The sequence below is a fragment of the Saccopteryx leptura genome, chromosome 5, assembly GCF_036850995.1.
Source record: "Saccopteryx leptura isolate mSacLep1 chromosome 5, mSacLep1_pri_phased_curated, whole genome shotgun sequence".
Lineage (NCBI taxonomy): Eukaryota > Metazoa > Chordata > Mammalia > Chiroptera > Emballonuridae > Saccopteryx > Saccopteryx leptura.
In genome coordinates this window covers 16,361,434-16,433,522 of record NC_089507.1, presented here as the reverse complement: position 1 = coordinate 16,433,522, position 72,089 = coordinate 16,361,434, and the positions used below count along the sequence as shown (strand labels likewise).

General features: G+C 38.9%; 1 protein-coding gene across 1 annotated transcript; it reads left to right on the top strand.

Annotated features, from left to right (window-relative positions):
• The first annotated feature begins 12,094 nt into the window (after positions 1–12,094).
• DHX15 (DEAH-box helicase 15) lies at positions 12,095–67,945 on the top strand. The gene is made up of 14 exons (XM_066384572.1): positions 12,095–12,324; positions 18,137–18,572; positions 24,139–24,332; positions 37,121–37,280; positions 38,954–39,172; positions 44,851–45,018; positions 53,794–53,880; positions 55,322–55,471; positions 55,839–55,947; positions 56,442–56,633; positions 59,408–59,530; positions 63,833–64,023; positions 66,063–66,232; positions 67,376–67,945. Exons 1-14 carry the CDS (start codon positions 12,254–12,256, stop codon positions 67,491–67,493), a joined length of 2,388 nt encoding a protein of 795 aa, XP_066240669.1. The 5' UTR covers positions 12,095–12,253; the 3' UTR covers positions 67,494–67,945.
• The last annotated feature ends 4,144 nt before the right edge of the window (positions 67,946–72,089 follow it).

Below are 72,089 nucleotides of genomic sequence, written 5' to 3'. Positions count from 1 at the left end.
ACAAAATTTACATACCACCCTACACTGATTTTAGCTCTCCCTCCCTTCCTGGAATCCTGAGAGTAACATACTTCTAGGCAAAGGAGGGGAGATAGACACTAAAAGATTTCTGAATGTCTTTGAGTGTATTACCTTGAAAGTTTTCATATTTTTGATGGACCCCCTAGACCAGGCATGGCCAACATATGGTCCGCGGGCCGCATCCGGCCCATGTAATGAGCTTATGCGGCCTGCGATTAAATTTTTAATATTCTCCACTGCTTTAAAATCTCAGCTACTCAGAAGCAAAGCGCCTTTGATTATTGCAAATTGAGATATTTAAGAAGATAGTGATACGCGGAAAAGAATTCTGTGTGACTAATCTAGGGTTAACTTCCAATAATTGGTTGAATGGATTCACGATACTTCTTTATTTTTTTAAAAAATTCCATTATAAAGATTTACAACTTTTGTACTCGTCTGTACTCGATATGAACTGTTTGACGTTTAGCGGCGATGTGAAACCCACATTCTTTTAGGCAGAATTTGCCAGTGCGCACCCAAGGTCAAAACAATTTGTTATTTTTGTGGTCAAGTGTGCTGAATCAAGTGGCATTGTAGCATAGACAATAACTGCAATTGATAACTGAAAACGTGTCCAGGCTGTTTGTAAAATGAAATAATTGTTTTATTTGCAATATAACCCCTTCAAGCTCATTCTATTAATTAAATATTGTTTCAATTGATTGCGATACAGTTTGGATATTTATATGGTATGTAAATATATTTTTATTAAAAAATATCTTTATTAAAATAATATTGTATATTAAATTTTTTCATTCACTTACATTTATTCATAATAAATGAATAAGTAAACAAATTACATAATAAAATTTTGTTTACTTAAATGAATTTGTTTTTGTATTTAACATTTTTTAATTTTAATATTTTGTCCAGCCCATGAAAAAAGTTTTCTTGCTAATCTGGCCCGAGGGCAAAAACTGTTGACCACACCTGCCCTAGACAAATGTTATAAGCTTGTTAATGATTGTGCCATGATGTCATGCTCCCCCAACCTGTATGTGGTCAAAGGGTATATAACCAGCCTCTGAAATATACTTGAGGCTGCACAATTTGGGTCAGATATGCCCTGTGTTAGTCATATGCAGCCGGCATATTAATAAAACTCCTCCTTTTAATAAAACCCTTCAGCCTGACTGGGCGGTGGCGCAGTGGCTAGAGCATCGGACTGGGATGCGGAAGACCCAGGTTCGAGACCCTGAGGTCGCCAGCTTGAGTGCGGGCTCATCTGGTTTGAGCAAAGCTCACCAGCCTGGACTCAAGGTCGCTGGCTCAAGTAAGGGGTTACTCAGTCTGCTGCAGCCCCACGGTCAAGGCACATATGAGAAAGCAATCAGTGAACAACTAAGGTGTCACAACAAAAAACTAATGATTGATGCTTATCATCTCTCTCCATTCCTGTCTGTCTGTTCCTGTCTATCCTTCTCTCTGACTCTTTCTCTGTCACTATAAAAAAATAAAAAAAAATAAAAAATAAAAAAAAAAGAACCCTTCAAAATTCATCTGGACTTGGTGTCTCTACGTAAACCCGTGGAAGTGAGGTACAGGTATTTTACAACATACCCTTGCCCAGAACCCTGAAAAGTCAGCAATGGACCTGTCTGGCCATCCCAAGATAGGCTGACTGCATTCACATTAATATATCTCTTCTTGTTGGGGGAACCCAATGTTATTTTTCACTAACTTGAACCCTTTCTCTGGAACCTGGACAGTGTATCATAACTCATGGCTTTATCTATCACTCTGTCACGTGTTGGCTCCCATTGAAAGAACTGTCTACATGTCTTTTTATCTCCTATTCACCCAACCCACTTCATTTGGGCTTTCATCCCTACTTCTCTTCCGAAACAGCTCATATAAAGGTCACCAATGGTTTCCATCATCCCAAATCCAGCGATCATCTTTCCATCCCATCTTATCTCTGTATTCAATTTCTATTGTTGCTTGGAACAAATTACCACATACTTAGCAAATTAAAGCAAAAGAATTGTTGTTCTATGTAACAGAAATGTGACAGAAGACTCACCAGGCTAAAATTATGGTGTCAGCAGAACTATATTTCTTTCTGGAGGCTCTAGGAAGAATCTATTCCCTTGCTCCATCAGGTTCTTTGGAGAATTCAGATTCCTGTAGTGGCAGAACTGTTTCTTTTGCTGGCTATCAGTTAGGGGCTGTTCCCAGCTTCTAGAAGGCATGTTGATTCCTTCACTTAGGGCCTCTTCCTCTACCTTCAAAGCCAGCAATGGTGGGTTGAGTCCTTTTTATGTTTTGAAACTTGAATCTCTCCTGCCTCTTCTTTCATTGCATCAATCTGACTGACTGGTCTACCTTCCTCATCCATTTTTGAAGGCTCTTGTGATTACATTGGACCAGCCAACATAATCCAGTATAATCTCCCTAGTTTAAAGTCTGTAAATTTAATTCCATCTGCAAAGTATCTTTTGCCACATAATATAGCATATACAAGTGAAACATCAGGAGACAAGAATCATGGAGCCAAATTCTTGCCTACTACACTGGGCTTCTTAGAAATAGTTAACATTCTCTTCTTGATAGGCTAACTATTCTTGGCTTAAAAGACCAGGTTTTGATTATTTGTTCTTCTGTCATCCTTGCTGGTTTTGGGAGTTGATTCTTCTTAGTTACTGCTACTGGCAAATCAAAAGACACCAGGAAAACACCAGAGCCTGGTTCTCACTCTCTTTCTTAATATGGATGAAGTGATTTCATCTAGTTCCATGTTTTTTTTGTTTTTTGTTTTTTGTTTTTGGTTGTGTGTGTGTGTGTGTGTGTGTGTGTGTGTGTGTGTGTTTTCAGAGCCAGAGAGAGGGTCAGAGAGAGGGATAGATAGAGACAGACAGACAGGAACAGAGAAAGATGAGAAGCATCAATCATCAGTTTTTCATTTTGACACCTTAGTTGTTCATTGATTGCTTTCTCATATGTGCCTTGACCGTGGGCCTTCAGCAGACCAAGTAACCCCTTGCTCGAGCCAGTGACCTTGGGTCTAAGCTGGCGAGCTTTGCTCAAACCAGATGAGCCTGTGCTCCATCTGGAGACCTAGAGGTCTCGAACCTGGGTCCTCCACATCCCAGTCCAACACTCTATCCACTGCGCTACCACCTGGTCAGGCTAGTTCCATGTTTTGAAAGAACATCTCTATGCCGATGACTCCCAAATTTACATCCCAACCCTAAGCCCTAGACATGTGTTCAGCTGTCTACTTGATATCTCCATTTGGATGTCTAATAAGCATTTCAAACTTAGCATGACTGAAATAGAACTCATGATTCATTCCCTCCAAACTGCCCATCACAGTCCTCCCATCCTAATAAGCACCCACCCTGCTGATCAGACATCCTATATTCTTCTTTCTCTCTGCTATTCAGAACTTTTATTGGATAATGCATTAGCATGTCTTGTTGGCTCTGTCTCTAAAATATCTTCCAAAGCCAACTACATCTTATTTGCTTTATTGCACCTTCCTAGGTCCCCTAGTCCCCATCATTTCTCACCTGGGCTACATCAATAGCTTCCATACCAGTCTTCCTGCTCTCAGTTTTGCCCCGCCTCCCATAGTTGAGTTGCCAACAGCAATGGAAGTGACTTATTAAAAAGTAAAGCACTTTCATAAAGATTAGTATAAATCCAAACTACTTAGAAAATGAACCATGGGCCCTACACATCTGGCCCCTGTCTACCTCCATGACCTCAACTAAACCCACTCCTCATTGTCCACTTTCTCTATCTACTCTGGTCTTTCTCTATCTCTTTTTTTCACACTCATACTCATTTCCTTCCTTACACATGCTCTTTTCTCTGCTTAAAATATTCTTCCCCAGTTCTTAAAAGGCTGAGTTCCTCTTATCTTGGCTCTAAGTCTTTCTAAGCAAAGCATTTCCTGACCAGCTCATCAATGTAGTCCCTCACACCTTTAGCATCTCTTGTCACTCTCTATCACACTTTCCTGTATTATTTTCTTCATGGCATTCACCAATAGCTGAAATTTTCTTATTTGTTTTGTATGTATTGTTTGTTGCCCTCCATTAAAACATAAGTGCCACGAGGTCAGGAACCTTTTCTATGTTGTTCACCACTGTAACCTTAGCATCTAGCATAGTTCTTGATATATAGTTGGTGCTAAATAAATATTTGTTGAACCAATACATTTTGCCTGAATGTATTAAGTCTTCAAATTTTCTATCAATTTATTGAAAATTTATCTGGAGGTTGTTTATATTGAATATAAAGAAACCAACCCTAGTATCTTAAATCAGGTTTCCCAGAAAGCAGATTCTGACAATGAGATGAACATACAGCAAGTTTATTAGGGAGTGTTCCAGAGATCAATGCCAGTGGAAGGACAACATAGAATTGGGCAGAGAAAAGAGCTAGCTGTGAAAGACCCCTCCCCCCCAAAAAAAAGGTTTAAGTCAATCTTAATAAGAACTCTAAAGCTCGGATGGACCTTTCAATTTTGCTCAGATTGTGAAGGGTGGCACTAGAACATATATATATTCCCATGATCATATTCCCATGATGATCAGTCGTCAGACACAGGCTCCCCGGGGGGGGGGGGGGACATGCGTCACTGGGATCATCCACAGGCAGCATCGCTGAGGCAGGTCTCAGTATTTCAATCAACATCCACCCTCTCTCTCTACTACTAGCCATCTATTTTACCCCCACGCTTGGCCATTACCTCTGGGGCTCTCGGCCATTTACTTTGCAGAATGACCCAGACCTTCAAGTTTTAAGGATCTGAGTCCCTGGTCACTATGCTGTTCTCAGTGTTCTCAGGCTATAGCTGTGACATGTGTCTATTTACTATCAAAATTACATGGAGGTTCAAATGGATCACCTCTGTGGAAAACACACACACACACACACACACACACATTGCCCTATTGTCTATAACTACAGTCTTACCTCCACCTTGTGATCAGGGCGATGATTCCTTTTTTTATCCTTGTCACTTGGCATGAGGAGCTTAACAAGCCCAATTGGCTGCCATGGTGGAAGTATTCCCCTTTCAGGAACAGGACAACTCTGAACTATTGAGAACCCAGAGTTTCTGGAATGGGAAGCACAAATTTCCAAAATGGATCATTAGAAGTGAAGGGAAGTGAAAGTACTCCTGCTTCCAACTCCTGATCCCCAGACATATGTATTCTACCATTCGGAAAAAAGCACCACAGAGACGTCAATTATTTAGAATTTTTGAATTCTAAAATTTAGAAATTATTTAGACAGTTTAGCAGCTGTCTCTGAGCTGGCTCTTCTGCTAGGCTGGTTCTTCTGCACTATGTAACATGAACAGTGGATCTCATGCTCATGTGCCTGTTCCAGCACTTCCTTTAATGTTGTCTGACACAATCGTATGTGGAATTTCATACTGGAAGACTCAACATTCTGTATGCTCTTGGATAATGGTACTGGCTGAGATCCTGCAGGCAGAAAAAGCATATCCATAGACTATGCATTCATTCTTGTCATAATGAATGGTTACCCCTTCCAGGGTAGATGGTATACAATGTTGTTAGTTTGTCACCAAATGATTGCTTGATGTCCCCGAGTGATTGTGTCATGTTGGAAACTCATCATGGATATCTATTGCTAGCAGGTTGGGCATTCAGTGATAGAAGTAGCTAGATCAGCCTTGTTAAGTGAGACCCATGCTTTTGTATCAATATATAACCTCCATCCCAGCTATCAAGGGAATTTCATTCATGTCTCTATCATATAAACACTGGAGTGGCTAACAACAGAGGCTGGCCGTTTTCAACTAAACTATATGTTTTTCGTGCCTCTTCTATGATGGATGCTCTCTGATGGTCATTAATATGTGAAATAAAGATCTTCACACTCTATGCCAATTTCCATATGTTCATCCACATGGTTTTACCCTAGACTTCACTATCCCCTAATCTTCCAAACTTTCTGCTTCCAGATCCCTGACCAGATGGCCAAGCTACTCAGCACTGCCTATGAGTCCTTGTGTATTCTAATTTCAGGTCACTCCTCTTTCTACACAAAGTAGCCGACCAGGTGGGAGAAGTTTCCCTTATCACCATCTTTCAAGACCATGCTGAATGGGGCAGCAGAATAGCTATCATCCATTTTTAGCTTGTGCCAGCAAACCCCGTTGAGCCATTTGTGAATCAACCTCAGGCTTTTTTCTCTTATATCAACTGATTATTAAGGGTCTCCTTACACAGTAAGAGATGTGAGCTGAGCAGTGACATACTGGTCAATATTTACAAACCAAGGAAGAGAGAGAGAGAAGGAAGGATAGAGAGAGAGAGAGGCAGAGAGAGAGAAATCTAATTTGTAGCATTAGCTAATTTTCATGATGTAAATACTTCCACTGTGGTCAATTTCAAACTACCAACATAATGTCAACATCCCGAAGATATAGCACTGAGTTCCCATGAGCTGGCACACTGCAAGTTGAGGGAGAGGTGCTGTGTAACAGTGTTGGATGATAGAAGCTACCTGCATGCTACCTGCTCCTGCAGCTTGCTTGTGCCTATGGTCTTATTGATGTTCAATCCTAGGTGCACCTCTTCCATTTGAATCTACCCCCACATTATGGCTTGAAGAGTGTGACAGAGCATAGCTCATGAGTGGTAATGCTGGTGTCATGGTCAATTGATGATCCATAGTGAGGCATTTGTCTCTATCAGGACCTGGTAGCACTCCGTGACCTGTTTTTTGAAAGGTAGTTAATCTCTTTTGCAGTTGATGTGGCTTTCAACCCTGTGATTCTCTTATTGGGACTTGTATAAAATCCATACATTATTTGTTTCTACCACTGATACCCCTAATAATATAGGGTCTGCTGGATTGTGTGCAAGAAGCTACCAGAGGGAGCTGGCTCAACATAGAGGTCACAGGTGCAAGCTCTGGTCAGGGCACTTAAGAGAAGCAATCAATGGATGCACAACAAAGTTGAAGAATTGATGCTTCTCTCTCTCCCTCTTCATCTCTCTCTCATCCCAAATCAATAAGAAAAAAAGATTTTATTTTACCTTCACTTATTCTTTCTCCAGTGTTCTTCCTTTCTACTGGTAGGTCTGAGTTTCCAAGCTATCTCATTTCTTTGTTCCAGAACTTCTGTTAATATTTTTTTGTAAAGCATTAATTTCTGTTATAGTGTTTTAAAATTCTAACATTTGCTTTTGACTCTTTTTTAAAGTTTCTATCTCTCTACTTGTATTACCCACCTTATTTTGTCCCTTATTTGCTTTTTCCACTAAGGCTCTTAGCATATTAATCATAGTTGTTTAAAATTCTCTGCTTCATTCTAATTCAAAATTGATTGGAAACTGAATTAGAATTAGGAAGCTGACTCCCAATTCCAAAATCTCTGTCATATTTGAGTCTGGTTCTATTACTTGCATTGTTCTTCAGACTATGTTTTCTCTTGTCTTTTAGACTGCCTGTAATTTTTTTTGTTGTGGAAAGCCTGCAGGTTGTATTGGGTAAGAGGAACTGAAGCCAACAATTGGCTTTATGTTAATGAGGTTTTATATTAATCTGGCTAGCAGTTGGTCTGTGTTTAATGTTTGCTCTAACTGTAGGTGGTAGAGTTTTTTAATTCTTCCAGTGTCTTTGTTTAGTCTCCCCTGTTGATACTGGGTTTCCTTAGGGGTTCTTCCTCAGAGTGTACATCTTACAACTCTTTCAGCTGTAATACACTGTTATATATTAGAGCCCTATTGGTGTGGTGGTAAGGAGTGGGGAGGGAAAGTGCTATGGTGTTAGAAGACTTCTTGCTCCTAGGAACATGGCTTCTCCTGTTATCGATGTATTTCAGGTTCAAAAACTGATTGTAGAACCAAAACTAAAATGGACTCACTTATGTTGGGGTCAAAATGAAGTTGGCCCATGGAGGTGTATTAAAGAAAAACAAACTCAACCTCACTTAACATAAGATGCAGAAATTTACAGCTCTTCTCAGAAATCAGCAAAGGACTCCAGCCAATGTCTAAGTGTCAAGTCTATTCATGCCATCTCTGGACTTTCTTATTCTTCTGAGTCTTCTCCTTTGATCCAAATAAAGAAGGAGATCAGTAGGCAACCAGTCAAATAAAAAACCAAGTAACTTCTGCATTTTCCCCATAAAAACCCTTTACTAGTCTTTCAGCAAGTCAGAACTCATTGACCCAGTAACCTTGAGTTTCCCAGCTTGCAGGTGAAAATTCATATAATGAACACATCTCTCTGCTTTGTTTTACTCAGTGTGCAGAATTTTGTTTTTGTCATGGTTCAAGTCCAGAAATTGGGCAAGTTTTCATGAAGGCATTCTTGTGTTATTTTGGTTGTTCAGATCGAGGACTTGCTTTGATGGTACCCATCCATTCTGCCCTAGTGGCCATATTCTGTTTACATTCTCTATTATCTCTGTGGCTCAGGCCCCCTGACTACACTCCTACCTTGTGGCATCCACCTGGCTTCTGATATTTACATGCCACCATGTGACCTCTGTTACAGATGCCTATCATTTCTACCACTTTCAAGGAGCCCAGCTCCGAAATGGCATCTTCTGTCTTCAGCCCTGGACTACGGAAAGAGCCACCACTGAATTTATAAGTGATCTCGATACCTCCCTCACCAGAAAATTCCTTATTGATTTGGTAAGTATATCTCTGAACTTTCCTGTGGAATATATTTATCTGCCGGGTTTTCCACCTTTATATAAGTATTTTCAGTCTAGCTGTTGATTTCTTTGATTTATTTAATCCCCTCTTACCCCGTCAACCCCAGCGTCCTGATATTTCTTCTTAACTTGGTATACTGTGGGCCATTGCTTTTGTCATGCTTCCAGATGACATCTAAGGGTGTTCACGCAATCGCCTGGGGCTCTTGTGTAAGTTAAATCCTGTATCCTGAGATAGTACCCTCAAACTGGTAAATTCTCCTTTGTTTGACTGTATGTCCCACCTCCCTCCTCCCTTCTTCATGCAGAACCCTCAGAATTCACTCCCATGCACACTTTCCTGGTTCCTGCTGGTACTTCTTTCCCAGGTCCTACATCTTCTTTGTGGCTGTTTTCCAATATTATCAGCCTTAGGAATTCCCTGGAATCACCTATGTGGTGACTTAAACCTAATTATTGCGTAGGAGCCAGCAGGGGGAATTGGGGCTGGATCCTGAGAAAGTTTCGTTTTATCCCGCAGAGAGGAAGCCTCTGAATTAGCTTACAAGGAAGCAAAACTAGCTTTTAATAGGGAGGAGTGGGCATTTTGGCAGGCTCACCGGGTGGAAGGGAATTTAGGGATTTAAGAGTTTTTAGGTCTATCAATTTAAGTGTCCCCATCCCATGTGTCAGAGGCCCACTCTTTCAGAACCAGGACCTTAACCTTGACATATCACACCTGTGTACATGGAGAATTGAATTTTCTTTGGAAGTTTCCACTTGGCCTTCAGCTACTGTTATATTTAAGTCCTGGCAATGGCACCTATCTTCTCCTCCTTCCCACTGTAAGAGATGAGAATTTGTTTATATACAGTATTCCCAGGAAAGGTCTTCTGGTTTTCACACTTGAGATTAATCACTCTCAGACTTTCTTTATCTCTCTCCAAATAATCAAGTCCACTTAGTAATACCCAATCAAATTCTAATGTTCTTAGAGTTATTTCTTCTATACTTTGTGCACGCTCCCTCCCAGTACACCACTGGCTAACGTTAACAATCGCCCTGCTTCTTTGTGGCGACTGTGTTCTACCTGCCACCAGTGAGTCATTGCTAGCCAACAATGGGTGGCCAACTCCAAAATCCAATCACAGTGCCTGCTTGCTTGGACTATTTCTGGTACCAAATATCTTTTAGGTCTGGTTTTATAAAAAGTAGACTCTGAAGCAAAGGTTAGTGCACAGGAAGTTTATTAAGGAGTACTTAGGACCAACACCAGTGGAAAGGAAGGCATGAAAGTAGAATCAGACAAAGGGGAAAACTGGGCTGTGATGCTGTAGAGCAGTGGTAGTCAACCTGGTCCCTACCGCCCACTAGGGGGCGCTCCAGCTTTCATGGTGGGAGGTAGCGGAGCAACCAAAGTATAAATAAAAAGATAGATTTAACTATAGTAAGTTGTTTTATAAAGATTTATTCTGCCAAACTTAGCAAAAATCCGACATAAAGTAGTTATTATTATATGCTTTAACTTGCTGTAAGTCTGCTTTATAAATTTTATAAAGTAAAGTTACTTCCCTCTTTATAAATCACTATTGCTGTGCAACTGGTGGGTGGTTAGAAAATTTTACTACCAACAGAGATACAAAAGTGGGCGGTAGGTATAAAAAGGTTGACTACCCCTGCTGTAGCGGGACTGATGGATGGCTCTTGCTTATTCTAGAGACTGTTGCATCTGAACATCTCGGGTAGATCACCTAGACCCAAAACTCTGCCCCTCCTCAGAGGCAGTGTGAACATCCTGTAGGATTCTGGCCCTTTGTTCCCCTTGTAGATTCCAGAAAGGCCACTGATTCTTTGGTAAACATGGCCTCTCTTTAGTCATTCAGGTTGCAACACAACTGGTTAGGTTTCAGTTTTCTATGGAGATGCACTGGCCCAAGGAGAAAGTCTTGTCACCTTGATTTCAGTTCCTCCTTTACCAAGTCTCTTTGCCACTTCTGAGAGGCTGATGCTTCCAAGGGTGGATGGAGCACTTCTGTGGGTAGGATGCTAACCTTCTCCTTCATTATTTCCCCCAAATTTTAAAGTACTTTATAATTGCTCTCAGACTGGGAAGTTGGAGACCTGGTACTGGAATAGTTAGAGTGAAAACTGAATTTTAATTCTAATTTTGACACTAACTGGCTGTATGAATTTGGGTATGACCTAGGGCTCAAGTTTATTTATTTTAAAATGATGTAAAAGAAAAAATCAGCTGGAAACTCTTTTCCAGGTTTACAATTCAGTAATCATGCATCATGACCTCTCATAAAAGTCAATATACTGTTGACGTACATTTAGGATAAAAAGTTGTACTGTACATTTTATTAGTGAAGATATCCACTTCTCTTTGCACTAACTTTGGAATCTGGATTTGGTAAAAAAAGAAATTGGAAACCCTTTTTATCAGCTGCATTATTAAGGTTGTATTTAACCTTAGCAATTGCAGAATTGCATAAGAGGATTGGATAAGAACCTGACCATGTTCTTCCCCCACATCCAAACATCCATTTCCCATACTACAGTGATGACCCAGCTTTGGTTGGTCCACAGATCTTTTCCTTGTGCGTTTCTTTTGGGAATAAATTTATGTGAGAAAGCAGATGGGATCTTGAGGAGAGATCCACAGAAGAGGTTAAGAGTCATCTTACCTGTTAAATTTGCTGTTGCTTTAGGGACAGCTCTAATGGCTGTGTGATTTCTTAACCTCCCTCTACCTTAGAGTTCACAACTATAAAGTAAGGGTTACTGTAAGAATGATAGAGGTAAGGGTCTACACTGTGGAAGTGTATAAAAAAGCATACAAGGGAGAAAAAAGCTAATTAGTTCTTACTGCCAATTTCCTCTATTCTATATTAAAAAACGTCAGTAGGTTCGGTGACTGTTGACCAGATTGGGTAAAAAAAAAGGTGGGGGGAGGGGAATGGATTATGGCAAGTTTTGACATTTTTCTCATCTCAGTTTCCTCACTGCAACTGCGTGTCTGGTCAGTGGCTTCAAGTTCTAGAACTGGAGTTGGAAAGGAAGTAGTTGGGGCTCTGCGATATGATTGATTGGTTTCTCAAACTCTTGGAGTCTCAGACTCTCCTAATGCCAGGGTAATACAGAGGGGTAGGATTTCCTAACTAGGTCTGATCATTTTCCTCTCTCAATTTCCTAATTCAGAGAGACGTGAAGGCCACAGGGGATCATCCCGCCCAGCAGCCGCTCGGACCCCATAAAAATAAAACGCCTGTAATAGAAGGAGGCGGGCGGGAAGGAAGTAGGGCGGGTCTGGAATTCCCGCCTCCGGTGCGTGCGCGTTCAGCACGCACGCACGCACAGCACGCTGCGGAAGCGCGCACGCAGGCCCGGCCCTCGTCGCCGCCGCCATTTTAGCTCCTGGTTCCGGCCGCACGGTGTAGGCTGTTGTAGCGGGAGGGGTGGGGGTCCTCCAGAGTTAAGTAGCTGCCGTCGACTTCGCCGACAAGGCCGCCAGCTTTTACTCTCTCGTCCTTCGTAATCTCCCGCTCCAACATGTCCAAGCGGCACCGACTGGACCTGGGGGAGGATTACCCCTCCGGCAAGAAGCGTGCGGGGACCGATGGGTAAGCCAGGCCGGGGGCGCGCGGCAGCGGCTTGGGCTTTGTTGGGAGTCCCGGCGGGGAGCAGGCCAGGGCCGGCCTGGCGGAGCGGGGCTCGGAGTCCGACGCTTTGTTTCCCTCCGGGCTCGGTTCGCTAGCGGCGGGCGGGTCGGGGAGAGCGGCGCCGCTCCGGGCGTTCGGCCGGGCAAGGGCGCGGGGAGAGGTGTTGCGCGGGCGGGCGGGCGGGCGGGTGGAGAGGTCTGGCGTGGCCACGAGGGCGCCTCCTCCCCGGACTGAGCCAAGCGAGTCACTTCGGGGAAGCGGGCAGGAGGAGATCGCGGGCCGCGTGGCCCGGGTTCCCGGGTGAGGCCTGGCGCCGGGGGTGGGGGAGGGCGCGGCGGGAGAGTGGCCTCCAAGGGCGGCAGGTACTTCTCGGGCCGAGGGGCCGGGGAGGGGGCCTTGGGGGCGGGCGGGGGCCGGGCCGGGCCGAGGACGAGCGCGTGGACGGGGCTTGCCGGCGGGCGTGGGGGTGGCGGGGGTGGCGTGAGGCGTGCAGACCGGCAGTCCTCGGGGGAAGGGAGCGTGGAAGGCCTGCCGGGAGAGAGGGAAACGTGGAGCTTACCTGACGGGCAGGGAGGCTGGTGGTCTGGGGCCTCTGCGTTTATACTTTGGCGGGAGAGCGCGTGCCTCCGTCCATTCAAACACTTCAAAGTAGCTGCTAGGCAAACTTCCGCTCTCGGCCGACTCTCCCGCCATCTCTTTTATTTTCTGCTTTGGCTAAAACGGTGGTTATTGGGCCTTCCTGGGATAGGAACTAGAAGGCACTTTTGTTTATTTTTTTTCCCAATAAGTTCATGGTTGGTTTCTATCCCTCCCGCCTTCTTTCACAAGCAGCCTTTGAAACAAGAACACCCTTTTCAAATGATGTTTTTAATATTTATGGCAAATTGTCCTTCGTGGGGAGGTTGAGAGTCGAAATACACTGAGACTTGTGTTTCAGATTCCTTTCCCTTAGCGTTTCTTTAAAGGTACACACGGTTTTAACAGTTGCATCAACATCATTTTGTCGTCCAGTGTGAGTTATCATTCCTGAAGTACAGATACTTATTTGGATAATCCAAGCAAAAACACAGAAGTCTGACTATCCAGTGACTTTGTATAATTTTATTGTATTATTTGTGTACGTGTTCAGAATCACTGTGTCGGGTCACCTATATAACTTCTGTGAATTTTTGTTCACTCAAAGCCCTTCATTTGTGTTGCCAGATATCTGTCTGGAGTGTAAGCCAGGATAAATTAGGGTGTACTTTTTGATACTTATTCATGTACTGATTTGGGGAAGCAGAAGTATTTAACAGTTTAATCTTATACATTTGTTAGTTTCCAATGTCAGACTTCTGTTTTCTCTCTTTTTAAACTGTGGTCCCTTCCACCCCATCAAAACTTTAGACTATTAGAGGTTCTTGTCACAGGCTGTTTTCAGTTGCAAGTGACTTTGAAAGGGAGTGTAATCAACTCCACTTAAGGGATGAGAAAGAGAGACCTCGAGTTAAGGTGGTTAGTTCAACCTTACTTTGCAGATGGATTTGGAACTTTGATCTTTTCATGTTCACTCTTAGCCTCTTGCTTTTTTTCTTTTTTAATTACAGCACACATGCTGTAACTAGTTACCAGTCATTACAGCCTATTTTAATGACATTTATGATGGATCAGTAAAGCAAGGATACATGCTTTTTGGTTCTTGTGAAGCAAAACAGTCATCTGGCTAAGATGCAATTGATTTCTCTCACAAGAGTTTAGCTTGGAACAATACACTGGAAAGGAGTGAATTTACTCATATTTGTGTGTATGTGCACCATTTCAGTGCTTTTGTGGGGATTAGTGGTCTCCTGCTATGTACATGGGTTGCTCTCTTTTGCAAAGCGTATCCTTAGCTAAAGTGTAGACTTTCTGGTTTGTTGGTGGTGGCTTTAAGATTCTCTTGGTTATTATTTGATATCTACCTATAATAAAGCCCACGTTCTGAGATATTTTAGAGGGACATTTGTGTAGTTATTTTTGTGTCACCTTAATATTTCATAAAACCAATTTCTTTATCGGTGATTTCACCACATTTTCTAGTGGTTGGGTTTTTTTTCTTCCCCGGCATATTTTATAACTTGAAAAGTCACTTTTTTTGACTGTTACACAGTCATGCAGGTTTGTTTTTAAGTCTTGATAGTTAGCAGGTGGTTTTATTTGAGAGGGTAGGCTTGTCAGTTTTGTGAACTTCACTGTCAAACATGTTGTACCATTTCCCCATAGCAAGAGGGGAATGTGATTGGTTCAGTGGGTGACTTCATGCACATTCATAATCCCAAAATTTTGCCCTACTTTGTGGAGCTTTATCTACTCCTGGTATATTTTAATTTTGGTTTCTGTTACAAACTGATCTAATTGCTTTTTCCATCATCCCATATATATAATTACTTCTGAAAAGACAACCTACTGTTGAAGTTTAGGAACAACTTTTTGAAAATAGGAACATTTTTCACTTTGATGTTAATTTCTGCTATTCTGGTGAGGGTGAGAGCTTTTCCTGTTGGTGAAATGTGAAACAAATACACTAATGACATCTGTAGAGTACATACTGTACTGTTGAAACTATTCTAAATGTTTTATATATAAGCACATTTTCCTTACAATCCTCTGAAATAGGTGAGGGTGAGTAACTTGCCCCAGGGAAAAAAGAATGTCCATACCTGAAGATAAAAAAAGAGGCAAATAAATTTTGGGAAGTTTTCACTCCTGTCTTTAATCCTTTGAAAAACTTTCTTTAGATCTCTGAATATTTGTTCACAGGTATAAACTATAAAATTTAGTATCAGTGAGATGTTGTAAATGGTTTTTTTAAATTTCTATTTATTCAGAAATAAAGTATAGAATAGGAATACATTATTATCCTTTTCATTGGCTGCATAGTATTCCATGTGTAAATCGTGTTGTAACTTAACCAATTTCCTGTTGAATGATGCTTTTGTAGTTTCCTAGTCTTCATTATCTTGTAAGTGAAACAAACGTATGGTGAACTTTCTGTGTGTATATATTGCACACGTATTGTTATGAGGAGTTGCTGGGAGGAAGGTAGATTGCCAGAACAAAAGCAGTGCTTGTGTAAAATTCTGATTTTGATAACCAGTTTGCACTTTCATTAGCAGTATTTTAGATCATGTTATTTATTCACGCAGAATTTTAACATGGTATTGTTAAAATAAAAAAGAAAGGAAAACTTTTAATGATAAGCAATATTTCATTTAATTATTGGAATACCCCACAGGACATGAATAGCCACGCTTGATAGATGAGGAAAGAAATAACTGGCCATCTAGTAAGCTTAAGTGCTGAGCTAGAATTGAGCTGAGAGGGTACAGAATCACGTGTTCAGCAACTGTGTCATACTGTCTTTTCCCGCCAGTATTGTAGCTAAGTGATAATAAAGCACTTCTTTGATCGTTTTTAAGCATTATACCTCAAATAGTATATCTTCATAACAACAAAACTCCTTAATAATTAAAGTGCCTGTTTAGAAAGAACCCTCCATATGTGCAAGTCTGCACATATTTATGAAGCTGTGGCTTTGAACCCTCCTTAACTGACCTTTAGTTTTTATTTTCTCTTCCCCAGTGATGATGGTGGACAGTTTTAATCATAAGCATCATTTCAAAGTGATTGGATTTGCCTTCTGCATCCTTTCTATTGCTTTATTTTAATCTAAGTGACTACTATTCGTTTTGCAGGTTAGTGAGTTGAGGCTAATACCTTGCCAATGGCAGTGCAGCTGAGTGCTGCTTTTACTTTTGTATCACAGCCCATTTCATGGTCAGCACTTAATCTTTGTGTCTTCAAATGCATTTTATGCTTCATAGGCCCCTGAAAAGCATCTTTGTTAGAATAGGTATTACTGTAAGAAAGCAAGGTGATAATGGTTTACTTTGCCCATCATTCTCCATCCACGGTTTATAACCTTGGAAGGGTACCTTCATATGTTAAATGCCTGATGCTGTGCTAGAAGTATAGAAGTTCATTAAACTTGGGTTTTGCACACCCCTGTTCCCCCAACCTGGAGTGCTAGAATCAGGAATTCTGTTTAGATCAGATATTCTTTAAAGGTTCTTTTATATTCTGTGATCTTTAAAGATGTCCACTCTTTGACCCTTGTGGCTACAGTGCTTCTCACTTTGCTGGGCATGTTTCTATCCACCCTATTATAAACTTCCTCGTTTTAATTTGGCGGGCACTTAAATACTTATTTAATCAATGAGAACCTTAGACCAGAGGCAGAGTGAAGAATCAAAGAAAGGATGACTGATGGCATGTTTCAAAGATAGGCTAGGAAGCTTAAGTTTTGAATAGTGAGAGTTTGGTGTATGTATTAGTAGGCTATCCCTAGTGGTTTTTCTCTTTGCTTTCCTTCCCTTTATGCCAGGTGGGATAAGAGCCTTACATCTTAGCTTGTATGGTTCTGTAGAAGGTGAGCATTGAGATGTATGTATGTGAATATATGTGGAAGTGGTTATAAATGTGAAAAGTATATATATGTGTAATAAGGCTTTTCTCTTTAAGTAAATTCCTATGAACTAAAATTCTTTATTTTGGGAAGGACAAGATTAAATGTAAATTGGTTAGCCTATTTCTGTAATTGGGAACTGTCCTTTCTCATGTTGGGTTTAGCATTTTAGTTGTATTCTACCAAGGAGAGTTAGTGTTGCCTAGCTAGCTCACTGTTGTTACAGAGAATGAATGATATTTCCTACTCTGCTATTCATAATCAGGCATGGGACATTTCTATGTCTTGTGTGTTAGGAATAAGGAAATATAGCATGTCTAGTGGCTTGTGTCATAGCGCCACGTTGACTTGATTGTTTGAAAGTCTGGGTCTAAACACTTTGTGTTAAGTTTGTCTGCTATAGGACTTCGCCTGAAGTGAACTGGATCAGTAGAGTGAATGAACATAAGATTATTTTAAAATTATTGTGTTAGGGATCATCTGTAGTAACTGGAAGTAGATACTAGAATTGGCTATTTAATATTGGCCTAAGTTTAATGTAGTGCACATTCGCGTAATTTTAAACAACTTAATAGTGTTCAGTGAAATTTGTTTTTAATATATGACCAAAGTGTACTTGGGCTTCCAGATGTTTTACTGCATTAAGAATATCATGCACGAGTACCTGCAACAACAGAATAATAAGTGTTTTAGTTTTCCTTATACAGCAGTGTGTGCTTACTGGGAAAGTATTTCGGGGGAAACTTTGCATATAATCTTTTCATTCATATTTCTATTAATGTAATGTGAGAGGGAATTGTCTCTCTGTCTAGAAGCAGTGTTCTTGCTAAATTTTGAATGTAAAGTTCAATGCAAAATATACCTTTTATATAACTTGAAGGGGACTCTGGGAAAGTTTGTGATGCTGTCCTTTTTATTCATTTATTTTTTGCCTGATTTGCGCCTACCTTTTCCCCACCCTGCCCTCAGAATTTAACTTCTGAGTAGAAAAGGGTTTGACTTGCAGAGAATTGAGTTCTGGTGTTACCTGATGACCAAAGGTTGTAGAAAAGACGGTCCCTTAACAATTTGAGGTCCCTTAACAATTTGAGGCATCATTTAAAAAGGGAAGGTTGTTAGTAGCGGCATGAATAATACTCCTTGATTATATAAGTTCTTTTTCATTATTTCTGGGTACTCATATATTTCATTGAGTTTTGTATCAGTTTATTCATTTGATTGTTGGATGTTTACTTTCTTTGTGACTTTAGAGAATCTGAATTCTAAAATTTTTATTTATTTTTTTTTTAGGAAGGAACGGGATCGGGAACGGGATCGTGAAGATCGGTCTAAAGATCGGGACCGAGAACGAGATAGAGGAGACAGAGAGCGGGAAAGGGAAAAAGAAAAGGAGAAGGAATTGCGAGCTTCCACTAATGCTATGCTTATCAGTGCTGGATTACCACCTCTAAAAGCTTCCCATTCAGCTCACTCGACCCACTCAGCACATTCAACACATTCAACACATTCTGCCCATTCAACACACACAGCACATACAGGACACACATCACTTCCACAGTGCATTAATCCATTTACCAACTTACCCCATACTCCTCGATACTATGATATTCTAAAGAAACGGCTTCAGCTCCCTGTTTGGGAATACAAGGATAGGTTTACAGATATTCTGGTTAGACATCAGTCTTTTGTACTGGTTGGTGAGACGGGGTCTGGCAAAACAACACAGGTGAGTTATTGCATACCGTGTCACATTTCTATTAATGTTTAGATTTGCTAAGTGTCATTTACTTGATCCTGGTGATTCTTCTTACTGTCTGCTGCCCGATAGGACATCTTGAAGAACAGCTGCTTTGGTGTTGAGCACCTTGTAGTGACTTTCGGAGCGGGAACCCAGTGGGGAGTGTCTCCTTTCCTGAGTCTGGAGGGGAAGCAGCAGTGCTGTTTTTCTGGTTTTGTTACATTAAAGGAAGGCAGAGTGGTGCTCTGTCCCCACTTTGGGGTAGGACAAAATTGGGATTGTAGGGTTTATTTTCAGTGCTTGGATGAAGTACTCTGAACCACTGGAGTGGTTTTCCTTGTTGTCATTTTTGGTTTTTTGTTGATTTATTTGCTTTGTTTTGTTTTTGTATTTGTTTCGGACCATGTGAATATTACCTGTTTAAAAATGAAAGAGATAAAGTCTCTTGACTTATGACCTCCACCTAGGCACCTTCTGTATACATGTGTGTATGCGCACGCGTCGCGCACACACACACACTAAACACTTACTAGTATCTTGTTAGTAATATATCCAGGACATATTTCAAACATAGGCGAGCCATTATTTGTTGGGTCCACGTTATAAACATCTAGGCTACTTCTAGTGGTTGTTGTGCATGAGCAAGTGTATCTGGGATAAATTTCCAGAAGTGGAGTTGGTGGTTCAGAGGCTTGTTTGTGGTTGTGATACATATAGCCAGATAGCTCTCTCTAGGTAACCTCTGGGCCTTTCAACAAGCATGCATGAGAGCATATGTGGGAAACCTGGATTAGCATAGACCACTGGGCTTGAAGTTTACAAATATGATAAGTGAAAAGTGGTATTTCAGTTAACTTCTAATTGCATTTTTTTGCTAGACTGAGGTTAACCATATTTTCATATGCTTGAGCCTGACCCATTAGTTAGAAATTTCTTGGAGGTTACACAAATAGCAGCTCCTGGCTCTTGCAGAAAATTTGGAACATTCAGGAAACTGTTGAAAAGAATTTTATGATTACTTAGGCAGAAATAATTATTAATATGTTGTGTTTCCTAATGTCCTGTTTTCCATGTTAATATATCTATGATATGTTTATATTTGAGCATACTGCATATACATCTCCTTATGTTGTTACATATGCTACAAATTATCAATTTTTGAGTACTTAATGGATACAATAGTAATTAAAGTAGGAAGCTTTTATTAAAGTCTGGGCTTTGTATGATTTTTCTTTTTAAGTGAATAAAAGCTTAGTGTTGATGTTAAAACTAAAACTGTTGATTCATTTTTATCACCTGATGGAAATTTTAAAAATTGACTACATCAGCGGTTCTCAACCTGTGGGTCGCGACCCACAGGTTGAGAACCACTGGACTACATAGAAAGATAGAACTCTAAAACTTATTCATAGTATTTTTTTTTATTTTTATTTTTTTGTATTTTTTGTATTTCTCTGAAGCTGGAAACGGGGAGAGACAGTCAGACAGACTCCCGCATGCGCCCGACCAGGATCCACCCGGCACGCCCACCAGGGGCGAAGCTCTTCTCCTCCGGGGGGCGTCGCTCTGTTGCGACCAGAGCCACTCTAGCGCCTGGGGCAGAGGCCGAGGAGCCATCCCCAGCGCCCGGGCCATCCTTGCTCCAATGGAGCCTTGGCTGCGGGAGGGGAAGAGAGAGACAGGGAGGAAGGAGGGGGGTGGAGAATCAAATGGGCACCTCTCCTATGTGCCCTGGCCGGGAATTGAACCCTAGTCCCCCGCACGCCAGGCCGACGCTCTACCGCTGAGCCAACCGGCCAGGACTTATTCATAGTATTTTTAATAATTATTTCAACTAATTTATCTCATTTGCATAGTATTAACAATACCCATTTAATTCGGTAAAGCCAGGCACTGTGTTCTTGGTATGTATTATTTTTTTCAACATGTCTGCAAGCAGGTTGTTAGTCCCCATATTACAGATGACCAAAAAACTGAGGCCTAGATGAATGAGAACCTTGGCTTTAGTGGATTTCCCTAGGTTGCATAGTAGGTTTAGATGGGCCCAATATTCAGTTTTTCTCTTTGATGCATAGCCAGTGTTACATTCATTTAATACAGCTCTTCTCTGTGGTCGTGTATGGTTAACTTTGTTTCAGAGATGAGTTTATTTAGTAGTAGTATAGAGGAAGGTGGTCCAGAGGTTTATGATTATTTGGGTTACTTTTTTGGTTTATTTTTGTTTGTTTGGATAGTTAAGATGCTTGGATACTTAGGATTGCAGGTCATTTGGGGGATTTGAAAGGAAGCTGAAGTCTTAAATAGTGAATTTCACCCAAATGCTTTTTTGGGCAAACCCTGGTAAACTGATTCAAAACCATCGGTAGTAGTTAGTCATATTTGGGGTTATCTTTTTGTGCCTGTCAGAAAAATGAAATTCTCCAAGCAGAATCAAATGATGACTAACTTTTGACTGAGGCTCAGTAAAGAAAGACATTTCACATTGCAACTTATATACACATATGCTATCCATGTAGAGGAAACTGAAGGACGTGAGCGAGGGCACAGGTTCAGAGAAGGGGAAGCATGTGTGTTTGCTCTGGATGAAGTGTCGGATGCACATGAAGAGTGAGGCAGCCTGGTGAGACTGCACCAGTAGGCTGGGCCTTAACGGATCTTGCTGTATTTGGGGAGCCCTTGGAGCCATTTATTTATTTATTTATTCATTCATTTTAGAGAGGTGAGGGAGAGACAGAGAGAGAGAGAGAGAGAGAGAGAGAGGAGACAGAGAGAGAGAAGGGAGGGAGGAGCTGGAAGCATCAACTCCCATATGTGCCTTGACCAGGCAAGCCCAGGGTTTCGAACCGGTGACCTCAGCATTTCCAGGTCGACGCTTTATCCACTGCGCCACCACAGGTCAGGCTCTTTGAAGCTATTTAAGTGGAGGGGAATGACAATGATTTTTACAGAATGTCTTGTCTGGTGAGAATGCTAACTACAGACTGTGTAGGAGGTCATAACAAAATTTGATTACATATAGGGTGATCAAATGGGTAATAAAGGATTGATTAGAGTTAGGGTGTTACTGTTATTAAGTAGGGGGCCCAGGAGAGATTAATAAATATTTGGAGGAAGGTGAGAAATAGTTTTGGTTTTGAACTTGTTGAATTTGGGATACCAATAAAATAATCTTCAAATGGATATGACCACTGGTTCATGGATGGGAACTGGAGTTGGGATTGACATTTAATATATTATAGTGTTAGCAGTCAGAAGACCGCTTAGGGTACTCTACACGTAGAACAAGACTAGAGTGTTGAGGATTAGTTTTTAGGAAGATGGCCACAAGTGAAGGAAGGGAAGAAGCTGAAGAAGGAATAGCTGTAGAAGATCTGATGCCTGGCGTGAGTAGCCATAGCCTGCATATTTCAGGACCTACTTCCTTTCTCAATGCTATTCTTAGAAATATGAATAGATGCATTGACTAAGCGCTTCTCCTTATATCATCTGGGAATGCTTGAAAGTCCTTGAAACCATTTCAAAGTTCCTGGGATTTTATTTGTACACTTACAAATAAAACAAAAATATTGCAACACATTTAAAATAGAAGCAGATAAAAGAATTCAACTGTCTTCTATCAAGCCAGACATTAGAGAAAAGCAAAAATAAAACAGTGTCCTTTTGCTCTTTTTTTTTGGGGGGGGGGGGGGTTGGAAAATATAATTATTTTTCATAGAAAATATTTGTTAACTTAGAGTAAGATTTTATTGTTAAGAATTAGTATTTCAGTTTTAATTTTCTAATACACTGAATCTCTTAGTTTTTTGGCATCCTGCTTTAAGAGTTGAAAAAGTTTCTGAGATCAAAAGTTCAAAACTGCTTAATTAGCCGAACCTGTTTATATATTTTTTTATTTTTTAAAATTTTTTATTTATTTTTTACAGAGACAGAGAGTGAGTCAGAGAGAGGGATAGACAGGGACAGACAGACAGGAACGGAGAGATGAGAAGCATCAATCATTAGTTTTTCATTGCGCGTTGCAACACCTTAGTTGTTCATTGATTCCTTTCTCATATGTATCTTGACCACGGGCCGTCAGCAGAGGGTTCAAGCTGGTGGGCTTTTGCTCAAACCAGATGAGCCTGTGCTCAAGCTGGCGACCTTGGGGGGTCTCGAACCTGGGTCCTCTGCATCCCAGCCCGACGCTCTATCCACTGCGCCACTGCCTGGTCAGGCTGTTTATTTATTTTTAAAATGAGGGTAAGCTGTCCATTTCACTGGAGTGAAGTTTTAAAAATCTGGGAGCATTCTTGTTTTGAGATTTGTGAATTAATTATACATGCTTTAATTGACCAGTGAATATTTTTTTGAATTTGTTTTGTTTGGTCTTACAAAGTATATTTTGTGTTTGTGAGAGGCTTGCTGAAATGAATATATAGCTATAAAGCCTTGCTGGGAAGTTACTTAAACTTTGAACTGTGGGTTTAGATACTTAAAGAGAGCCACCTATCTTGTAGTTGAGTATTTTTGCTCATTTAATTCCTTTAAAGATACACATTGTTGTGTTTCTGTAGAAGCAGTATGTATGTACCCCTCCCTCTCAAATATTTCAGGTATTTTACAGAACACCCCAAAATTGCTGGAGTAACTAACTAAAATACAGTAATAGTACAGCTGTCAGTATTATTCAGGTGTCTGTGCAAATTATGTACCAAAAAATCCCCCCCAAATGTGTTTCTTTTTTTAGCATTAGTCTGGTGGGCTTTGGAGGCTTTGATGGAGACGCATCGTGTGCCTCTTGTATCAGCGGATTCCCATTTAATGTAGTGAGCACTTTGAGTTTTCCATGGTTTTCTCTTTTCCAGTGAAGAAACATGGAGTCGAGGATCTGTTAGCTTTTATTGAAAATGAAATAGGGAGGAAATGCCCTGTCATCATGGCATCAACCAGCCTGTACTTGGTGGGTTTTTCTTCCTTCCCCCTTGGCAGCTGCCTTTCCTCAGTGAAGTATTGCTCTTGCTTCTCTAGGTCCTGTTGAATTTAATATATGACAACTACTAACATTGACTTTTTAGTGTGGTACCAAAGATACTGCCATTGTGCACAACTCGCCTAGATTTTCCTGGCTTATGAACTAAATTTGAATTAAATGAAAAGATAACAGCTTTTAAATATATGCGGGTATGACTTCTGTTTTTACCTGTATTTTGTAACTCATGTTTCTTAAAATGTTTTTGGAAACTAATCTTTGTTATAAAGTAGAATTTGTCATAAGTTGGATTTTTTTCTCCTGTGCATAGAGAAATGGTTAATGGTGGAACTCTTGGCACTAGATATTTTGCAAAGCCTCAGTGGACCTAGCCCACTCAGTAGTCCAGTTTCATCATGTCAGTATTCTACATGACCCTTCCTTGGTTTAGAGTGCTTATTCTGTTATAAGTTTGAGTCATAATAATTTGTGGTGTGCCTAGTTGACTTTTGTGTTTAATTATTAGAATGTAATAAAATACTTTATGTTAAATATACCTGATATACAGGCACAGTAGAATTAATTTAAATGTGAATTATTTGATAGATTCCACAGTGGTGTGTGGAGTACATGCGATCCTTACCAGGACCCAAGAGAGGAGTTGCCTGTACCCAGCCCAGGAGAGTGGCGGCAATGAGTGTGGCTCAGAGAGTTGCTGATGAAATGGATGTGATGTTGGGCCAGGAAGTTGGTTACTCCATTCGATTTGAAGACTGCAGTAGTGCAAAAACCATTCTTAAGTAAGTACTGTCTTTAGAAATTGACACTTTCTCTTTTAGTTTTTACGACTAGACGGGACTCGGCTGTTGGAATCTCATGTCATCCAAATTTAGAATAGTCTAGAGTAGACCTTCTTAGACTTACTAGATAACATTTTATATTGGATTGTTTTTTGGTGCTAATATATAGAATATTCAGTAGACATTGAAGTTCGAAGGTCAGTTTTGAGTTACTTGATGCTGAATCTTAGGTGAAATGTTAATCATTTAAATGTGATAGAAAAGTAAAGTGACATCTTAGTAAAGAACAGCTGTAGAATGAGTGATGGGTGGGATGGGATGACTTATTTGGGGGAGAGGACTTTTAATGTTAACTATACAGCTATTATGCATATATATATATATGTATATTCTGAGCTGAAAGGAGGAATCTTTTGTCTTGTAATATATTTTGGGGGTCTCCTCAGAGTCCTCACTCGTCTTCATTGTGTTGTGGTACACATGATTGTCTCTACCGTATTGAGCTTTCTGTCTACCAGATTTTTATTTAGTGCTCTTAATTTTTTATCTTCATCTTACACTTGCATTCTGCATGAGTTGTGATGTATATTGCCTGTTAGTAATTTTTTTTGAAAATCTTTCTCTTTTGTTGCCTCTGTTTATATGTGACATTTAAATCATTTTCTAAAAATAATGTTTATGTCATGCTGCAATCTTCCCCCGGAAGTTTTTTTAAAAAACAATTCTGGAACACAGCATTATGTGGGCAGGAAAGTGTCTTCGCTGGCAGAAATATATACATAATAAGGGGAGAAATGAAATATTACATAGATTTTTTTAATATATGCAGAAGTAGAATAATGTAATGAGTTTCCATATATTTATCTTGCATCTTTAACTATGGCCAGTCTTATTTTATCCATATTCCAACCGTCTGTCTTACGTAATTTGAAGCAAATCTTAGCCAGCATACCCTTTTATCTGTAAATATATCAGTGTATATCTCAAAGGTTTTAAAATGTGACTGATACTACAAATTAAATATTTTTCATAATCAAAATACCCAGTACTGTTCAAGGGTTATGCCATTATTTCCTAGTTTCTTAGATGCATATTTTATTAGGACTTCAGATTAATGAATTCAATATCACTTAATAACAACTGAGCTTGTATTTACTTAATCAGCTTGTCTGTGACTCGTTGAGGCATATTTTTGGCCTAACCCTTCATTGAATAAATCTTTAGTTTAGTGATAGTCTCATTGATCAGGTGTAATTACAGTATAATTGACAAAAGAATGACAAAATCCAAGCTTGTGCTTTTATATTTAAAATGTGATCATGTGTATCTCTTGCCTAATTGGAGTATAAACTCTTTGAGAACAACAGTGATTGTGTCTATATGTATACTTGCTTTGTGCATGGAACCCTTATTAAAAATAAAAATCTAAGGAGAATGGAAGGAATAACAAAGTTGTCACTATAATATAGATTGGGAAAATTTTCAGCATAATCATGAAAAAGGGGTAGATTTTTCATGGAAAGACATTTTTTCCTGATGTGTTAAAACTTCTCTTGGTGAAGAGGGTATAGTGACAGGGTGATCTGGTATACATATAATTTGCCTTTTATTCTGTATCTTTTGCTTTTGGACCCAATCTGGGGTGATGTTTATGAAGCAAAATGTGCTGTAGCTCTCTCTTTGAGTTTATATGTTTTTTATATAATTTCAGGATGAGTTGGTAGATAATCAAGAAAAGTTACAGGCAACACGTGGATGAAATCTACAGTTAAGTGTCAGTGAGAAATGAGTAGTTTTGGGTTCCCAGGTGTGATACATCCTTGTAAAGCTTAAGGGAGAGACATTTTAAACAGATCAGCCAGAGAAATGTTGTTCTACAATATGGATTCAAAACTTAAAGAAGAAGATTTTAATTTCCAAAAGCCAATCTAGGCAAGAAGATGAAAGGAACTTAAAAATATTTAACAAACATAAGAGTTCACTGCAAACACTGCTAACCATAAGGAGCTGGCTGGACAGAACCTCTAAGGCTGACAGCAGGGCAGATTCCCAGACAATGTCAGAGCCAATTCTTTGGGGCCCCTGGAAATAGCAGTTTTAAGCACCAAATGCTTACGGCCAGAGTGGTTTCCAACACAGCCGTCTCATTTTGAAATAGATGACTTGAGAGGAGAAATGAAAGGAAACAGATCCTAGAGCACAGACTCCAGGATCACAGTGCCTGGTTGTGTGCCAGCTCTGCTACTTCTTAGCTCTGATCTTGGCTGCACTCATTAACTTCCCTGTGCTCAGTGCTTTTTTGGAGGACAGAACTAATGATAACTCTCATAGGGTTGTTCTGAGATTAAATATGTTAATTTGTGTACAGCCCTTGGAGTAATTCCTGTCACCCAGCAAGTGCGAAGTCCACATTGCTGCTCTTGTTGCTGCTAATGGTGGTCGTAGCTTTCCAGTGTGAGAAATTATTGGATCTTATTACCAGTTAACTCAGTTAACCCAGTTAATTAGAAAGGGGCTTATTAAACCAATTTAATGAAATTCTTTTTAACATAACAATTAAATTACAATTTGGGGGTTTTGACTTGAATTAAACCTTGACCTGTCACTATGGAATGAATGAATTCAAATACTCTTCTAAAGCTGGAAGTAGATGTGGAAACAGGCCTGGTACTTTAGAGATCATTAATTATACAAACATTAATTATAAACTAATTTATTGAACATCTGTTATGTGGAAGGTTTTGTTCTAACTAAAGTGTAGCACGAAAGTTAGATTAAGGCAGTTTTACTGGATATTTAGAAAGGGGTTGTGAATTAAGAATAAGTGTGGTTACTTACCACTTAAGCAGTTCTTATCAGAAAAATCACTGTTGTCACTCTAGAATTAGAATGCTATTAGCTTTTGTTAATTTGTAGAAAGCTAGGTTGATTTCCTGAAGGTCTGCATATGTTAGTACATCTGACCTTTGTACTTAAGCATTTGTAAACTATTAGTTATAGAAGGCTCTTTATTTACAGTGCCAATGTCTAAAAAATGTCAGACGGAACCTACACATTGATGCTACTTTGTGTAAATTCTCTTGTGAGGATGGTAAAGAATTTCCTTCAAAACCTGTGAAAATTTGAGGAATGCACAGTGTTTTGAAAATTTATTTTAGCTGTGCAGAATTAAATCTGTGCTCTGGCTGCTGTTAATCATTACAGCTAAGAATCATGAAATGGTACTGCAAATGGGTTTGATATTTTTGTCTGCTTTTTGTCCTTTTTTGTTTTAGAAATGTGTTAAAACATTGCAGATTTTAATATTCAAAGTACTATATGGTGCCTTTCTATGTGACTGTTTACTTCTACTAGTCATTGTATATAAATCATGCTATATGTAGTGCTGTTGTATATAGTAAAATTAGCGTTGCCTCATTGTGTAATGTTTTTGCTAAGGATATATCAAATTGAACTTGAGCCTATATAAATCTATTTCTTGTTTTTTTTGTTTTTTCATTTTTCTGAAGCTGGAAACAGGGAGAGACAGTCTGACAGACTTCCGCATGCGCCCGACCGGGATCCACCCGGCACGCCCACCAGGGGCGACGCTCTGCCCACCAGGGGGCGATGCTCTGCCCATCCTGGGGGTCGCCATGTTGCGACCAGAGCCACTCTAGCGCCTGAGGCAGAGGCCACAGAGCCATCCCCAGTGCCCGGGCCATTTTTGCTCCAATGGAGCCTTGGCTGCGGGAGGGGAAGAGAGAGACAGAGAGGAAAGCGCGGCGGAGGGGTGGAGAAGCAAATGGACGCTTCTCCTGTGTGCCCTGGCCGGGAATCGAACCCGGGTCCTCCACACGCTAGGCCGACGCTCTACCGCTGAGCCAACCGGCCAGGGCTATAAATCTATTTCTTTACCAATAAAAAGGACATTAAGTATATAAAGGAACTATTGCTAGTGCCACTGGCTCTTTGACTTGATTGGGTTAGATAAACTGAAGCAGTTAAGGTAGTTTGAGTGTCACGTGCATTGGAGGAGGTATTTTATCTGAGCTGAGAAGGATGTAGAGACTTTGATAGCAACATTAGGTTTTAAGTAAAGTAGACCTTCTCATGCTGACTTGGTTTACAGCATACTCAATGTCAGAGTAATTTCATTTATGGTACCCTAGGTCTAAAGAAATAACTCAGAATTTCATTTATTTGGCAGTTTGGTTCTAACAATATAAGTAGCCTGTTAAACAAATACCATAAATAAATTGAAAGGAAAAAAACCCACAGTATGTTAATTTCTTTTTTTTTTTTTTTTTTTTTTGTATTTTTCTGAAGCTGGAAACGGGGAGAGACAGTCAGATAGACTCCCGCATGCGCCTGACCGGGATCCACCCGGCACGCCCACCAGGGGTGAAGCTCTGCCCACCAGGGGGCGATGCTCTGCCCCTCCGGGGCGTCGCTCTGCCACGACCAGAGCCACTCTAGCGCCTGGGGCAGAGGCCAAGGAGCCATCCCCAGCGCCGAAGCCATCTCTGCTCCAATGGAGCCTTGGCTGCGGGAGGGGAAGAGAGAGACAGAGAGGAAGGAGGGGGGGTGGAGAAGCAAATGGGCGCTTCTCCTATGTGCCCTGGCCGGGAATCGAACCCTAGTCCCCCATACGCCAGGCCGACGCTCTTACCGCTGAGCCAACTGGCCAGGGCCTGTTAATTTCATTTTTAACCACCATTATTTACAAATGTGATGTCTGTGCCAGTTGAACACTGCAGTTTCTTAAACCGTAAAATCAGATTGCATACTGCCAGCTTTATTTTCTATATTGATTTTTGTCTTATACAGTTGACCCTTAAACAGTGCGGGGGGTAGGGGTGCTGGTCCCTCATGCCCATCTGTGTCAAAAACTTGAGTTGTCCCTAGGTGTTGTCCCTAGGGCATTGGTTTTAGGACACCCCTCCCCCCACGTCCCTCCTACCTTTGCAGATGTGTAAGTCCATGTGCAAAAAGGCATAGATCACTGTATATCGTTGGTCTCTGTATTTGTGGTCTCTAACCTCAGATGGAAAATAGGACAGGTATTTTTGGGGAAAATAATCTGAGTATAAGTGGTGTTCAAAACCATGGTGTTCAAAGGTCAACTGTACTTGGCTCTTTAATCACAGCAACTATCAAAAATGCAGCTCTTCAATGATGACATGAAAAGTAATGTAGCATGATATACAGTTGGAAGTCTGAACTATCTCATGCTAGTCCTGTCGTGTCACATGTTGAGTATGAAAACAGTAACATTGTTTTGAATCTTTAAGGGAAGACCATATTTATTATTCTCTGGAAATAGTCTATCACTGAATAAATTTTCTTTATCACTAAGTAACCTGTTTATACCCAAGATTAGTTTATTCTTCTCGTGACTGCATGTATATACAGTGAAGCGCTGCTGGACGACGGATATGTTCCATTAGATGATTTTTTTAAACTTTTTTTTTTTTTTTTTTTTTTTTAATTTTTCTGAAGCTGGAAACAGGGAGAGACAGTCAGACAGACTCCCGCATGCGCCCGACCGGGATCCACCCGGCACGCCCACCAGGGGGCGACGCTCTGCCCACCAGGGGGCGATGCTCTGCCCATCCTGGGCGTCGCCATATTGCGACCAGAGCCACTCTAGCGCCTGGGGCAGAGGCCACAGAGCCATCCCCAGCGCCCGGGCCATCTTTGCTCCAATGGAGCCTTGGCTGCGGGAGGGGAAGAGAGAGACAGAGAGGGAAAGCGCGGCGGAGGGGTGGAGAAGCAAATGGGCGCTTCTCCTGTGTGCCCTGGCCGGGAATCGAACCCGGGTCCTCCGCACGCTAGGCCGACGCTCTACCGCTGAGCCAACCGGCCAGGGCTGATTTTTTTTAAACTTTTTAAAAATTATTTTTATTTATTCATTTTAGAGAAGAGAGAGGAGAGAGAGAAAGGAAGAAAGAGAGAGAGAAAGGGAGGGAGGGAGGGAGAGAGAGAGTTAATCTAACTAAAAATTTAGTGGTAAATAGGAGATTTATACAAACCTTAAATGTTTCATTTTTACTTAAAACGTATACATTTATTTATCAATCTATTAATGTAGGACCAATGCAATTTCCCTGAATGTGGACCTTTTGAAGTTCCATGATGCAGTAAAATGTCTCCTTAACATGGGGTTTAAACTTCAAACACTTGCAAAATGCACATATATTGTATGAATTCACGAGAATTTCGTCTTGGGAAATCTGGAATTCCAGACCTAGTTCACTCTTTTATAGTTACTTTATCCATTTGATAATAATTATGTGTGTGTGACTCGTCTTTTTCGGTCTTTTCTGAAGCAGACAATTTAGGATATGTATATCCCGCTTTGTTTTTTGTCCTGTTTATTGTTTTGTGTGAAACTTAATCCAGTTGGTAGGGACAGAAATGTGGCTGTAATATACTGTGTGCTTTGTAGAGGTAAGGTTATTCCAATATATTAGGTGAAAGTTAGTTAAGACTAGTATAGAATCCTGCTATATTGAATACTTTCCAAGTGCCAGGCAGTTGGTATTCTAGGTGCTTTGTATACATTGTTTAATTTAAACACTAGCCACCATATTCTCATTTTACAAAAGGAGCATTAGAGAACCTGAACTTGTTCAGGGTCAGACACCAGTAAGAGAGCAAGAACTTGAACCTCATCTTGTTTTGCAACAAGGATGTGTTCTTAACCACTGTAGGTGTTTTTCCTTTCCATCGTGATTCCTCCTGTCTCCATATAAATCTTTATGTGTATTTGTAAATCTTTCCTAGGTAATCAGGAAAGCAGTAAATCTGATTTCAGCTAGTGCTCGACTTACGACCACGATAGGCTCCGACAGACCAGTTGTAACACGATTTGGTCAAAAGTTGAGTAGGCTGTATGTACAGTATTGTGAAATGATGTTATAAAAATCTTTTAAGTCATATTTTATCATAATTTTCTTTCATTATTGTACTGAGTCTGGGTTAACAGTTGAAATGGTGCACACGGAGATGGTAGTGCTGCCGGAAGCTGGTCCGCACTGTCATACGCCCAGCTGGGCAACGCTTGCACTGCCAGACATGGAGCAGTGGTGGCTAGCGATTGTGGTCATAAAGTCGAATGGTCATAAGTTGCATAGGTCGTAAGTTGATCAATACCTGTACTCAGATTAAACAGTGCTGGTCATTATAATAGATAATCCTTTGGAGCAGATGTTGAGAATTTCTTTGGGTTGTGCTGAGTCAAGTTTTGGATTATTTCAAAACAGTTTTGATTTATAGTTACGCCAGGATATCAGCTGTACCTTCAAAGGTAACCAAATTCCAACAGTATTGGAATAATACTTTGTAAGTTGAATTTTTGAAACAAATTAACTTAAGCATTTATGGCAGGACTGTTTCAAGACATACGGCTATTGGTTTTGCTAATGTTGAATTTTGGAGATTGTTCTAAAACAGTAAAAAAAAAAGTTGCCACATTCTTTTTAATGGCTGCATAGTTTATTTACCTAAATCTATTGTTAGTCACACATTTGCGGGGTTTTTTTTTTGTTGTTGTTTTATTCTTTTGTGTTTTTCTGAGGTTAGAAGCGGAGAGTCAGACAGACATACTCCTGCATGAGCCTGACTGGGATCCACCCAGATGCCCACCAGGGGGTGATGCTCTGCCCATCTGGGGTGTTGCTCCATTGTGGCGGGAGCCATTCTAGCACCTGAGGTGGAGGCCATGGAGCCATCCTTAGCGCCGGGCCAACTTTGCTCCAGTGGAGCCTTGGCTACAGGAAGGGAAGAGAGAGATAGAGAGAAAGGAGAGAGGGAAAGATGGAGAAGCAGATGGGCGCTTCTCCTGTGTGCCCTGGCCAGGAATCAAACGCAGGACTTCCACACGCCGGGCTGAAGCTCTACCGCTGAGCCAACCGGCCAGTGTCTGCAGTTTCTGTTTTTAAAAAAATGCTGCTTTCCTTATTACCCTTTTATAACCTTGTACACAGTTTTTCCACACATGTATAACTGAAATGAGTTTTCTACAAAATGAAATTGGTTGGGTCAAAGGGTATGTCTGAATTTTTTTAGCTGTTGCCAGATTGCCCTCTATGGAGATTTTATCTACTCTGGCCAGTAAGAAATGACAAATGGTCTGTTTTCATCCCCTTGCCCACACGGAGTTGTGGAGCTTCTTTTATCTTTGTCAGTATTGTAAGTGAGAAATGGAAACTCATTATGGTTTTAATTTGCATATTTTTGTATGAAATAGAGCATTTTTATGTATGTCTGTGAGCCATTTGTATTTCTATTTGGAATCTGAGACACTCTTTTCAGAAGTATTGCTACCAAGTTGACAGTCATTTGTAAGGTACTATTTAAATGCATCCCAGTAACAGAAAAGGTAAACTTGAAAAAATATACAGTATTGTAGGATTGATGAAATTTGATATGTTTCTATTCTTTTCTTGTTGTCCTATGGTTGGTTGATCTTTTTCTTACTGATTGGTAGGCATTTTTTAACAAAATTGGTATTCTGGATACAGGATGCAATTTTTGTCCAGTTTGCGATTTCCTTGCTTTGATTATAATACAGGGGTGGGCAGGACCTGGGTTGGTTGGTTCAGTGGATAGAGCTTGGCTTGGCGGCATATGGATGTCCTGGGTTTGATCCTAGTCAGTGCGCACATGAGAAGCAACCATCTGCTTCTCTTCTCCCTCCCTTTCCCTTTTCTCTCTTCCCCTCTCGCAGCCAGTGACTCAGTTGGTTCAAGGGTCAATCCTGGGCACTGAGGATAGCTCAGTTGATTCAAGCATCGGCCCCAGATGGGGGTTGCTGGGTGGATCCCAGGCAGAGTATATGTAGGAGTCTTTCTATTGCCCCTCCTCTTCCTTTATAAATAAATAAATAGATAGATAGATAGTACAGGGATGGGCAAAAGTAGGTTTACATTTGTGAGTACCTGAAACAGTTTTATTCTTGTATTATTTATTAATTATTGAATTATTTATTATTAACCTGTTTTTACCCACTTCTATACTTCATGCCCTGTAGAAACCTTGAATTTAATACAAGTATTTAATTAACTTATTTTTAAACATTGGATTATGCATCATACCCTGCTCAAGATTTAAAATAATTTAATCCCTATATTCTAATATTTTGTTTGTTTTAAACATCATTGATCTATCAGGCATTGGTTTTAGGGGGTGAGGTTTAAGATAGGGATTTTGGAGAGTTCTCTTGTCTCCCACCTCTCCCTCTTCACACACCCCTTTCTCCCTCTGTGACTCCCTTTCCCCCTCCACACACACCAGACCAAGTAACATAGCATGGAATTATTGGAGATCACTTTCATTCATAGATGGTTTATTCATCGCTCATAACATGAACATTAGTTAATGACTTTTTTTTTTTTTGGTGGCAGAGACAGAGAGTCAGAGAGAGGGTCAGAGGGACAGACAGACAGACAGAAAGGGAGAGAGATGAGAAACATCAGTTCTTTGTTGCGGCACCTTAGTTCATTGATTGCTTTCTCGTATGTGACTTGACTGTGGGCCTTCAGCAGACTGAGTGATCCCTTGTTCGAGCCAGCGACCTTGTGCTCAAGCTGGCGACCTCGGGGTCTCAAACCTAGGTCCTCCACATCCCAGTTTGACACTCTGTCCACTGCGCCACCGCCTGGTCAGGCAGTTGACATTTTTTAACGTAGTTTATTTTAAAATTTTTATGGCATTCATTTTGGAAAAATTCTATATAAATACACGTAAACACAACGGTAAACAAACGACACATTACATTATGTTTTACCATGCTTTGTTTGTTTATATCACTTTGATGTCGCCTGGGTTCAGGTGGTCTGTTGTTTGTAGTGGTACTGTGCTGTCTGTGTGTGCCCATTGCAAAAATGTTTAAGCTGATACTACTCAACACTTTTTTTTGTTGTTGTTGTTTCTTTTGGGGCTTATCTTTTTCTTTTTTTTTTGTATTTTTCCAAAGCTGGAAACGGAGAGAGACAGTCAGACAGACTCCCGCATGCGCCCGACCAGGACCCACCCGGCATGCCCACTAGGGGATGATTGCTCTGCCCCTCTAGGGCGCTGCTCTGTTGCGACCAGAGCCACTCAAGCGCCTGGGGCAGAGGCCAAGGAGCCATCCCCAGCGCCCGGGCCATCTTTGCTCCAATGGAGCCTCGCTGCGGGAGGGGAAGAGAGAGACGTAGAGAAAGGAGAGGGGCAGGGGTGGAGAAGCAGATGGGCGCTTCTTCTGTGTGCCCTGGCCGGGAATCGAACCCGGGACCCCTTGCACGCCAGGCCGACGCTCTACCACTGAGCCAACCGGCCAGGGCCTCTTATTTTTTAGTGTATCTTATTTCCTTATTTTGGGAATAGGAACCTATTTCCTTATTTTGGGAACAGGAACCTATTCCAAGGACATGTTTGCTGCTTTAGGCATCAGCTTTTGCTTAATCTACTCTTGTACCTCTTGTTTTACTTGATTAGTTTAAAACCATTGCTTTCTGCTTTAGCAAGCATCAGAATCGCACAAAAGCTTGTTAGAACTCAGATTGCTATGCCCACTTTCAAAATTTTTGAATAAATAGGTCTGGGGTGAGGCCCATTTGTGCAGTTCTTACCAGTTCCTAGGTGGCGTGGATGAGTTTTTAAGTGAGTCTTTGTCCCAAAACAAAGAAACATTTTGGATAATAGGATACCCAGTAAAATGCAGACTTTGGCTGTCTGTGTAGTTTTTGTTTACTACTTCATTGTTGAAACTTCAAAATTATGTAACCATAATTTTATGGTGACACCGTATTCTTGTGACTCACCCCTTAGTGTGAATAATTATTTCATTACTCCGTGAAGTCCACAGAGGAAAATGGCTATGGTTTTTGTAGAACTACTGCTTCCCGGTTCTGCCTATTCTTTGCTCTGACAGGTTACTTTGATTTTTATTTGTTTTTCTAGCAAAGGGGTTCATGCATCTAGCAGTACAGCGAAGTGTAGGCTTTTTGCTACATATATCATCCATGGATTTCTGACTCTGGGGAAAGTTAGTGGAGTAGAGGCCCTGGATTGGAACTGGTACGCTGATCCTAGTTTTGCTAGGCTATTTAACTGGTTTTGAGACTGGGAAAGTTAACTGCTAATACTTGTTTTCTTCACGGTAAAAGCAATCAATTTAATAGTATCTTAAAGAGACCTTCCAACTATGACAATGTTCTTTTCCCCAAAGCTCTCTCTTGTACAAATAGTGTTCTTATATTAACTGGTGGTGCAAGGTATAACTGTAGTATCTAATGGGATTGGATCTTACTGGGTTATGATCAAATCAATAATGAGGAATATCCAGGACTCTGTCTCTGGAGCAGAAGTAAGAGGGTTTGAACTTAGTTGACCATTTAAGTTGGTACATGTAATAGTATACATAGTTGATAATAAAACAAGGCAAATAATATGTAGTTCCATTAATCTAATATACAGTATTTACAGTGTGCCATTTGTAACATTGCCCCTCTGAGAAAAAAGTAAAATGAGTATTTGGGTCATCTTTGCTTTGGAATGCCTCTGTGTAGTGGTTGTCTGAAGCTTGAGGAAGGTGAGGTGCTGTAAGATGAAAATAAAGAAAGTGGCTTTTTAAAAATGTGTTTTAAGGAGTTTTCAAGCTAAAGTTTAATACTTATCTGCTGTGATTTTTTTCCTCACATTTTTAGTATGTGAAATTTGTATACATTTTGCAATCTGATGGAAGTTTGGTGGTTGTCGCCCATGAATTCTTGAACTTAATCCAGCTGTACGTGTTGTCACTTAATTTAAGCAATGTGCATATTTGGAACTATGTGTTGAGTTTGCTTATAATCAAAATATCACGCTAGGTAGTATTCCATATTGAAATGGGTAGGCTTGCAGACTGAGTAGCAGGTTGTAAATTTGATAGTGTTTAAGCAAATGTTTGTTGTTGTACTAGTGACTTTTTTTCATTGCAGAGAAACAGACGAGCTTTGAGGAATGTAAGGAAGTTACTTACAAGTAGTAAATGAAACTACTGTTTGCTATTGAGATAATGTACAAAAGAATTGTTTATCTCCTCTCAGTATAAAATCTAAAAGCAGGAGAAATTACCAAATGTCCTCAACTATGTCAAAGACATTTCAAAGCAGCTAGAGGCTATAATGTTGCTGATTCACGCACTGTGCTACACTGTCATTATTAAGGCTTTGAGTCATAGTTTAATTGATGCTTTTTTCTCTCCTGGTCTTAATATAAAATGGTCTTGCAGGTAATGCAGTGTCGATTCCAGAAGTGTGTTCAGGTGAAATAAAGAGGATTCATTTTTCTTGTACACTGTCAATATGCTGAACTTACTGCTCCAACAGATGGCATCAGCTAAAAATAGCAAGTTGGTCTATGAAAGATTAGGTTAGACTAATTTGTGAAAAATAGAGCCAAAGTAGTGAAGTCATAAATGATGACTTCAGATTTTATACCACTTTTTAATCTGTAAATAAAATCACGGATTTGAATTTAAGGGAATGAGATGTGACTTCAGCGTTTGCAGGCAGACTTTGTTTTGTCCAGGCGCCAAGCTAAGGATAGTTTGATTTGTATTAGTGGCAGTAATAGCCAGAATAAAATGGAAAGGGGATGGCTGGCCCATACAACTATTCTGCAAACCACCCTTCACCTAGTGCCTGGATTCCATATTAGCTGACTTCTCTTGAGCCATCCCTAAGCCTGGTTTCCCTCCATTTTGTTCATTGATCTAACTGTCACCATACGGTTTTTCCCTAAATGAAACTTGACCAACATGTTCTTTGTGAATATAGATACATGACTGATGGCATGTTACTTCGTGAAGCTATGAATGATCCCCTTCTGGAGCGCTATGGTGTGATCATTCTTGATGAGGCTCATGAGAGGACATTGGCTACAGATATTCTCATGGGTGTTCTGAAGGAAGTTGTAAGACAGAGATCAGATTTAAAGGTGAGGTATTTTTTTTTTTTTTTTTTACTTATTTCATTGTAAAACATGCACATATAATAAACAGGGAACACATGTTGATCACTAATCAACTGTAAGAGAAGCAACAAGTGCCTACATTGGTTTTTTTCTGATTTACTTTGCTGTGTTTTTGTTTTAGACTTTAACTTATAATTTTTAGTAATGTATTTTAAGCCAAATCTTTTCAGTTTCTAACCCACCCAGTTTTTGTTAAGGATCTAATAACATGGTAGTTTTGTAATCCTTCTGCTCCCCCTACTCTGTGTTAAGTACAAAAGCCGCCTCTAAGCATCATATCTATGTCCCTGTCTTAACACAAATAGACCCATTATAAAGTTTGTTCATAATGCTGGCGAGGGGAATAGCTATACTCAGAACAACTCACATCTTAGAAACTCATTTGCTTATCCAGTGGGTTTTTTTCCCCCCGTCATACCAATTATACCCTGGCCTGCGTTACTATGTTGATAAAATTGAATGAAGGTTTTGCCTTCCCCCTTTTTATGTTTGAGTATACTTTTCGCATAAAAACAAATTACGCTTTTAAAGAATGCATTTGAAGAACTGTGTAAGTACTACTATTACTGATTAAGCTTTGTGAGCTATTGAAGCTTTAGGGGGGAGAGTCAGTAGAAATGAAGAATTCTGTAGTAGACTGTTTTCGGGGGGGAGCCTTCTATAGAAGGAAGTATTTCATGGGTTATGTAATATATGATTCATAAAGGAGCACGGTAACTGGACTCCTGCAGCTTCGCCCCTGGACAACCTTTTGTGATGTGTTTATAAAGAAAAGGAGAGCTGTGTTTATTTTAGGACTCTTTCTAGAGAAGTCGTGATTATTAAAGGTGATTTGGAAAAAGGGAGAAACTTTAATCTGTGCCACTGATTGGCATTGTTTTTCCCTCAGGTGCAAGGTTCTTGTGTTCTGTTTTAGTAAATGCAGTAGTAATCATACTACAGAGTAGTGATTGATGTCCTTTGCCAGTCCTTTTACATATTAATAATTTTATAAACTTTGGTTTTTAAGGTATTTCATGAAGATAACATTGTAGGTCTATTGCAGGGGTCCCCAAACTAGGGCCCACGGGCCGCATGCAGCCCCCTGAGGCCGTTTATCCAGCCCCCGCTGCACTTCTGGAAGGGAAGGGGCACCTCTTTCATTGGTGGTCAGTGAGAGTAGCACATTGACCAACTCATTAGCCAAATGCAGGCCCATAGTTCCCATTGAAATACTGGTCAGTTTGTTGATTTAAATTTACTTGTTCTTTATTTTAAATATTGTATTCTTGTTTTGTTTTTTTACTTTAAAATAAGATATGTGCAGTGTGCATAGGGATTTGTTCATAGTTTTTTTTATAGTCTGGCCCTCCAACGGTCTGAGGGACAGTGAACTGGCCCCTTGTGTAAAAAGTTTGGGGACCCCTGGTCTATTGGATGTCAGGTTTGTTTCTAATTTAGTTAAACATAAATAATATACCTTACTTTGGTCTTTTCTGTATTTTATTTTTTTAATCACAATGTGTTAGTATGAAAACCTGTAGACTTTTTTATAACATCTATATAATATATATAACAGTAACCATCATTTCTTTTTCTAAGTCCACATAAGAATCTTTAAAGACAACTTCAGGTAATTTACTGTCTTTTACCCCCAGGTTATAGTTATGAGTGCTACTCTAGACGCAGGAAAATTCCAGATTTATTTTGATAACTGTCCTCTCTTAACTATTCCTGGACGCACACATCCTGTTGAGATCTTTTATACTCCCGAACCAGAGAGAGATTACCTTGAAGCGGCAATTCGAACAGTCATCCAAATCCACATGTGTGAAGAGGAGGAAGGAGATCTTCTACTTTTCTTAACTGGTCAAGAGGTATCCTGGTTATTTGCATTGTTGTTTGGCCATTGGCATGTTATTTCTATATGCAACAACTTTAAACTTACCTTCGCATATATGTTTTACCTTATTGAAAGTTTTTCTTTAATCTGCTTGTATTTATATGTCAAATAAATGTAATGTAAACCCTTTTATCCATGTACTCTTAAGAATATCTTCATACCATTAGTGTTTGTATACTGGTCAATTATCCTAAGAGTGTTAAATACTTTTAGAATTTCGAGATTTAGCAATTTAGGCTTGATTTTGGAGAGTCTTAGGTGGTTAGTAGTATGTGATGAGGTGTGAATTTGAATGACAGCTGCTGTGGAATGAGATTTTCATAGTTACTGAAGCTTGTGAGTGAGTGTGGGTAGCTTAGCCACCCGGCACCACCAGCCAGTGTTTGTGTTTGTCTTTTTCCACATGCTCACTCAGGATTGGAAGGAATCGCTGCAGTTCCTTAGATAGAATCGGTCTCGTTTTAAGATAGGGATTTTATTCTCAGGTGCAGCAAACTTGTTTTTCAAACTCGTTCCCAACAAAATCTTTATGGGTGTGCTGTGAAATTCTTAAGTGACTATGTTCAGGAAAAGCTATCTGGATAAAACAGGTTTTTAAAATAATTTTCATTTACTAGTTGACTTGAGAGAGAGGGAGAGAAACATTGATTTGTTTTCCACTTATTTATGCATTCACTGGTTGATTCTTTATGTGCCCTGGATGGGGATCGAACCTACAGCCTTGATGTATTAGGACGACACTTGAATCAACTGAGGTGCCTGGCCAGGGCTGGATAAAGCAGTTTTTTATAAAGCCTTTTAAGAAAGGTTTTTCTTTTTTTCTTTTTTTTTAAGAAAGGTTTTTCTTAGAGCTTGTCATTTGTCCTAGTAGGCTTTGTGAATTTTCTAGAATATGCTTCTCAAACTAATAAACATGCAGATTACAGTGGTACCGTGAGATACGAATTTAATTTGTTCTGTAGCTGAGCTCGTCAGTCAGTCAACTCGTATATCAAACTGCCAATACTGGACCCGTGTGCCAGCTAGCAGCAGCTTCCCAAGTCTCGACTCGTATCTCAGAATTTTGCTTGGATCTCGAACAAAAATATGGACCGAGTCACAGCTCGTATCTTAAAAAGTATGTTTGTCTGTTCGTATCTCAAGGTACCACTGTGCCTAGAGAACTTGCAGATTCTGACCCAAAGGTCAGGGGGGGCTTGGGATTCTGAATCCCTAACAAGCTTCCAGAGGATGCTGCAGTCTCCAGGGATGAGGAGCAAGTTTCAGGAGGGAGCAGAGCTGTCTGACGAGAACTTTCTCCAGTGCCAGAAATGTTCTGAATCTGCACTGTTCGATGTAGTAGCCACCAGTGACATAGGACTTTTGTGTATTTGAACTGTGACTAATGAAAGGAGGGACTAAAATTTGCTTTTACAGAGTTTTGTTAAATTTAAATAGCTCTGCACCCGAACCCTCCAGCTTTCTGTTTTTGTATGGCCAGTAGTTATTTATAACTTGCTTTTACATTTTTGAAGAGTTGTAATTTAAAGCAAAGAATGTACAGTATGGATGCTATATGGATACAAAACCTAAAATACTTTGTCCGTTTGCTCCAGAACACCTGACCCTGCTCCAGAGCATTTTTCTCAAGTGTGGTCAGTGTGTTGCCTCCCAGGGGAGGGGAGCTTTCTGAAACGAAGTCGGTTCTTGACCCTGTTCCAGACTTGCGGAAACGGGTGGAGCCAAGGATGAAATCTAGGAATCGGCATCTTCCATAGGCTCCTTAGGGCGTTTATATATTTCCTGAGTTTCACGTTCTCTTCCTGAGGAATGTTTCTGTGGGTACATCACTGCCACCACCCTAAACATATTGTGGAAATTGCCCTCATTGTCCCAGAGGCATGCTAGGCCACTGCCTGCTTACACTGCCATGTGCACTCCTGTTTGTGGTCTTTTTCTACAGGGATGCTCGGTAGATAATATTTGAGTAAATTTTTTTTGTCCATTTCTTCAGTATTGACCATATGATTATAATTTGAGCTACGTTGGCTATAGTTTCTTTTCTGTTGAGCAGGGTTTTTCACCCTCAACAATATTTACGTTGTAAGCCAAGTAATTCTTTTTTTTATTTTAATTTTATATATTGCTTTTACAGAGAGAGGAGAGAGAGGGATGGGAAGGGAGAAGTATCAACTCATGGTTGCTTTATTTTAGTTGTTCATTGATTGTCATATGTGCCATGACCAGGTAGCCCAGGGTTTTGAACTGGTGGCATCAGCAATTCCATGTTGATGCTCTATCCATGGTGTCACCGCAAGCCAGGCCCAAGTAATTCTTTGTTGTGGGGTGCCCTCTGCATTGTAGGGTGTTTACTAGCATCACTGGCCTTTACCTATTGCTGTTATATTTTTAATATTTTATTTATTGATTTTAGAGAGAGAAGAAGGGGGAGAGAGAAACATCGATTTGTTGTTCCACTTAATTATACATTCATGGGTTGATTCCTGTATGTGCCCTGACTGGGGAACGAACTCGGAATTTTCGTGTATTTGAATGATGCTCCAACCAACTGAACTACTCAGCTAGGGCTGGTCTTTACTCATTAGAGTCCCCTGGTTGTCAAAACCAAAAATGTCTACAGACTGTCAAATGTCCTCTGGGGTTCAAAGTCATTCTCAATAAAGAATGAATCATGCTTGTTCTTTTGGAAATAAGATGTGTTGAGTTCAGTTTTATAGATAAACCTCTTGTAGATATTATTCTTCCTTTCTATGCATTTTGAATGAAAGAATTTTGTATATTGTATAAGCAAGAGTACCGGCTGCTTTTTTGAAGGCATGTAAACCATATTTACCCTATAATGTGGTATTGAGGTATTCGTTTTGTCCTTTTGTGTTTGGTATTTGTAAGTTTCTCACTTCTTTCAAAATGCATAACATCTTTTCTTAAAGGCTATTTAGAATAGTTATTGTGTTCAGATAACCAAGCATATTAGAATTTTATCAGAAATATCATATGTCCTCATGGTGAGGACCTGAAAGCCATTTTTATGAGTTGATATTTGTTCATTTGATATTTTGGCAACTTTCCTATGCTGTAGCTGGGGGTGGGAAAGGAGTAATAAGCCCCATGGCTTTTTCACGTGTATGCTAGCGGGGAGTAGAATATGTCTGTCAGTAAAGGATCAAGGTCATTGTGAGTTGGGTTTGTATGTGTCCTGTTAAGTTTTTGAGTTTCTCTGAGGTTGTTGACAAGTCTTGAATTTGAAGACAGGGGTGGAAGGTAGCAGAGAACCTAATGTACTCTGTTCATTGATTGTGTATAGTAGCACTGATACAAAGATATATAAAGTATTTACTAGTCTTCATGTCTTTATTTTATCTTAAGTAGTAGATTCTGGGAATTCATTGCTCATACATTTGAATAACAAACAATTTAGTTATCTTGTGTGAAATTTTAAAATGACATTTAAGACCAGATTATATTACCATTTTGACCATTTATGCCAGGGGTCGGGAACCTATAGCTTGTGAGCCAGATGTGGCTCTTTTGATGGCTGCATCTGGCTCGCAGACAAATCTTTAATTAAAAAAATAACATTAAAAATATAAAACATTCTCATGTATTACAATCCATTCATTTCCTACCGCTTATGTTCATGGTTGCGGGTGGCTGGAGCCAATCACAGCTGTCCTCCGGACAACACCAAATTTTTATTGTATAATGCATAACATTCTCAAGTCGTATGGCTCTCATGGAATTACATTTTAAAATATGTGGCGTTCATGGCTGTCTCAGCCAAAATGTTTCCCGACCCCTAATTTATACAAGAGTGCCTTTGTAAGTCGTCTGACTTCATTTGGGAAAGAACAGTTTTAATTGTTGAAAGGTTGGGAAAGATTTGAATTTTAGAAATTTTTAAATGTTTTATACTAATGCTTAAAATCTGGATTTACAAAGTCTTTAGACGAACTACTGAATTAGGTGAGAATGTAATAGCAATATCAATTGTTTGTAAGTGCATACTTGTAGATATTGAACCCCACTTTTTAAAAATTTTTTATCTGATTTTAGAGAGAGAAAGGGGATGAGAGAGAGACAGAAACATCAGTTTGTTTCTGCATGTGCCTTTCTGGGGATTGATCGAACTGGCAACCTTTGCATTACCAGTACTACACAATAACAAATTGATCTGTCCCGGCCAGAATCTGAAAATGTACAATTTGGGGCACTTATTTTTGCTAATACTGTATGTGAAATCTGGGTTTTTTGGTGATTTCTACATTTATTTTCTGGCCATACATGATTAAATCAATAAAAGTATGAATATTCTTTGTATTGCTAGCCATTTTTCCTTTTTTTAATCTAGCGAAATCTAGTTTTATCATTTATATTAAAACTTGTTTTGATTTGGAAGATAATCTAATTTTGTGTTGGCATGCCAGCAGGGGGCATTCTAATCTAGATACAGCATTTGTAACAATTTTTATTTTTCATAAAATGTTTCATTTGTTATATTTTTTCTTTCAGTGAAAGACATTCTTTTAAAAACTTGAGTTCTCAAAGGGAACTATTAACAGAATCTTTAGTAATTTTTGTGTCACAGTTTTTGAGACTATACCCTTTAACAAAATTAGTGTGTTTGAAACATGACAAAATATTTTTAAGTATCCAAGAGCTTTGCTTTAATATGAAAAAAGTTGTACTTTGATTAAAATAATTTCAAGAGAAATTCTAATTTGAAAGAAAATATGGAAAAAGTTTACCTGAAAATTTTTTTTCCTTTTGTAAAAGACAGTTTTTTGCTTGCCAAATCCAAATGGTTTGTTTAACATACTAATGGTTGTAACTGAATAAATGTTTTAGTGAAATTTACAATACATTTCTCCTGATTTTTTTTTTTCCTCCTGATTTTTAACTCCCTTTGCCAACTGCTAGAGCCTCCACCTAGTCTTTCTCCCACACTTTCTCAGTAGTCCTTGTGTGTCCTTTTTAAACTGGATTTGAATGCAAATGTATTTTAACAGTTTTTTGTGGTAGGCAAGTTTTCGAAAGTGCTGCAAGAATGTGTTTTCAACCGGTGCTGGTTTGTGCAAGAGTATGAGGATGGTAACTGCAGTCATCTTAGTCATATTCACTTACACTCGGGTGGTTTCTGCCCTAGTGGTCCCCAGAATAATTCTATTAAGATATTTGGGTTATCCTAGTTTTTAAATATGTTGATACTGTAAAGGTGTTTGTTCTCATTAGGAACAATGAAGCAAATCTTCCATATAATTGCATTAGGGATAACAGGACATGAAAGCCTAATTGGCTTCTTTAAAAATCTAGCACATCAATTTCTTTTAGATTGTGAAAATTGAAAAGGTTATGACTGCAGTTAGACATTCCTGGGCGAGAAATTTCAATTTTAATACAATTTGTTAAGAATTAATTAGGATTTCCAACTGGAAAGAAAGGGAGTGGGGGATACCAATGAGGCAGTCATGTGTATGTTTGGCTACAGCAATCAAAGTTTTTTGAATTATTTCGGAAATCCCAATGAAATTTGCTAAATGAATTAGTTTTGATTATTAAATTGAAAATATGCCGCATAGACCTAGGATTATCAGTACTTGAAATGTTTCAGTGTGTATTCAGTTTGTTTTTAGACTCAGACTTTTCATTTTGTAGGAAATTGATGAAGCCTGTAAGAGGATAAAGCGTGAGGTGGACGATTTGGGCCCTGAAGTTGGTGACATTAAAATCATCCCATTGTACTCAACACTCCCCCCTCAGCAGCAGCAACGCATCTTTGAGCCTCCGCCTCCAAAAAAGCAGAATGGAGCAATCGGAAGAAAGGTAGCACCAGAATGTTCTATAACTAATTGACGTATACTATAAGATTTGTCTTTGAGATATCAAACTGTATTGCATTACAAAGGAATAAGTTACCAGTGATTGTGAACTGGATTGTACACTACAAAATAAGCTATTTCAAATGTAAATGGAAAAATATAGTTAGGTGGAGTCTTTTGACTTTAGAGAAGGAGCAAATACGGTTTTCCACTATTTAGCACGTGGAACGATGGCTAGGGTGAGTTAAGAAAAGAGAAATATGGCCAAGTGCTGTCTTTCTTCCCATTAAATCACGAGGCAAAAACTAAGCACTTGTTTCTTCAGTCTGCCAAGTATCATGGCCAGGGTATGAAGTGTTAACTACACAGATCTCGAATAACAGTAGCACGAATTCCACTGTCTAAATACGCCAGGTATTTTGAGGGTGGGAACTTGAGGTCCTGTTGGTGTGGATGTGTGCTGGGCACAGGAGGGAGCGAGGGTCCCCATCCCCCTTCAGGGAGCTGTGTTAACCATGGGAAAGGGATCTGAGTCCCAGGTCAAAGCAGTACAGCCACGCTCTTATTTTTAACAGATGGATGCTCTCATAGTTCTTTGAAAAAAGGATTGCATCGATTGATTGAGTTAAATAATAGTCGCATGTGAAATTTAGTATCCTTAATCTCTTGTTTTAAAGTCTTTATTTTTTAAAGTGGGTGTCACCAGTCAGATTTGAAAGCTATTTATTGCTTTTCTTATTTCTCTTCTGTGCTCAGGACTAAAAGCCACCACCTTTTTTTTTTTTTTCCCTATACTTTTTAATCTTGATGCTAAGATTTTCACTGATTATTGAAAAGTACAAATTAATAAAGATAGTTAAATATATCATGACTAATTCTTCAGCAGGGCTGTGTAAAAGTTAAAGGAACCAAAAACACCTCTCAGATTGAAAAAAAAAAATACTGAATGGTTATGCAACACCAGTGTAGTAGAATATAAATTAACAAGAAATTAGTTGTGGCGGGGTGGGGCAGATTTTTGAGTTTTTCCTGAATTAGCTAGAGTAGTGCATGACTTAAAAAAAAATAGTCTGATTCTGGCTTCATATGTGGAACTTCCCAATTGTCATTGTGTTGTTGCTAAAATATCTTTTTTGTTTCTTTATGTGCATTCTGAACTTAAAGTTTTAAGGGATACATTAGTATACAGCTTTCAGGTTGATTTGTTGATTGAAAAATGCTAATTATCTGGAGTTTTTAGCTGATTCTGTATCAAAGGATGAATGTGAACTAGCTATTCTTAAACAGTTTTATAGGAAAGAGGAGTTAATGTATCCTCTGTGGAATATTTAAACTTTTTCTTGAAATCGTGTATTTGGTTTATGTCTGCATTTATTTTACAGTGGTGGTTCTATCATTGTGTGAAAATTGGCATACAGCAAGATTTATTGTTTGCCTTTTTATATAGTTCTCTTTCATTTTGAGTTGCTTTAAGAAGTATGGCTTCCCATTTATTACTTAATCTTATTTTACATGTAATCTTTCTTCTGTTGTGTTAATTTAGGTACCTGTTCAGTACATGATACCTTTTGTAGAATCTACAACTGAAACCCATGGAGTAGTATTAGTTGTTTTATAAATTTTCTATTGATTGGAGGAAGGGAGGAGAAGCATCAGCTTGTTTCCATGTAGTTGTTCCATTTAAGTATGTACTCATTGATTGCCTCTTGTGGATGCCCTGACCTGGGGCAAAACCATGACCTCTGGCCTGTTGGGTTGATACTTGATCCACTTGTCTGGGCCTTCCCATTTTTTTCCTTTTTAAATTATTGCTCTTTTTGTTCTAGTAAGTCATAAGAATATTGAGGAATATTTTCACTGAAGAGAAAGATTCTTCAGCAGCTGGTTGTCATACAGGTGACGGGTATCCATTGGAATTCTCAAAGGTTTGGGCGTACCCTGGCTTTTAGTTCAGATTCACAGCTCAGAGCCACAGTGTCCCTCCGTCCTCCGTGGGTGTTGCTCCGTCCAGCAAAAGCTGCGCACAGGACCCCTTGCTGGGAATGTGTGTTCTCTCTCGGCACCTGTCAGCTTCGGAGGGACACTGGCATGGCCTTCCTGGGAGAAACGGAGACAGAGAGTCTTAGCAATCGATACCTCAGTCTTATTTTGAGAAAAAATACTTTGAAGCCCCTGTTTAAGGGAAAATGAAAAAATATTACAGAAGGTTAGTTCATAGAGGACGATTTACTCATCAGATACATTTTTGATGTTGAGTAGGTCGCTGTCCGGAAGGAGGTGGGAGCGCGTGCTAAAACTTACAATGTGTGCAACTCATTGGCAGAGCACTGACAGCGGGCAGGGTGAGCTGGTGACCCTGAGACCCCAGTGCTGGCTGGCCCAGTCAGGAAGGAGACAGGATTGGTGGGACTGTGGGGAGAGAGAAGGGTCAGAATTAAGGCTCATCCAGGTTCTCTGTGAGGGTAGTATGGATTCCAGAACATGAAAATGGGCACTTTTGCTGTTTTCCAGTTCTCTTTAACAAATGCCACAACTTGGATAATATCCTGTCCACCTTGTGAAACAAAGAACTAGAGGCCAACGCTTAATTCTTCTGTTGTGAATTTATTTATTTTTAAGTACACAATTTTTTATTTTTTTAATTCATTTCAGAGAAGAGAGAGAGAGAGAAATATAAGGGGGGAAGAGCAGGAAGCATCAACTCCCATATTTGCCTTAACTGGGCAAGCCCAGGGTTTCAAACCAGCAACCTCAGCATTCCAGGTTGACGCTTTATTCACTGAGCCACCAAGGGTCAGGCTGTTGTGAATTTATTAATTAAACTTTACTGTGCTAGAATGGAGCTTTCGTTTCAAGAGTGTTAACTGTCAATGATTGCCCTTCACAATTAATTAAAGATTACGTAGGGGCATTTAGGGATTTACTTTCTGCTTTCACTTGTGTAAAACAAAATAGTCTGATTTTTTTGTTGTTGTTGTTGTTAAATTGCTTATGTACTTTGTTCTAATACAAGGAAAATAGCTGGCATAGAGTAGAATATAGTAAGTGTTGAAGGATTTGGAACAAAGAATATTTAATACAGTTTTTAAAATTCCACTAAACTAATTAATTTTGTATTGCTTTATATTTGGAGGGTACCTTTTATAAGTTAGTGCCTTATTTGTTATTCCTCATTGTATTAACTTATGCAAAATAAGGTTTATAATTTGTAAAACTAACAAGCCTTTTAGCATTAACTATTTTAAATGTTACCTATACTAAAGATTAAAGTTTTGTGGCCATCTGGGAATTTGAGTAGCATTTATTTTACTAATACTGTAATTACTTAGTTACTTTTATGTACACACTCCTAACATAGCACTATAATGGTAAACTATTTCAAAGTTTTAATGATTAAAAAGGTTGAAAATGCAAAACGTATTAATGTGAGGGGTAATATTTTTACCTGTTTTGATCATGCTGGACGTTTAGTCAGGTATTTGACTTGAAGCTACAGTTACAGTATTTCTACACATTAAAGTTGACTCATCAGTTATGTCACTTTTAAGTGTGTTTTGACTAAGACATAATTGCTGTATTACAGACTTGGTATTATTAAAAACTAGCAGCTATTCCTTGAGTTTATTTAGATTTCATTAATTTTGTCCATGTAAGTAGCTGATTTTCCTGTAGCTTATCTTATGGTTTACTAATTAACATGGCTTGGAGCATACATTGCTCATTAAAAAAGAGAAATGGCCCTTGGAAGAGAGACTGAATGACCCACTGTCTGAAGATAACTTGTGGGTCCATTGGGGTGTTAACATTAAATAAGTGAAAATTTATACTGAATTGGAGACCCTATTCCCTCAGTTCCCTGGGGGCTAAAAATCCAAACTAGTTTAACTTAAATGCGTTATTGGGTCCAAATAGAATTCAGGTGGAGCAACTCCAGTTTGCCGAGTTCTGTAAAGTGGCATTACTGAAATAAATCTGAAATGGATTCAATTAGCAGGCATAGCACTGAGGGGGGAAGAGGGATAAATCTGGATGAAAGTTGACTCCTTGGCACATTTAAGATATGAAAAGATAGAATTGGCAAAAATGTCAAGCCTTTTGTTAATAGGTTTTTTCCTATGTTTAGGGTTATTTACCTGAAATAGTTACTTGGTAATGAGTTTGGAACCTTTTTAATGCCCTTTGAACACTAATTGCCAAGTTACAGTCTGGAAAGCTTGTATCATTTATACATGTATTCCAATTGGCCATAAGTAAGTGCCGTGATAAATTTAGGGTCACTTTGTGTTCTGACCAGTTCCTGAGTAGGTCATGTGCCACTTGTATCTGAGCATACTTAAGGCTTGACTCTCCTTACTGCTCAGATTTAAAGCAGCTAGAGCTAGAGACTTTGATCTCATTTGTCTGTTCTTCTGTATTATGTATGTGCTTATATTTTATTTAGCCTTAGCTAGTAGTATTTATATTCCTCCAGGTATAGTGGTAGAGTCATTAGAAGAAGTACCCTCAAAGTGATGCAGTTTGTTACATGATTTTTTTTTAAACACGTCTTTTGGCATTTGACTTTTAGATGGGCAGAAGACTGCCAGTGACATGGGGCTTGCCAAGTTGGCATAATCACCTGATTCTTAAACATTTCTGTAGTTACACGATTTCGCCTCCTCAGAAGTAGTATTTTATAAACACACAAAGAAAACGCATGCACCTTAAATAAAATTATTTTTAATTAGCTCTCAAGGGTTGATCACATCAAAAGACATTGTATTTTACTGTAGAAGAAATATACAGCATGTCCGTAAAGTCATGGTGCACTTTTGACCAGTCACAGGAAAGCAACAAAAGACGATAGAAATGTGAAATCACCAAATGAAAGGAAAACCCTCTCAGTTTCTGTAGGATGATGTGGCAGCATGTGCGCATGCACAGATGATGACGTAACACCATGTATACAGCAGAGCAGCCCACAGCCATGCCAGTCGAGATGTGGACGGTACAGAGGAAAGTTCAGTGTGTTCTGTGGCTCGCTAAATTAGAATCCGTGACCAAAGTGCAACATGAATATTGGCGTGTTTATAATGAAGTGCCACCACATAGGAATCACATTACTTGGTGTTATAAGCAGTTGAAGGAAACCGGCAGTTTGGTGGAGAAACCTCGTTCTGGTAGGCCATCAGTCAGTGACGAGTCTGTAGAGGCTATACGGGATAGCTACCTAAGGAGCCCTAAAAAAAATGTGTGTGTGAGCTCACATCGAACTGCACTGAATAGGTATGAAACTGGGAGGGTTTTCCTTTTATTTGGTGCAGATTTCACATTTCTATCTTCTTTTGTTGCTTTCCTGTGACCGGTCAAAAGTGCATCATGTCTTTATGGACACACTGTATGTAATATATGCATTTAAAAAAAAATGTAATGTTTTTTAAAAAGTAATTTCCTCCACTATTTTTTTTTCTTTTTTTTTTGGTATTTTTCTGAAGCTGGAAACGGGGAGAGACAGTCAGACAGACTCCCGCGTGCGCCCGACCAGGATCCACCTGGCACGCCTACCAGGGGGTGACGCTCTGCCCACCAGGGGGTGATGCTCTGCCCCTCCGCGGCGTCGCTCTGTTGCAACCAGAGCCACTCTAGTGCCTGGGGCATAGGCCAAGGAGCCATCCCCAGCGCCCAGGCCATCTTTGCTCCAATGGAGCCTCACTGCGGGAGGGGAAGAGAGAGACAGAGAGGAAGGAGAGGGGGAGGGTGGAGAAGCAAATGGGCGCTTCTCCTGTGTGCCCTGGCTGGGAATTGAACCTGGGACCTCTACACGCCAGGCCGACGCTCTACCACTGAGCCAACCGGCCAGGGCTCCTCCACTACTTTTAGATTTGTTCAGAACTATAACAATTGTTACCCCAGAAGGTCAGGAAACCAGAAGCCCTTTTACCTAATGACAAGGATGTAGTAGGTTTTGTATAGTTTACAATTCCACATTCATTATCTAATTTTTTTAGGGGGAGGGGGGATGAAAAGCATCTGCTCATAATTGTGGCACTTTAGTTGTTCATTGATTGCTTCTCATATGTGTCTTGTTCCCGGCGGATTCCAGTTGAGCCATTGACCATGGCATCAAACTAGTGAGTCTGTGCTTAAGCCAGTGACCTTGGAATTTCAAACCTGGGTCTTAAGCATCTCGGGTTAACGCTTTAGCCACTGCACCACCACTGGTCAGGCTCATTATCTAATCTTTACAACGTTGTTTTAGCTAGAATAATAAGTAAAAGTTACAAAATAAAATTGAGGCTTGATGTTAAAACCTTTCCACTATTACTTAGCTAATTAGGTTTGATTTTTGGCTCTGCCACATATCTTTAAATTCATTGCTGCTTCTACGACAACACACTGACTTTCTAGAACATTATTAAACTCAGGTTATATTTAAGTTTACCTGTTAACTTTATATACGTTATGGTTGCTTCAGTTCTAGTTATTAAATATATTTGTCATCTAATAGAGTGGTACCGTGAGATACGAATTTAATTCGTTCTGTAACCAAGCTTGTAAGCCAGTCAACTCCCATATCAAACTGCCGATACTGGACCTGTGCGCCAACTAGTGGCAGCTTCCCGAATCATGACTTGTATCTTGGAATTTCGCTCGGATCTCAAACAAAAATACGGACCAAGTTACAGCTCATATCCTAAAAATGTATGTTGGTCTGTTCGTATCTCAAGGTACCACTGTATTCTGAAAAATTTATTTCGGTAACATCGAACCACCTCTGGTTTCTTAATTCATTTTCTAATTAGCAGAGCAGTTTTTTCTTTTTTTAAATTTTTTATTTTATTTTATTTATTCATTTTAGAGAGGAGAGAGAAAGGAAGAGAGAGAGGCAGAGAGAGAGGAGAGAGAGACAGAGAGAGAAGGTGGGGAGGAGCTGGAAGCATCAACTCCCATATGTGCCTTGACCAGGCAAGCCCAGGGTTTCTAACCGGCGACCTCAGCATTTCCAGGTCGACGCTTTATCCACTGTGCCACCACAGGTCAGGCAGCAGAGCAGTTTTTTCAACTGGCCAATGTAAAAAGGAAGCATTTTGGTTTTAGACATGTAAATGATTCTAAAATAATGCCCTGTTGGTGATTCTTGAGTAAGTTTTTAAATCTAAGATTTTCTGTCAGGATGAGTCTTCGTTTCTTATGTGTGGCTTTGGGCCTTGCCTAGTATGTCCTTGTTTAAGCTGGACATACTGTTGTTAAATGTCATCCTTTCTCTTGTGAGTTGATTCCACTTTACCTTCAATATCTCTCCTAAATGCCATATTCTTAGTGAGTTTTCCATGTCTTTGCTGTGGAAGTGAACCCTTTTTAAATCTCCCAGGCCATCTTTGGTGCTGTTTAAACTTCCTATCCATGACTAATCTTTTACAAACTGTACAAGCTGTAAGAGCACACTTGGTATCTGATTTATCTTCTGTGTCAACTGCTTGCATATGCAGGAATTTCCTACTTAATGACAGTAATCTGTTCCTGAAAGCCTGATGTTCTGGGTAAAAATACAAATGACATCCCATTTTTCCCATTGTTTAAAAATAAAGAAAAATTAGTTATTTTCAAGTTTTTAACCAGTTGCACAAAACATCTAAAACGTAATAAAAGCACATAAAATACAAGTTATATTAGTATTTAAATGCTTTAAACATTATTCCCTGTCAATAGAAAGTTCAACTGATTCTTAATAGTTGCTTTGTTGGTTGGTTGGTTTGTTTTTTTTGTGACAGAGTCAGAATCAGAGAGAGGTGCAAATAGGGATAGACAGACACGAAGGGGGGAGATGAGGAGCATCAGTTCTTCCTTGCAGCACCTTAGTTGTTCATTAATTGCTTTCTCATATGAGCCTTGACCAGGGGGCTACAGCAGACCTAGTGAACCCTAGCTCAAGCCAGCGACCTTGGGCTCAAGCTGGCGAGCCCTGCTCAAGCCAGATGAGCCCATAACTCAAGCTGGCAACCTCGGGGTTTCAAACCTGGGTCCTCTGCGTCCCAGTCCAATGCTCTATCCACTGCGCCACCACCTTGGTCAGGCAATAGTTGCTTTGTATATAGTGACATATTTCATGTTATTCTCCTTACGATTATATACTTGCCGAAACATCTGTGTTTGAGTGTCATGATCTGCCTGTTCTTCTTGAATTATAATTTGAGATTTCCCCCCCGTGTGCCATTTTGTTTAGAATGTTGAGTTGAGTTTTGGTGATAGAAAATTTTTCTTTATAAATGGAGTTCGGTATTAACTAAGGAGTGGTCTGTTGGGGAGATATCCTGGAAGGAAAGCTTATATTGCTTTATTGATATATTTTTTTATGCTGTCTTTCTGTTAGAATTATCAAAATGCACTATTTTTTGTTGAAAAAGGAAGTTTATTGAAAAAGGAATTTCCTATAATATGGTAAATGAAACTTTGAATTCTTAATAAGTTTTTTTGTGATATTGGCTATTGAAGATCAAACATTACTTCAGGTATACTGGGTTGAAATTCGATGTTAATGAAAGTCAATGGCTAATCTTACTGTCATTTCAATTTTACTTCACTTGGAGTATATAATTTTTTTTTCTTTTTAAAATGTTTATTGTGCTGATTGCAGAGAGGGAGGAGGAGAGAGAGAGAGAGATGGGAACAGTCGATTTGCTCCTGTCCAGTCAGGAACCAGGACTGAACCGGCAAATGCTGTGCTGTGGAACATACTCGAATCAACTGAGCTCTCCAGCCAGGGTGGAATATAATTTATATACTGTTTATTTCTAAATAGGTAGTTGTGTCAACTAACATTGCAGAGACGTCTTTGACAATAGATGGTGTGGTATTTGTGATTGATCCTGGATTTGCAAAACAAAAGGTACGTATTTTAGTATAATAGTCATATGCTTCATAAATTAGTGTTCACTTAGCAGTGGATACTGCACTCATTGGCTGAAATTTCCTTTTTAGAATTATTTTTCTGTTTATCATTTTTAGACTTCTGTGATACAAATCTTTTGTGTTCTAGATGGCTCTCACAAATTAAGTCCATGTTTATTAATCTTTGGCTTTATTTTTTTAAGGTTCTTTTTTCTGTGTTTTTATGTAATGTGTTTATTTAAGGAATATGAGGTAGTGATTAGAGTAATGATTATCATTCCTGCAGGTCAGTTACTTATCCAACAAAATTAGATTTATTATGTGACACACATAGTATTTTAATAAAGGTATTATGTTAACCTGTTTTGTTTTTTTTTTTTTGTATTTTTCCAAAGCCAGAAACGGGGAGGCAGTCAGACTCCCGCATGCGCCCAACCGGGATCCACCCAGCATGCCCACCAGGGGGCGATGCTCTGCCCATCCGGGGCGTCGCTCTGTTGCGACCAGAGCCACGCCAGGGCCTGTGTTAACCTGTATTTTAACAGTACTGAATACAAAGCACTTTTGCCAAATGAAGTGACTATTCAATAAATATCATGTTTTATTATTCAAAGGTTTTTTATTACATTTTATAGGTATGATAGAGTGCACTGTGCATAGTATTTATGATTTTGATGGGAAACTTTCCCTTTAAACTGAAATCATGTGACTGACTTTTTTTTTTTTCTTCTAAGTGTGAGGAGGGGAGTTAGACTCCTGCATGAACCCTGACTGGGATCCACCCAGCAACCCCTATCTGGGGTTGATGCTCAGCCTATCTGAGGCCACTCATTATCGAGCTATTTTCAGCGCCTGAGATGGAGGCTCTGCTGAGCCATCCTGAGGCCAATGTGTTTGAACCAATCAATCCATGGCTGCAGGAGGGGAAGAGACAGAAGGGGAGGGGGAGGGGTAGAGAAACAGATGGTCACTTCTCTTGTTTGCCCTGGCTGGGAATCAAACCCAGGACACCCACACGTCGGGCCTGTCCTCTCTACCACCTAGCCAACCAGCCTGGGCCTGTAACTGTGGACCAAGTTTAAAATATTTTTCCTTGATGCTTGCTCTGAACATCAGGTATTGGAATTGACAGGTTCTTTTCAGGCAAAGGCCTTTAGCACTATCTACTATAAAAGTAAAGTAAAACTAGTGGAACTGATATTATTTTAAGTTAGAAAAAGTAAAGATTATGTGTTAGATAAGAGCTTTTCCATGTCATCTTGACTTTCAGACTATCTGGAAAAAAGTTAAGGCATAGGATGATGGATTCTGTTTCTGTGGTAGCATGATTAGTGGTGGTCATCTATTTCAGGGTTAACTCGGGGCTTTTGGTACTTCTGGTAAGTCTCGATTTTGTGTTTAATTGAAGAAAGAATCATTTTTCTGTTCTTTCCTAATAGGTGTACAACCCTCGAATCAGAGTTGAGTCTCTCTTGGTGACAGCTATTAGTAAAGCTTCAGCCCAACAAAGAGCTGGGCGAGCCGGACGTACCAGGCCTGGAAAGTGCTTTAGACTTTACACAGAGAAAGCTTATAAAACAGAAATGCAGGTAAGAGATTCACTGGATCCTTCCTTAGAGTTTGGAACTTAAGATGAATTTACTATCAGAAGGAAATTGCTTAATTTGTTTCATTTTGCCTTTTGGTACCATAAGATCCTTAGTTTTCTTTTCCTGAGTCAGATTATGTGGTAATCTACCAGTGCAACTCTTGTTACAGTTTGAAGTTGAGGTAGACAGTACAAAGATAGTTCACAGAAAGTATCTGATTTCTTTCAAGTATTTTTCTCACCTGAGTCAGTGGTATAGAAGAAATCAAAGTAAATAGTTAAGGAGGCACAGAACATAACTTGTTTTGTTTTCTGGAGCAAGAAGATTAAGGAATATTTAACACAACAGACATTTTTGTTTTTTCTAGGATAACACCTATCCTGAGATATTGCGTTCTAATTTAGGATCAGTTGTGTTACAGTTGAAGAAACTTGGTATTGATGATTTGGTGCATTTTGATTTTATGGATCCACCAGGTATGAATTCTCAGCATATTTTATCCAACTTTGTAACCAAAATTGGCTTTCTCTGCATCCTCTTTAGCACATATATGTAAAAACTTTCTACCTTTTTCTGTCAGTAAGCATCACAGTAAGTCTTGTGTATTAGCATTAAAACTAACAGTGAGAGTTATATGAGTGAATTTTTTCACTTCTCTTCAGATTAATTAAATTATTCTGGGAGGTATTTAAGAAAATTTCTAATTTGTTTTTTAGGAAAAATAATTTGAGCACATCATTGAATTACCAATTACATATGAAGGTGGCAGTTTTAACTACCATACAGGAAAATTCTGTAATTCTGTACAGTTCACGGTTTGGTAGCTCTCTGTAATTGAATTTGATGACAATTTGAGATTTTAGTTTGGTCCACTGTAGACTGACAGTAAGATTGCTTAGCACCGTCTGTACGCCATCACGTTTTTGCTTGCTGAAGGCAGCCTGTCTAATAGATTGACTTCTCCCCGCAGCTCCTGAAACTCTGATGAGAGCGCTAGAACTTCTGAATTATCTGGCTGCTTTAAATGACGATGGAGATCTGACTGAATTGGGATCCATGATGGCAGAGTTCCCTCTTGATCCACAGCTCGCTAAAATGGTTATTGCAAGTTGTGACTACAACTGTTCTAATGAGGTCCTATCTATTACTGCTATGTTGTCAGGTAATAGAGGGAGAGGAACTAAAACATACCCAGCTCTTCCAAGTTTGGGTGGACTTCACTTTTGGCTTTGTTTTTTAATATTTAGTATGATAGTGGATTTTATAGATGGTTTTAAGGAACTCATTTTGTTTCCTAAATATCTTGTAAATAGCTTCATAATGACATATTATTTAGAAAAGCAAAGTCATGTGCACAGAATAAAGTAAAATCATTGGCTCTTTTCAGTGCAAATAAAAACTGAAATAAGAAGAACATAAGTCTGAATACAATTGTAACCGAGCTCTTTGTCAGGTCTGCCAGGTTTGTGGTTTATTACTGACAGTACGAGGAGAACTTTGTTCTAGAACTTCGCACATTAAGTCAGCCTGAGACAGACCCAAACTACCCTTTAAAGTAAGCTTGTTCTACTTGTGTACATATGTATTCCAGTGGCAGTCAGAGGTGAATTTCAAGCTTAGTATCAAATAAATAGAGAAATAATGTATAATTTTAGGTTTAAAATCTAAACTGATAATTCTTTTAAAGTGGGAAGTAGACACTTGATAAAGAAAGATACGTGAGATAAAACTGCTAATTTTGAAAATTGGAACATTAAGCTAAATAAATAGTGCTGTTGAGTAATAGTAAAGCTTAAGCCACAAATGAGTATAGTAACTTGGAAATTAAATTTTCCATAAGGAAGAAATATTGTCAACACACAGATGCACACTGATTCTTTTACCTAAACATGAAAGTTTTATTGACTAGTTTTGATATTGGGGAGAACTGACTTCAGTTAGAGTGGTTTCTCAGTCTTAATTATAACTTAATGCCTCAGATAATTCAGAATTAAAGAATAAATTGAAAAAATTCTAAATATAAAAATTTTGGCCTAGTTTAGTATGGTATATTTTAATGGTGTGAATTTTTTAAATCTAAGAACTAGCTAAAATGTCTTTTTGCAGAGTTATGACCGATCAGACTCAGAGCAGATGGGCAGGGCAGTGTCTCGAATCATTTTAATTAAATTGTAGTCTCACTTGCGGAGGTGGTGGTAGGTTGTTGTCTGCCTTTCTTACTAGATGGTGTTTGTTAGATTCTCCCGGTGTGCTTATCCCAAGAGTTTAGTGTTCAGAGAAGGTCCCGGGCAAGAGGGAACAGATTATTTGTGTATCTGTTTGCTACCCACTTACTAGTTTTCCAAGTTCTTTCATCAAGCATGCAGTTAGTATTGTTTGAGTTTAGACTGTTAGTCCCTTAAAAAATTGGTCATTGTGATGCAGTTGAACTCTTCAGCTGTGTGTCTTACTTGTAATAAGTTCTGCAAAGCATAGGTTGTCATCTTGAGCACATTAAGGGAGTGAATATTTATGTGCAACAGTTATTAAGCATGGCACTTGTGGGGGGAATTGGAACAAAAAGATTGCTGAGCTTGGAATGCTTTGTTTTCCATTTAGTTTCTGAAGTTTATAGTGCAGATCAGGGTTCACATGGAGTGCTGCTTGTCCCCACTAACTGGTAGCTAGTTCACGTTCACTTTCACAACTGTGAGAGGTCTCTGTACTTGAATGCATTACCTTGCTTCAGTTATATTAAGCAAGACTTAATATTTACTGTGATCCTGTGTCATTGTCTCTCTGGCTTCTTTGGCATCTTTTTAAAGGGGAAACTGTATGGGAAAGAGCAATTTCATTACTGTGTATGATTTCATTGTCGATTATTCCCATAATCTTCTATCTGAACTGAATAATTTATAATTTTTTGAATTGACAAGGTTTAACAGCTTTAAAAATGTGTTGACAAAGTCCCAAGCTGTTAAGTATTTTTATTTTCATACTGCTTTATGACTCTGGAATTGCTAAAGTGAATTAAGGAAAGTTGTATTTCAAAAAATGTAGTGCACGCTCTGTAACAACGTAAAGTTTTATGTGAATTAATATTGAGGCTCTAAACAAATACTGTAGTTAAATATTTTTATGACCCTTGAAATAATGACTGTTTCAGACTAATTGTCAACTTCTTAAATACTGGATTTTGCTTTTATATTGAGGTTTTGATTTAAATAACATTTTTTTATAAGTTGGGACTTGATTTACTAATCTTTTAATGAAAATGTGCGAAAACTAGGCTGACTATCCCCAGCCTTTTTGAATTTTTCTAATTCAGAGGCGGTTTAACCTTCCACCACTACTGCTATCCTCAAAACCTGAGATTTCATGATATCTTTTATGTTTACATATGCTTCTGCTCACCGGTGCTAATAGTGATACCCACCAGTTGGTAATAGCCACAGCACTAGGGAAAAAATTATGATAGAAACGTGGCAACAGACTGGTTGGAAAGTTGTTTTTAGCCCTGCAGTGGGCAAGTATAGCTTCCTAACTTTCAGAGCCATTCAGTGGATTCAATGGGTGGCCTTGTGAAAAATTGCACTTAGCAAAATGGCTATTGATACCATAATTCTGGTTATTGGTAGAGCTATCAGCACTGGTTTTTGAAATAAGTTGAGCTTTCTAGTATCTTGATGGCCTTCAGAATAGCTGTTTTGATGCCTACTTTTAGATCTAGTTAAAATAATCAGGCACTCTGTAGCTTTGAAACCCTCTTGTCTTGCAGATGTGGTTAGGTGTTGATGTACCAAATCAAGGTAGTAAACAGTCCGAGATGCAGTTGGAGGCCACCCTGCCCTGCCCTATGCTCTGTGAACTGACCTAGCTAGGCCTTGTTCCTCTATCTGTGAATGCGTGACTCATCGATATGGGCGTTTGTGTTGGGCCCATACCAACCTTGTTTAGTCCCACAGTGTTTTGTTCGCCCCACGGAGGCCAAGAAAGCCGCGGATGAAGCCAAGATGAGATTTGCCCATATAGATGGAGATCATCTGACACTGCTGAATGTCTACCATGCTTTTAAACAAAGTAAGTGGGAAACAGATTGAAGGCACTTTTTTTGTTTAAATGTCACATAAATTTCTTCATCTCACTTTCATTTCTTTGTGATAATTTACATTAGAAAACCAGGGGTACTTTTTAGAAAAACTTCTGACTAGCATTTGTGATAAAGTGATGATCTTTTTTAAAGGTTTGCTTTTACAATGGGGTAGGGGCGCCAATTATATAAAGCTGGAAAACACAAGGCAATAAAAATAAAATACTTGTGCCTGACCAGGCAGTGGCACAGTGGATAGAGCTTCAGACTGAGATGCGGAGGACCCAGGTTCGAGACCCCGAGGTCGCCAGCACGGGCTCTTCTGGTTTAAGCAAAAGCTCACCAGCTTGGACCCAAGGTCCCTGGCTTGAGCAAGGGGTTACTCAGTCTGCTGTAGCCCCAACATCAAGGCACATATGAGAAAATAATCAATGAACAGCTATGGTGTCGCAGTGAAAAACTGATGATTGCTGCTTCTCATCTCTCTCCGTCCCTCTCTGTCCCTATCTATCCTTCTCACTGACTCTCTCTCTTTGTAAAAAAATAAAATAAATAAATAAAAAGAATAACTTAGCAATGTTAAAAAAAATGAAATACTTGTATAGTTTGCCTCTAACATATATTTTTATATACTTCCGTTTATTCTCTTGTATTTTGCATTTTATTAATAGTTTTGTATGATTCATAGAATCATTACTAATATTTTTACTAATAGATTTTACATAAAAATAAAACTAAAATAAATGAATAAATGGGCAACAAATATAGATGACTATTCTCAGGCTATAAGTGGTGTATGAATTCATACAAGGGACAAAGTGCAGCTTTTCAAGAAATGCATTATTACTGAGTTACTGTTTTCTTACCTGTATAATTGGTAAGAGTTAAAAAAATAGCTGTGTACAAGTGGGTTTAGTGGAACAATCATACAACAGATGGAAGTATAAATTGTTGTCTATGAAAAGCAGTAGATTTTATACTATCAAGAACCTTAACAAATCTATACCCTTTTGACCCAGAAGTTATCTTGAATTCTGTGGACACAGACATAATTAAAGATTTTCATCAGAGAGTTATTTATGATAGTAAAAAGAAAAAAAATGAAGCTACCTTAATGCCCCCCCCCCCCCACAGAAAGATAATTCAGTGATTTATGATACAACCACGTGATGTTCTAGCTTTAAATTGTGTTTTCAGACAATATTTAATGGCATGAAAAGCACTTTATAGTTATTTGCAATGGAGGAAACATGGTAATCAAGGTACTGGTAGATATTTTTGTTGGAATGCACTATTTTGATAAAATTAAATGAACAGAAAACTTAGAGGAAAAACATAGAAATAACTGCACCAGTTTCGGAAAGTGTTTGATTTCTGCACATCTGGAGGCTAACCTGTTGGATTACCGGTATGCAAACAAAGACAGGCCCTACAGCATCACCTTGACCAAAAATACGGGGTCCTCAATCACTGAGTTGGTGGTTTCTGCTAATAAGTTAGTTTTTAAATATATATAACATTGGTGTTCACATTTTACATCTCTTGTTTCATTTAGAACTCATTTTTATTATCTCATAAAAATCCTATTTACACTTCTAAAATAGTCTGTTGACTTGTGCACATCTCTGTAGGGGTGGTGGTGAATTTATTTATCTCAGGATCTAAACAATGCTCGAGGGCCAGTGTGTAGAACAAAGTGCATAGCAGCGGAGGTACTGCGCACCTCTACCTGTGAACTGGTATGCTTAGTTAAATAGAACGGAGTCCATCAGGTGAGGGAGTGTGGAAACCTCGGCCCGGCCTGAACAAACTGGGGGCAGATAGGAGAGGTCAGTGAGAAGTGATTGAGATGCCAGGAGCTGAAGGTCACCACATAGTCCGCTTCAGAACATTTATTTTATCCCTCTTGTGCCTGAAATACGGAAATGCATAATGTTAAAGACTGTTTTGATAGGACTGGTCAGTTCAAGAAATCTCTTCCAGTGTGCAGACTGTATCGTGCTGGTTGGTACTGGGGACCGTCAGACACATCACCTGCTACCAGACTGACAGCGGCTGTAAAGGGGATGCCTTGAGAGGGAGCAGATTCACTTCCGACTGGTTCTCAGAATTGATAGTAGGAAGCTACGGTTTTGAGTGGAAATTGAGATTGCTAAAGTAGATGTTTTCTTTAGCCTATTAAAGTTCACAGGACATTTTAATCTTTTTAAAATTAAGAGATTGTATTTTGTTATTTAAGCTTGTAATAAGTAGCACAGGAGTGTATTTGGAATTTTTAATTTTGTTATGAAAATAGAATTAAGATTGACATTAGAAATTTATTTTAAATATAAACATGACAGTGCACTTTTGGAAATCAGGAACTTAAGATTTAAAAATGACATTACTAAATAATACTTGTCCTTTATGCATGCATTTAATAATTGGGAGCTTTCGGGAAAATATTGAACGGTAGGCAGACAGTTACCAAAGCTTTGTCCTACTTCTAAATAAGAGGAGAAAATGTCATGAGTTAGAATGAATGCTTCCACTCATTGGCGCTAATATCAAACTTCAGATGTTTGAACATGTCAAAGCTATTGAATCTGGAATGTTTTCACTGACATGATGCTATTATGTTCTTAGTAAGTGAAACAAGTATATTTGAAAAATAGCAAAGTTATGATTAATCAAGAGGATCTATTTCATTAGATAAAATGGTTGATTACATAGTAAAGCTAAAATTCATCTTAATACTTTTTGCTTAACATTTGAAAAACAGCTAGCTTTGAGTTTTTGCAAAGCTTTGGTTTCTATGTGTGTGTTTGGCTTCAGAACTTAAGTGTAGTTTACTGTATTGGTAAGAATTTAAAAAAATTTTTTTTACCTTTAGATTTTATCCCTCCCATATATCAAATTATTTCTCACAAATTTAGGTACATATCTAATGATTCTATGTCTTGACAAGTTAAAGTTGTCTTTTTGTTGCTCTTTTGTGTATTCAAAACTTGAGAACCTCAGAAAAGCTATACTTCAGAGTGAAAACTAATACTTTTCAAAAGTTTCCATTTTTATTGTCTCAGTTTTGAGATTTCTGTTGTTTCTCTGAAAAGGTGTTAAGAAAATGTACATTAAAATAGCCTGAGGAGGATCAACACAGTTTCACTTTTTAAGATCCCTCCTTCCCTTCATTTCACAGTGAACCTGTAAGGTTTATTTTTCAAAGGGCTTCTGTGATTGTCTATGTACATAAAGATGTCACTGTATGTTTTTTATTATGCTACAGTCTGAGCTCTTACAGGAGAGCAACACTAGTTGCTTGTCAAGGATTAGTCATTGAAAACATTCCTTTGACAGTAAACACCATGGTAAAATTACTTGGAAATCCTTAAATATAATAAGCCTTGCTTATTAAACATGATTGGGGTTCCAGACATCCCTGTGAACTTGATCACTTGCATTTAATATTTTGTCAACCACTAAATGGCACATGAGTCACAATAAAACATTACTTTTAAGTTTTGAATGCTTTACCTCAGGCATAAAGAAAAGTACATAGTAATTACTTCAAACTCACTGTTAAAACTCTTTAATTGAATCTGATAATGACATCTTACCAATCTCCTTCCACCCACCCCCTCTTAGGCCACCAATTGGAAACCACCAGGTGAAGGTTCATGGCTAAAACAACTCAATTCATTAAAAATAGTTTATTCAGAATTATTATTTTGTCATCCAGTAGCTAAAATCTCAAGTGTTACTTTCTGATTTTGACCCTCACTACAGATTTTTTTTTTTTAATACAGGGACAGAGAGAGAGAGAGAGATAGAGAGAGAGGGATAGATAGGGACAGACAAACAGGAAGGGAGAGAGATGAGAAGCATCAACTCTTCACTGTGTCATCTTAGTTGTTCATTGATTGCTTTCTCACATGTGCCTTGACCACGGCCTTCAACAGACCTAGTAACCCCTTGCTCGAGCCAGCGACCCTGGGTCCAAGCTGGTGAGCTTTTTTTTTGTTTGTTTCCCTCAAACCAGATGAGCCCACACTCAAGCTGGTGACCTCGGGGTCTCGAACCCGGGTCCTCCTTCGCATTCCAGTCCGACGCTCTATTCACTGTGCCACTGCCTGGTCAGGCAAGATTTTTATAAAAAGTTATGAACGTTGTAATTTACTTGTAAAGATGATTTGGGTGATCCTGTTTCTGGGTTATTGAGCCTACTCTATAACCATTTTCCTTTTTAATTAGGGGATGCTTGGATGATTCATGATTCATGCACCCTTTTTTCCCCCCTTTCTTCAACTTTGTAGATCATGAATCTGTTCAGTGGTGTTATGACAACTTCATTAACTACAGGTCCCTGATGTCAGCAGACAATGTACGCCAGCAACTATCGAGAATTATGGACAGATTTAATTTGCCTCGTCGAAGTACAGACTTTACAAGCAGGGACTATTATATTAATATAAGGAAAGCTTTGGTTACTGGGTATTTTATGCAGGTATGTTGATAATACAGGAATATATGATAAATACTAACAATATTTTTTGCTTTCTAGAATAGCCCTTTTAATCCACTTAAACACAAAAGCCAGTTTAAGAAAACCTGTGAATATTGATCTGAAACATTATGTGTAGATCTTGAATGAACTATTATACTAAGACATTTTATGTGTCTAATAAATAACAAATTCCCCAAGTGGCACATTATCAATTCAGTTAGGTAGAAATCAATTTTAGAATTACTTTTTTATTAATGTAGTGTTTTTTTAATACCAAATGGATATGTTAAGCATTTTCAGGTGGGATTAGCAGCTGTTTCCTTAAGATAAATTTCGACCCAAGACTTTGATAAATGTATTAAAGTTACCATGAATCTAGATCTCCTTTGTAGACATATAATAGAGTACTGAAAGGAAGCCGTTGTTGGACGACTCCAGAAGTATAGTTCACTTTTCTCTGTATGTAGAAACTACATAATCACCCCAACATTCAAATATTCAAACAGCTGTATTTCAGTCACATTCCTGTAGGTGCTTGTTGGTATTTATAACTAAGATGATTGGGTGTTACAAAAGCCAAAAATGTCTTTTGAGCTAAGTAATAAAGATGAAAGATAATGGTTTCACTTAGTTTTATGTATGTTATGCTGGAGGCTATAGGAACTGAAATGAAACTTTTCAGATAAATATAGTGAACGTTTATTTTAGGGGATTTAAAATTATGTTTTTAAAACCAGAAGTTCTCTGGTGATAAAAGCAAAAACAAATCAGTTTATTATTTGGAATGGGCTTGATTTTAATCCTCTCTTCTGTCCCCTGCTTGTTTGTTCATCCTCTCTTCTGCTATGTCTGTTCAGCAAGGTGTGGCTGTCTCGAGGCCATGTGAGTTCAATCATTAGGGTGGACCTCGAATGCACTGTGTCAGAATAAAAATAGCAAGTTGGTGCCTTGTCTGTATTTAAAATCAAAGTAACTAAGAATATTTATTTCAGCATCTTATAAGATCTTATGCTTATTAGAGTTTGGTTTAAAAATTCTCCAAGCTTAACTATATTTATAATATTTACTAGTGTATACTAGTTTCTTTTTGGCATATTCTTAAATTTGCTTTTTAATAATTCAAAGATGATGGACAAAACCATATTCAAGCATGGATTTATAATTTTTTTAAGATTTAAATTTGTTACGACAATGCCATGCATTATAGTACCTGGCGCTTAGGTGTATACTTAATATTTAATGATTAAAACTGAGATTTTTAAAATTACTTTTTGTTATTTTTATTATTTACACACTGTTACCTAGAGGTCTAGAATTGGAAAGGACATATAGTTACCTGCTTTAGCATTTGTTAATTGAATATTAGATGAGAGTCACCAATGTGTTTGATTATAGACAGGAGAAATACAGCCAAGATGCGCATGTACCTTCTGTTTTCTCATTCTTCTGTTGTTTCTTCATAAGTACTTTCTGCTTCTCCTTTTTCTGCTCTTCATTTTTCTATCTTAAATATAAAGCTTCTAGTAATTGTTCATCTACTCCATAGTTGTCATCTGGTGCTAAAGAACCCACTCAAATAGTCTAATGCAGAGAAAAGGACCAGATAGTGTATATGCCAGGCTTTGTGGGCCATTGGGTCCCTGTTGAAATTCGGCCTGCTCTTCTAGTGCCAGAGCAACCGTGGACAATGGACGTGCCAGTGGTCCAATAAAACTGTATTTATGAGCACTGAAGTTTGAATTTTATATGACTTTTACTGAGTACCAATTTTTTTTTGATTGCCTCCTCCTCCAATTTAAATTGTAAACCACTCTTGGCTGACAAGCCTTAAAAACACAGGCACAGTTGGGTTTGGCTTCTGTAGTATTTTTCTGGTCTCTGCTTCTATCAGGCAGCGATAAGTATAGCCATGGAATCAAAAGCAAAAGGTGAGAGGTCTGCATGTCCCTAATTATTCTATATAGATAGTTTTTTACCACTTTTGTTTTGTAACTAGCAGATCAGAAGCATTGCATTAATTTACTGGGTTTTGATTTCAGGTGGCACATTTAGAACGAACAGGGCATTACTTAACTGTGAAAGATAACCAGGTGGTTCAGTTGCATCCCTCTACTGTTCTTGACCACAAGCCTGAATGGGTGCTTTATAACGAATTTGTTCTTACAACAAAGAATTACATTCGGACGTGTACAGATATCAAGCCAGAATGGTAAGTGACACCTTTTGTTCATTAGTTTATGTTAACATTTTGCCCAGAATGGAATCGGACTTTGTTATAGGGTACGCATTGTTTCTTCCCCTTGTAGGAGAACGTGGTATTCCCTGTACCAGGGGTTTTGACCTGATGGTGTGGTTGATCTCTTACAGTGTTTGCTGTGCTCAGAGAACAGTGGGATTGTGGGCATGGGCGGGATTTTGAACCAAACATAGAAAGCTATGGTTGACTAGCATCAGAAGTTTTTGGAGCCGGTCACTAACTGTTTGAATTCCCTGGTTCCAGAAGTCAGTCAGTCTTTATATTTTATCTGTCCCATTATAATTGGCTCTCAGGTATTTATTATGTTTATGGTGGTGTTTTGGGAACCTAAGCAAATACAAAAATTATTCCTGTCTTTGTATCTTAGCGTGTTTGATTTTTTTAAAAAAAGTAGATTTGGTATTTCAAGCAAAATGAGCGCCCCATTTGTGTGGGGATTTGGGGGCTATTATTTTTCTCCCAGAATCCATTCACTAAGTTATGATGGGAAATGTCAGCCAAGAATAGTGACACTGAAAGCACTTACTTAGTTGCTGTCACTTGCTATATATTGTGAGGCTTCTTTTCTGCACTGATTTATGACTTCTGACACTTAAATTGTATGGGACATTTCCATTTTATCTTACATGCTTTGTTGAGAAAAAATTGTATGACTGAACATAAAAATATTTTCAGTCAAGTGTATTCTTGGGGTATAGAGTATTTATTATATATATTTACAGTTATTAAAAATTTGAAAATGAGAAGATCCAATCGCTTGAATACCAAGATGTTTCTTATACAGAACTTCTGTTACTATAACCTTGGAGAGGTTGGTCAAAATAGTGTTCTACGGTGAATAAATGAAGTACTTTTATGTTAATATCTTTAATGTAAATAAAGAATTTTTTTTTTTTGTAAATAAAGAATTTTAAAACCATTTATCTTGAGTTTAAGTTTATAGTAAGTCTGGCATCAGAATATTTATAGCTTACTAGAATTAAACACATTATAAGGATTAGGCATTTGTAATTTTGACATGATTTTATTGATGAGGAATGCCTATCCTTTTAGCAACTCCGTTAATTTGGTGATTTTTCCCCTCCTTCTGAACAGGTTGGTGAAAATTGCCCCTCAATATTATGACATGAGCAATTTCCCACAGTGTGAAGCAAAGAGACAGTTGGACCGCATCATTGCCAAACTTCAGTCCAAGGAATATTCACAGTACTGAGTTCAATGCTTATTAGAACTAAAGTTATGCAGAGGACAGCTTTAAAAGATGAATGAACTGAAAAGTTCAAGTTGTGCTCTTCACGTTGGTTCAATAATGGCCTTTATTTGAAAGCTTTTTAATTTTTCTTTACAGTAAATATTCCATTCTGATTTCATAAATTAAACATTTATGCCTCCCTTTTGTGTTGACACTGTAGCTCATACTGGAAGAGTCGATCAATGTTTTGCAGTTTATTGAAAGTAGTTCTATATATAACAATGTTATAAGCATTTCTTTAGAAATGGTTGAAAATGCTTCTAAAATGTGATTATCGACCATGGTATGCATGATCGTTGTAATTGTTGACATTCCTTTTAGAAGTTGTGAAATGTTACAACTTGTGCTTATGTAGACACAATCTTCTGTCTCAGTACAGAGGCACTGACTTCAATAAAGTCTATTTATACTAATTTTGGCCAAAGTACTTTGATATCTTTGTTTTAGTCTCTTTAAGTATGGCTTCTTCCCTTCCTAGGTTCCCTTCCTAAGTGTGGTGCTTTTCTTTCTTTTTAGTTTTTATTATTATTTTTTTAATTGTAAGTATGCTCTGACTAAATATTTAGCATCTTCCTACAAGGACTATTCCTTAGGTAAAGTAGTCATTAAAGCAGTGTTTTTAAAAACATAGTCTTGCACTTTTGTTAGGTTAATCAGGATGTAGTATACGGGATAAAGGAGGTAGTTTTTATTCAAAATCGGATCTCAAAAAGAGTAATGAAAGGAAAGCTTTCTCGTCTTAAAGTTCATTTCATAAGGCTGATAATTTATTTTGTGAACCACATTTTTAGCATTTCATTTTGTTAGAAAAACATTCTGAGCACTCTAGTCTCTGAAACAAATGTTTATTTGTATTAAATAGATAGTAAGGAATGATATTTACTATATTGTAGATCTTGGTCTTGATTTCAGTGTTGGATTTTTTTAATGTAATGTACATAAGTAATTAGTATAGTGTTAAAATGTGCATTTGACTTTACATTTTATGTAACAGGGAGTAAGAAGTTAAAAATCCTTTATAAACCATAAATAAAATGTTCAGTGTGACCCATCAAAGGGTCTCTAATCGCTTCCTTTCCCTTGAGCACTAAATCCTGTATTCATTAATGTCTGGACACCCTTCTACCCTACTCCCTTTAAACATATTTAAATGGTAAAGGAAATGTAGAAGATGTGCATAGTTGAAATTTAAATATACATTGAAGTATAATTCTAGTATGTGACTTATGGGAGTTAATTGGGCAAATTAAAGAGTATTTCAGGCTAACATTTTTTAGTATAGGTAGTTGTTACTAAATGAGGCCTAGTGGCATAAAGGAGTTAATGTGTTCTGTAAGAATCTGGTTTTGTTCTCTTGGAATAATTTACATGCTGAAATAATATTTTAGATAATATTTAAATTGGTTAAAATTTTATCCTACATTATCCATTGACAACATTATGAGAATTATTTGGTGTTAAGAGAAGTACTTGGTTAGACATTTTCACCAAAAAGGCAGCTCTTGCCAAAGGTATAGGTTGACTGTTAAAATTTATGCCATGAGTGAACAGTTTGTAAGACAGTTGCATATCTATATAATTCATCGTAAGGCAATTTTAAATGGGTCTCAGCATAGTATATATTGCTTAAACTTGTGGTTTTTAAAAACCCGGTATTATACCATTAGGTTTTCTTCTAGGAAAACTTAATGGAGCTCCTGATGTGTAAATCCAAGTTTGGTGTTTGGCAGAGTTTCTAGGAATGGCGTGTGTTTTCTCCATCTTGTCAAGTGATGTGTAGGCCACGTGGACAGAAGGAAGCAGGCCAAGCTTCTATTCCCTGTCATCACGCCTACCCACTGTCTCCAGTTTGGCAAGACTGGCCAAATCTGACCAAAGTGGATGGTTTCTTAATCATTGATATTATTTGCAAAGTTACGGCTTTTAATGCTTGTATTCTCCAACCCCTGTGTTTTATAGATGTGGCAACTGAAAATTAAAGTGGTTACAGTTTCCCTTATTCACATAGGTGGTCGCAGCTATGAAGTGATATATGTAGAACAAGAAAGTTAGAATTTCTCTGTAATGTTTAGCAACTTGTTTTGAAGATTTTCTGAAGGGCTGTCTTACAAGTTCAAATAGTAGAGGCGCTCTCTGTTGTGACTGTGGGATAAAGAAAGGAGGCCATCAGTAAGGAGAACTGTGACTGTGAAAGGTGAGGAAATGAACACAGCTCAGAGGGAATAGGGCAGGATAACATACATCCTGTAATCAAGTCATTTAGCCAGAATCCAAAAAGCCAGAAAGTGTTCCGCACGTAACTTCTTTTGTGTAGTGCCTGTGACTTAGCCTTAGAATATTAGGTTTGTAAGGTACCTACAAACACCTGGGGTTCTCTTCTTCTGAATAGTGGTAATGGCCGTTCCTCTGCTCACATATTTTAAAGAAGACCATTATTTTTGAAGACGGTTTAATAGTTCTGTTAGAAATGCTGAGCTTGAATCTCCCTGTACCCGTCTCTAATTCTTCCTTCTAGAGAAAGTTAAGTAAGGCTGTTGCACAGTGCTGTTTGAGTTGCCTGTGACCCTCCCTTATTCTGTTCAGGCTGAATAGCCTGTTTCTCCTCAGCCCCCCTCTTGGACATGGTGTTTGGATGTCCGGAGCATTCCTGATCAACCTCCGCCAGGTGTTCTTTGAATTGTATTCAGCACTCTGGTCCGAAGTGGGCAGTGGAACTTGTAGTTCCCAGGGGCCAGACGTGCCACCACTCTCTGCTAATGCAGTTTATGAATAACATGATTCTGTTGATGATTGATAACATGAAATGATTTACATGGTCTTCCAGCAAGTACAGCATGCTTTGGGCTCATATTAATCTCACTATAACTTAAGGTATCTGATTGTTGTAGGATGGATTTGTGTGTGGCTAAGGGCTGGGAAGAGACCCTTGCAGACCTTGGGCAGTGCTCATCTTTGGAGACTGCACACATACAAGGCATCCATAGCCCATCAAATAACATTTAAAATATCAAAGATGTTTAAAAAATGGCTTCTTAAATAATTGGGATAGGAATATCTTAATTATAAGCACTGTTTATAATGAGAAACAAAACACATTTCCCAATGCAGTTTTTGTGAATATTGAATTTAAAAGTAGAGTTGACAGACTTGGTATGTACATCAACCATTAAGCATTGGTTTAAACTTTATGGTGTCTTTTTACACTAGAGAAAGCATGGAAAGGGATGTGTTCTGATCCCAGCAGTTTTAGTCGTGCCCAGTACCGTCCCTGTGGGTAAACGCTGGGTAGCTCAGTTGGTTAGCATAGTCCCGAAGTGCAGAGGTTGCTGGGTTAAGTTTTATATTTGGCTGTTTTGTGTTGTCCTTACTTCCTAAGACTTAATTATGTTAATGAACTTTTTGTAATTTAAATTTTATTTTTTATTACTGTGTCTCTTTACATTTAAAAGCTAACCTGGCTGTATAGCTCAGGTGGTTAGGGCACTGTCCTGATGTGCAGAGGTCAGGCACACACAGGAACGGCGATGTTTCTGTCTCTTTCTCCCTCTCTTTCTCTCTCTACCCCCACGCCCTCTAAAATCAATTAAATAAACATGAACGGGGTGGTGCTGCCTTCTGGAGAAGAGTTAATACAGAAACAGACAGCTTTAGAGCTGACTCCTTAAAGGAATGTAACAGGATCTGCTCGTGTCAGTTTTGTGCAAGGTGATTTGTTTGTTGGGGATAAAAGTCTTTGAAGCCCACATTGCACCCAGGTTGGTTGGTTGGTTGGTTTTTACTATAGAGAAATAGAATATTGGAACCGACTAGTGTAGAAGATTTAAGTAATTCTTGGACAGTTGTAGTCTTGTCATGTTTTCACCAGGAAACAGTAAGGTGCACAGACTGAAGGCAACAAATTATCAGGCCTGGCGCAAGGAAAAGCGGGCAGTAGCAACTTTTAAAATAATGTGGAGAAACTTCAGAGTTCCTGATCAGAACTGAGCCCCATTACTCCAGGGTAGATTGCATTCCCATTTTTTCCTGAAGTGCTGACAGCCGAGGTCGTGGGGCTGTGTGTCAGCGGAGCTGGTTGGTGTTCTTCCCTTTGCCTCTACAAGCTCCCGGTACCACTCCGTCTGTTTCCTTCGTCCCATCCGGGCTGTGGCCCAGGAAGCCTGTGTACGTAAAGCCTGGGTAGGGTCTGCTGCATGTGTCTAAGACAGAAGTTGAGAACATTTTACCCGTATTACCTACTACGCACCTGTGTGAGCGAGGTGAGTCTAGTTTCCCATTCTGGTTTAATGTTCACAAGGAAATGGGAACGGGAGGGAGCTTGACTGAATCCCAGGTCCTCCTTGAGCAGCACTACAGGGTCTGATAAGGAGAGCTTTTATTACTGGTGACTTGCTTCTTTATCATAATGGGGGGGTAACAGAGACAGAGGGACAGACAGAAAGAGATAGAGATGAGAAGCATCAGTTCTTCATTGTGGCTTAGTCTCCTTAGTTGTTCATTGATTGCTTTCTCATATGTGCCTTGACCCCGGGGGGGGGGGGGGAGAGACAGCAGAGTGAG

Bases quoted from the DNA above. Each gene is read 5' to 3' on its own strand.
- DHX15 (XM_066384572.1), top strand. From the start codon at position 12,254: ATGTCCAAGCGGCACCGACTGGACCTGGGGGAGGATTACCCCTCCGGC. The intron at 39,173-44,850 runs GTATCCTGGTTA...TTCATTTTGTAG, and splicing joins TTTTCTTAACTGGTCAAGAG to GAAATTGATGAAGCCTGTAA. The intron at 59,531-63,832 runs GTAAGTGGGAAA...TCAACTTTGTAG, and splicing joins CTACCATGCTTTTAAACAAA to ATCATGAATCTGTTCAGTGG.